The 72,089-nt window shown below is 37.9% G+C and overlaps 1 protein-coding gene and 1 pseudogene across 2 annotated transcripts; both read right to left on the minus strand.

Moving 5' to 3' along the window:
• Positions 1–16,289: 16,289 nt before the first annotated feature.
• PTPN20 (protein tyrosine phosphatase non-receptor type 20) lies at positions 16,290–27,411 on the minus strand. Of its 2 annotated transcripts, XM_066348993.1 has the most exons (4): positions 27,217–27,411; positions 23,422–23,637; positions 17,198–17,260; positions 16,290–16,355 (listed from the first exon to the last, which is right to left on the minus strand). In XM_066348993.1, the coding sequence occupies exons 1-4, from the start codon at positions 27,409–27,411 to the stop codon at positions 16,290–16,292; spliced, it is 540 nt and encodes a 179-aa protein (XP_066205090.1). The 2 variants fall into 2 exon arrangements, with proteins under 2 accessions (XP_066205090.1, XP_066205091.1); XM_066348994.1 differs by lacking the exon at positions 23,422–23,637.
• On the minus strand, positions 21,283–21,425 carry LOC136381672 (small nucleolar RNA SNORA48; annotated as a pseudogene).
• Positions 27,412–72,089: the final 44,678 nt, after the last annotated feature.

The raw sequence follows: 72,089 nt of genomic DNA on the forward strand, positions 1-72,089 counted from the left end.
GTACCAGTGACCCCCTTCCAAATAAGGTTGTACAAGGGGCGTAGTAACTGAGCCAAATGGGGTATGAATGCTCACCAAGACCCCAACAGACCTAGGAATTCCTGTAACTGTTTCACTATAGTGGGCACGGGGTATGCTTGGATCTTATCTATAACTTATCAGGGATAAACTTTGTCTTACCTGACCAGACAACCCCCAGGAATTTAATAGATAACCCAGGTCCTGGTAATTTGCCCTCATTGACCATCCAGCCACACACTTTCAAATGGGATAGCAGGGTAGGGACTGCTTGCTCCAATTCTGGAAAAGAATTACTAGTTAGCATAATGTCATCAATATAATGATACATACAAATTACCTCTGGTTGTTACCATTTAGCCAGGTCAGCAGCAGCCACCAGCTCATGACATAAGGTGGGGCTATGCAAATAGCCCTGTGGTAATACTATAAAGGTCCATTGTCTCCCTTCCCAACTGAAGGCAAATGAGTCTTGACTCTCTGCAACTATATCAATAGAGAAAAGGCATTGGCCAAGTCTGCCACTAAGTGGTATGTCCTCAACTCATGGCTTAACCCAGGGGTCCCCAAACTTTTTACACAGGGGGCCAGTTTACTGTCCCTCAGACCATTGGAGGGCCGGACTATAAAAAAAACTATGAACAAATCCCTATGCACACTGCACATATCTTATTTTAAAGTAAAAAAAACAAAACAGGAACAAATACAATATTTAAAATAAAGAACAAGTAAATTTAAATCAACAAACTGACCAGTATTTCAATGGGAACTCTGGGTCTGCTTTTGGCTAATGAGATGGTCAATGTCCAGTCAATATTTGTCACTGCTAGCCATAACAAGTAATATGATGTGCTTCTGTAGCTTCCGGAGCTGTGACGCGTGCGTCCCGTGTCACCGGAAGTAGTACTGTATGTGACGCCACGCTTTGCATCTGCATCCTGTGCTCCTCTCACTGACCACCAATGAAAGAGGTGCCCCTTCCGGAAGTGCGGCGGGGTCAGATAAATGGCCTCAGGGGGCTGCATGCAGCCCACGTGCCATAGTTTGGGGACCCCTTGCTTAACCAATCCATCAAGTTAGCTATTGAGGGAACAGCAGCATGCAAAGGGGGAACAACTTTATTAAGTTCCCTATAATCCATTGTCATTTGCCAGGTTCCATCTGATTTGCACACAGGCCACACTGGGGAACTGTAAGAGTTGTGTTATGGGGATTGATAATACTCAGAGAGCAGGAGTGGTATATATGGAGGAGCAGGATCAGTGGTCACCATCCTCAGAGACCACTCACTGCCCAGTCTGAACTTGGACATTCTGCCTGGACAGGACCACCGATAAGTGTTCTGCTCATGAAGGCTGAAAAACAGGTTTCAGACACTTGTGGGATCATGGAAAGGAAGTTCATTTCACTACACAACCAAGCCAGGCCCAGATGCTGACGGACTTCGCAAGAGATGAGAAGGATCCGTGCTGGATTCCAGGACAAACTTACACCTGCTCAGAGGAAGCCACATGCCACAAACCCAAGAGGTCCTGGAGAAGAAACCATGGCCTTTTTATGCTCTGGGTCTGGCTCACCCTGGGCCACAGGAGGAACCTGGGGTCTGAAGAGATAGCCGTTCTTAGAGCTTGCTGGCCATGCTGACCGGGTGTGAAGACATTTTAGACTCCAAGCCTCATCCTTCAAGCTCCCAGGACAGAGCCTCAGAGGTGAAAACACCTCCCAGTTGTTCTCATTCTCCAAATGGCTGTGTTTTATGATCTGTTAAGTCTGAGGGGGGGAGGCATTCCTCCAGCTGTGGAGTTATCCCAGCTGACAGCACTGCAGATGGTGATTTATGACCTGCTGAGTGCCAGTAGCACGTTCAGCTCTGCGCAGGGCTCCTGGGAGGAGCCCGGGGCACTGCACCACATCCCAGGTGTGACCTCCACAGACACCCTCCAAGCTAAAGCTCCTTCATCTGGATCCATGGCTCCCATGTGCTGGATCTGCCTTCAAGTTCTGCCAGCTATTGGCCTGCTGTCCCAGTCACTGAGAGAGGTTAATGGTCCTTTAGCAAGTTTCTGAACATTGTTTCATTTCCTTGAGATTCTTTGGCTTAAGTGACAGCCTCCCAAGCTGAAAGCCCTGTGGGCAGCCATTCCAGGCCTCAGACTTCTGCCACCTTGCCAGCCTGAGAAGCTCACTTAGTGACCTCAAAGGAGACTTTGCCAGCTCCCCCACTTCCAGACCTGGATGTGGTAGGATGCGGTAGGAGGTGGGGCAGGGCTCGGTGGAAGGAAACCATTTAGATGTGGTGGTAAAGGGTCTGGTCTGGGCCTGGTCCAATGGACCCCCTCCTTCCCTCTTTGAGAGTGCACATTCCACCCTCTCACAGTTCACCTGTAATTCCTCTCACCCTCAACGCGTCTCGGAACTCTGGGTCAGCCTCCATTGGAGACGGGGTAGACAGCCTGAAGTGTTGAGCACTGGTGCTTCCAGTCCCACTTCTCAGTACAGGAAGCCACGGGCCAAGCCACAGGTGCTGGAGTCAGTAGGGCTCTGTGGGGTGAGTGCTGCTAGCACATGAATGACCTGTGCACACAGGAAATGCCAGGAGAGCATGTTTCTGCTGGATGGAAGGCTTCTTTTCAGCTCCAAATCCAGGCAGAAAGTGACTCAGCAAGAGACCTTGAATTCCCCTTCACACCACACACACATGACCCTCACGATCCTCCTCCTCTGTGCAAGAGGGGACCCTGCACTCCTCAGGAGAGCTGAGGACTGGGCACCAGGTGGAGGGAAGAGAGCTGCAGCACTGGCTCTGACTGTGATGGTGTATGGCTTAGAGTTTCTGTCTTCAGACAAGGACCAACAAGCTTCTCTCCCTCTGGAGTTTCCTGTGAGCTTCAGATGAGGCGATGGACCAACATACAGGCTCTCAGCTAGAATCTGGTTCTGGGAAGCACAGTCTTACCCATGTGACAGGCGCCTCTCTCCCTGACAGATCTCGAAGAAGTACCAGTATTCAAGTAGTATTTAGGGTTAGGAGGAACTCTCTATTACCCATTCTTTTTATTTTTTATTAATTTTTTTATTGATTTGAGAGAGAAAGAGAGAATGGAGGGGAGAGAAGAGAGAGAAGCATCAACTCGTTTCACTTAGTTGTCCATTTAGTTGTGCATTCATTTTTTGCTTCTTGTACGTGCCCTGACCAGGGATCAAACTCATGATCTCAGCATGCTGGGACAATGCTCTATTTATTGAGCATTGCTGCCCATTATTATAAACAGTCACTCACTTAGCCAATGTTTCTGGGTTCTAGAAATACAGTAAGCACTGACAATCCAAAATAGATGTGAGAAAGCTGGAAATACATTTGACCAAGAGTACTTCAGAAGTCAGTGCAGGCGACCTCAGAGAGGCTGCAACTAGGCTTCAGACCACCACAATAAAGCAAATGTCTCAGTAAAGCAAGTCACATGTTGGGGGATTTTGTTGTTGTTTTTGCTCAGTGCATATAAAAGTTGTGTTAACACTATACTGTACATACCTTCTTTTTGCTAAAAAATGCTAACCATCACCTGAGCCTGCTGGGAAAATGGCCCTGATGGATTTGCTGGACAAAGGTTGCCACAGATCTTAAATTTGTAAAAAGTTCCATAAAGCTAAGTGCAAAAAAATGAGATATGCTTGTAATAAAATTATTGCCATAACAATAAACTTGTAAAATTGTGGGAATTCTCCTCAGGTGAGAGGTGGATTTTTTGCTCAGAAGAAATTCCCCTGGATGATTAGAGAATAACTGTTCTGAGGGAGATGTGCCTGTTCTTGGTCCTGCCCGGCACTGGTCTCCTTCTGTCCCAAGGCACCGGGGGTTAGGAAGAAGAGAGTACATGACCAAGAAAGAGACATATGAAAGCTCATCCTAGCAATTAGGTTCCAACATCGTGCCCACATCCTTCCTTCTCAACAGCCAGGGACACAAGGATGGCATGTGTTCAAGATGCACTGAAATGTCTCTGGCCCTGGGAGAGTCATTATGCTGGGTGGGCTTCAGAATCTTCCAGCCTGTGAAAGAGTGAGCAGCCACTTCTACCAAAAGGAATGCCCACAGTCCAGCTTCCTCTCTCAGGAAGAGCACACATACAAACTGTCAGTGTAGCGACTTAGTATGAAGGGAGAAAAGGGTGTTGGGAGATGGACTTAAATATTATTTTTATTGATTTTAATTTATTGTGTTTACATAGATTCTAGTGTTGCCTGAATGCATCTTCACTCCCCCATATTCCCCTCAACATCCCCCCTGCACCCTTCCCCATACTGCCTTCCCCCCTTCCCTTCAGGTTTATCTCATCCTATCAGTCCCTTCCCTCTGTCCCCTTTCCCTCTGTCCTCTTTCCCTCTGGTCCCTTTGATCTCTCCTCTGTCTCAATTCCATTCCTCAGTTCACTTGTTCATTGGATTCCTCAAATGAGTGAGGTCATATGATATTTTTCATTCTCTGCCTGGCTTATTTCACTTAACAAAATAGTTTCCAGGTCCATCCATGTTGTTGCAAAAGGTAAGATTTTCTTCTTTTTTATAGCCCCATAGTATTCCATAGTATATATGTACTACAGCTTTTTAATCCACTCATCCACTGACAGACACTTGGGCTGTTTTCAGATCTTCGCTATTGTGAACAATGCTGCCATAAACATGGGGGTGCATTTCTCCTTTTGAAACTGTGCTATGGTGTTCTTGGGGTATATTCCTAATAGTGGTATAGCTGGGTCAAAAGGCAGTTCGATTTTCAATTTTTTGAGGAATCTCCATACTGTTTTCTACAGTGGCTGCACCAGTCTGCATTCCCACCAGCAGTGCAGGAGGGTTCCCTTTTCTCCACATCCTCACCAGCACTTATTCTGTGTTGTTTTGTAGATGAGCGCCATTCTGACTGGTGTGAAGTGACATCTCATTGTGATTTTAATTTGCATTTCTCTAATGATTACATTGGGGAACAAAATTTTCGTTGCATCCACAAAAACACTTGTTCTTACCTAAGTCGAGTGTGCTGATCTCAAATCTGACATTAGTTTTTCTCTGTAAGCTACAGGTATTTTTACAATTTAATATTTTAGGTTTTCATCTTATTGTAAAATTTTCAACATTTAGTTTAACATAATGAAGTAGAATGTCTTCTTGGGCATCATTTTTGTGAAAATATAATAATTTATATAATGCAGTAAATACACTAATACACTAAAAGACATGATTGCATCAGAATTTGTCTACAATTTTAAAATAGAACATATTAAAACACTTATTTTAATCATAAAATTTGCACAAAACTTATTTAAATTCTATTCAGACAAAAATTTGCGTTTGTAGCTCTTGCATTTGTGTACTTGTTGAGGACAATCTCATCTGATGCTCCAGAAGTAGTTTGATCATCACTAACAGCTCCAAGATTTTCAGGAAACTTATCAAAGTGACTGTTCAGGAAGTGAATCTTAATGCTCATGTTACATCCAATGTCATGGAAAGCCAACAGCATCCCTTGAACCAGAAGTTCATAGTTTTCTGCTTTTTTGTTACCAAGGAAGTTCTTTGTAACCACCACAAAAGACTGCCATGCTGCTTTCTCCTCCTTATTCATCTTCCTGGCAAATTCTTCATCATGTATTAGGGTTCGATTTGAGGTCCATTGAATATACCTGTTTTTATCTTCTCAAAAGACAAGGCAGGAAAAGCAGAAATAATATGTTCAAAGCATTCACTTTCTCTATTTAAAGCCTGAACAAACTGCTTCATTAAGCCAAGTTTGATGTGAAGTGGGGGAAAAATGATCCTGTCTTGATTAACTACAGGTTCATTCACAATATTTTGCATCCCTACTTCCAGAGCTTCACGTTTCGGCCACTATGTCCAGTGTTTCTCCTGAGCTCGGCTGTCCTACAAACACAGAAAGCAAGGATAATTTGTGAAACCTCTCTGTTGTTCTAGCAGGAAATTTACCATTTTAAGATCCACACAAATGATCCAGTTATGCTCCTCATACTTCAGAAAGTCAAGGACAATTTTTATGTCATTATAATCTTCTTGCAGATGAGTTGAATAACCAGTTGGAACTGCTGCATAAACATTACTGTTGTGTAGGAGAACACATTTCAGACTTCGTTTAGAGCTGTCAAGAAATAGCCACCATTCTGTTGGACTATAAGTGGTAACACCTACCTGGCTGAGAAAACTACTGATATCATGACAGTAAACAAAGTGTTTTTCTTTGGAAAAAAATCCACAAAAATTTGTTCACACTTCCTGAAATGGGATACTTTAGCTGACCAGTGAAGTACATTCTTTTCTTGAAGCCTGGAGGCTAATAACTCAGCTGCTTTCTTTGATAGGCCCAAATCTCTTACTCATTCAATTCAGGTTGGCTAAACTGCTGAGGGGTTAATGACTGCTTGGCATCAGAAGAAGACCCTTCAGATTCTACAACCATTTCCTCATGCATCTTATCAAAATACACTTGTTCACCATGTTCACTTTCTTCATCCTTAGAAGAAATAAAACCATTGAAAACTGGAACAGGGAGTGTCTCAGAGTGTGGAATAGGTCATATTGCTGAAGGAATATTAGGATATGCGATCATATGCTGTTTTTTCTTGCCGATGCCCTTTGTATGGATCAGACAGAAATAACAGTCACTGCTATGGTCCTTAGGTTCACGCCAAACTATGGGAATACCACAAGGCATTCCTTTGTGTTTTCCTTTTGTCTAGTCATGAAGCATTTCCTCACAATTATGACACACAATATGAGGAGCCCAGTTCTTGTCTTGATCGCCAAGAGGAACTTGAAAATAGGCAATATATGCATGTGTCACAAATGATAAAATATTGCGCCTTTGACATTGAAGTGTGTAACAGCCACATATATAACAGAAGGTGTCAGGACTATTCTTACATTTATGCCTACTCAAAGAAGCCATGATTCAATCTTAAAACAAAATAAGAGGGTGTTTTTATCAGATAATAAATTTTTACATTTAAAAACAACTACAATTATGTAAAAGTGATGTTTGTAAAACATTAATTGCCTTGTAGTGTGTTCAGTCCAAGAGTCCTTGCCTTTTAACTCCAATTTAGAAACCAATGCATGCCATTAACTGTAACAAAAAAAATTAAAATTGCATAAAAACATGCACCAAAAAACAGATTTCAGATTTGGAATCAGCGATGCAGAGATATATAGAAATAGTTCTAAAACCTCATGCAACGGAAAACAAAAAAAAAAAATTGTTCTCCAGTATTAGTGATGTTGAGAATCTTTATTATATGTGGCTTAAGTGTCTGTTTGTCGCCGATAGCTTATTGGTTGCTTGCATAACTGAACTAGCCAATGGGGTGAAGTTGCCACGGCATTCAAATAGTCCCGCCTTCTGGCATGCCACCTCACAAATTGAGGTTAAAGATTGGAGCAATTATTATGCTGTTAAGAAGTCTTAACACCAGAAGGGGTCTTTGCAATGGTACAAGACTAGAGGTTCTCCAATTGAAAAATAATGTCATAATAGCTAAGTCTTTGACTGGCTCCTCTAAAGGTGAAATACATGTCATTCCAAGAATTGATTTGGCTCCATCCCAAACAGGGTTGCCGTTTCAATTGAGACGTAGACAATTTCCTGTAAAACTTGCCTTTGCTATGACCATCAATAAGTCTCAGGGCCAAATGCTTAAGCGTGTTGGCATTTTTTTACCTGAGCCTGCATTTGGACACGGTCAACTTTATGTTGCCTGTTCAAGAGTTCGTGAGAGAACAGATGTAAAATTAAAAATAATTGACGGTCCTCTGCAAGGCGAGCTTAAAAATGATGGAAAGATCTACACAAGAAATGTGTACAAAGAGATCTTTGACATGTGAATTAACATTTTATTATTTAAATCACCTTTATTTATTGAGCTAGCGGTGGCTCTTAAGAAATGTACCGCCAGTGGTTTCCTTCATTGCACTCTACTTTAAGCAATTAAGCAAGTAGAAGGGGGAAACCCCGTGGGGCAGTAAGCAAAGGGGCATCCTCGCCGCCTGCCCTGGGTAATTCAGTTTGAATTAGCAGACACCTTTGCACAAATCATTTTAATTACAATTTATAATATCTAGAACAGTGGTCGTTTTGTATGACCGCTGGGCTTTCTAGTTTTTTCATATGCCTATTGGCCATCTGTATGTCTTCTCTGGAGAAGTGTCTATTCATTTCTTTTGCCCACTTTTTTATTGGATTGTTTGTCTTTCTGGTGTTGAGTTTTACAAGTTCTTTGTAAATTTTGGTTATTAACCCCTTATCAGAAGTATTGTCAAATATGTTCTCCCATTGTGTAGTTTGTCTTTTTATTCTGTTCTTATTGTCTTTAGCTGTACAGAAGCTTTTTAGTTTGATATAGTCTCATTTGTTTATCTTGTTTTTTATTTCACTTCCCCGTGGAGATAAATCAGCAAATATATTGCCCTGAGAGATGTCAGAGAGCTTACTGCCTATATTTTCTTCTAAGATGCCTATGGATTTATGGCTTACATTTAAGTCTTTTATCCATTTTGAGTTTACTTTTGTGAATGGTGTGAGTTGGTGGTCTAGTTTCATTTTTTTGCAGGTAGCTTTTCAATTTTCCCAACACCATTTGTTGAAGAGGCTGTCTTTACTCCATTGTATGCTCATAGCTCCTTTGTCAAATATCAGTTATCTATAAAGGTGTGGGTTTATTTCTGGGTTCTCTGGTCTGTTCCATTGATCTATATGCCTGTTCTTATGCCAGTACCAGGCTGTTTTGAGTATAATGGCCTTGTAGTATAACTTGATATTCAGAGAGTGTGATACCTCCCACTTTATTTTACCTTTTCAAGATTGCTGAGGCTATTCGTGTTCTTTTTGGTTCCATATAAATTGTTGGAATATGTGTTCTAGATCTTTGAAGTATGTCATTGGTATTTTAATTGGTATTGCATTGAATTTATAAATTGCTTTGGGTAATATAAACATTTTAATGATGTTTATTCTTCCTAACCATAAGCACAGTATATGCTTCCACTTGTTTTTATCTTCCCTGATTTCTTTTATCAATGTTTTATAATTTCCCAATACAAGTCTATAATCTCCTTGGTTAAATTTACACCTAGGTACTTTATTTTTTTGGTTGAATAGTGAAGGGGATTGTTTCCTTAATTTCTCTTTCTGACAGTTCATTGTTGGTGTAAAAAATGCCTCTGATTTCTTGGAAACAACCCATGTGTCTGTCAGTGGATGATTGAATTAAAAACTGTGGTACATATACATAATGGACTACTATGAGGTCATGAAAAAGAAGGCAATATTATTTTTTGTGATAATATGGATGGAACTGGAAACTACTATGTTAAGTAAAATAAGCCAGGTAGAGAAAGAAAAATATCATATAACCTGAATCATATAAGAAATCTGGTGAACAAAATGAACTGAGGAGCGAAATACAGACTGAGGCCGGATCAAAGGATCCAGAAGAAAAGCAGGCAGAGGGAAAGAGGATGATAGGGTGATAGGATGGGATGAGAGCAGAAAAGCAAATCCTGGAGGGAATGTGGTGGGCGTTACGGGGAGGGAGGCTGGGAGATGTACTGGGAAACATGGGTGACGTTAGAATCTATGTAAACACAATAAACTAATAAAAAAAAAACAAAGACAGTTCAGTGTTCTCATTCTTAGAAATGGAGAGAAGGTTCTCATGGTTATAAAAGAAAGAAACAAAAATGTGTTTGCCTTATAAGACATTGTGAAGTGCAGCAGGAAATTGAAAAGTTTACAATAGTTATAAAGAAACAACATCAGCAACAAATTTCAGAAAGATGAAATGAGACAGTTAAACATTCTTTCTCTTGTTAGCTGGTCTTCAAATAAAATGACTAAACACTGAAAATAAAAATGCCTCTGATTTCTGAGTATTAATTTTATATCCTGCCACCTTGCTGAATTCATTTATCAGGTCCAGTAGTTTTTTGACTGAGACTTTAGGGTTTTCTATATACAATATCATATCATCTGCAAATAATGATAGTTTTACTTCTTCTTTTCCAACTTGAATGCCTTTTATTTCTTCTTCTTGTCTGATTGCTGTGGCTAAAACTTCCATTACTATGTTGATTAAGAGTGGTGAAAGGGGGCACCCCTGCCTTGTTCCTGATCTTAAGGGAATTGCTTTTAATGTTTTCCCATTGAGTATGATATTGGCTGTGGGTTTGTCATAGATGACCTTTACCATATTGAGGTATGTTCCCTGTATTACCACTTTGCTGAGAGTTTTGATCATGAATGGGTGCTGAATTTTATCAAACGCTTTTTCTTCATTTATTAAAATTATCATGTGGTTTTTATCCTACCTTTTGTTTATGTGATGAATCACATTGATTTGCAAATATTGTACCAGCCTTGCCTTCCCAGAATAAATCCCACTTGATCAATATGTGATTTTTTTTTCATATATTGCTGGATCCAGTTTGCTAATATTTTGTTGAGAATTTTAGCATCTAAATGCATCAAGGATATTGGCCTATAATTTTCTTTCTTTTTGTTGTCTTTGCCTGGTTTTGGAATCAGAATTATGCTTGCCTCATAAAAGGAGCTTGGAAGTCTTCCTCCCTCTTGAATTTTTTGAAATAGCTTGAGAAGGATAGGAGTTAGTTCTTCTTTGAATATTGGGTAGAATTCACTTGTGAAGCCATCAAGCCCAGGACTTTCCTTTCTTGGGAGTTTTTTTTTTTGTTTGTTTGTTTTTTTTTTGTTTTTTTTTTTTATATATAATTTTATTTTTTTAATGGGGTGACATCAATAAATCAGGATACATATATTCAAAGATAACAAGTCCAGGTTATCTTGTCGTTCAATTATGTTGCATACCCACCACCCAAAGTCAGATTGTCCTCTGTCACCTTCTATCTTGTTTTCTTTGTGCCCCTCCCCACCCCCTATCCCTCTCCCATTCCCCCCTCCCCCCCCCCCGTAACCACCACACTCTTGTAAATGTCTCTTAGTTTCACTATTATGTCGCACCTACGTATGGAATAATACAGTTCCTGTTTTTTTCTGATTTACTTATTTCGCTTCGTATCATGTTATCAAGATCCCACCATTTTGCTGTAAATGTTCCGATGTCATCATTTCTTATGGCTGAGTAGTATTCCATAGTGTATATGTGCCACATCTTCTTTATCCAGTCATCTATTGATGGGCTTTTTGGTTGTTTCCATGTCCTGGCCACTGTGAACAATGCTGCAATAAACATGGGGCTGCATGTGTCTTTATGTATCAATGTTTCTGAGTTTTTGGGATATATACCCAGTAGAGGGATTGCTGGGTCATAAGGTAGTTCTATTTTCAGTTTTTTGAGGAACCACCATACTTTCTTCCATAATGGTTGTACTACTTTACATTCCCACCAACAGTGTATGAGGGTTCCTTTTTCTCCACAGCCTCTCCAACATTTGCTGTTACCTGACTTGCTAATAACAGCTAATCGAACAGGTGTGAGGTGGTATCTCATTGCCGTTTTGATTTGCATTTCTCTAATAGCTAAAGAAGATGAGCATCTTTTCATATATCTGTTGGCCATTTGTATTTCTTCCTGGGAGAAGTGTCTATTCATATCCTCTTCCCATTTTTTTATTGGATTGTTTGTTTGTTTGTTGTTGAGTTTTATGAGTTCTTTGTATATTTTGGATATTAGGCCCTTATCTGAGCTGTCGTTTGAAAAAATCATTTCCCATTTAGTTGGCTTTCTGTTTATTTTGTTATCAGTTTCTCTTGCTGAGCAAAAACTTCTTAGTCTGATGTAGTCCCATTCATTAATTTTTGCCTTCACTTCTCTTGCCATTGGAGTCAAATTCATAAAATGCTCTTTAAAACCCAGGTCCCTGAGTTGAGTACCTATGTCTTCTTCTATGTACTTAATTGTTTCAGGTCTTATGTTTAGATCTTTGATCCATTTTGAGTTAATTTTTGTACAGGGGGAGAGACTGTAGTCCAGTTTCATTCTTTTGCATGTGGCTTTCCAGTTTTCCCAGCACCATTTATTGAAGAGGCTTTCTTTTCTCCATTGTGTGTTGTTGGCCCCTTTATCAAAAATTATTTGACTATATATATGTGGTTTTATTTCTGGACTTTCTATTCTGTTCCATTGGTCTGAGTGTCTATTTTTCTGCCAATACCATGCTGTTTTGATTGTCGTGGCCCTATAATAGAGTTTGAAGTCAGGTATTGAAATGCCCTCTTGGGAGTTTTTTGATAACTGTTTTGATCTCATTTGTTGTAATTGGTCTGTTTCAGTTTTCTGATTCTTCCAGATTGATTTTTAAAAGATTATATGTTTCAAGGAATTTGCCCATTTCATCTAGGTTGTCTAGTTTTTTGGCATACAGTTCTTCATAGTATTTTCTTACAATATTTTGTATTTCTGTTGTGTTGGTTGTTATTTCTCCACTCTCATTTCTAATTGTATTTATTTGAGTCCTCTCTCTTTATTTCTTGGTGAGTATGAGTAATGGTTCATGGATCTTGTTTACCTTTTCAAAGAACCAGCTCCTGATTTCATTGATCCTCTGTATTGTTTCTTTAGCCTCTACGTCATTTATTTCCACTCTGATATTTATTATTTCCTTCCTTCTACTACTTCTAGGCTTTACTTGCTGTTCTTTTTCTAGTTTTTTTAAATGCAGAGTTAAGTTGTTTATTTGAGCTTTTTTAGCTTCTTAAGGTATGCCTGTAATGCTATGAACTTCATTCTCAGGACTGCTTTTGTTGTGTCCTAGAAATTTTGAGTTGTTGTATGCTCATTATCATTCCTTTCTAGAAATTTTTTTATTTCTTCTTTGATCTCATTGTTAACCCATTCATTATTTAATAACATGCTATTTAGTTTCCAAGTGTTTGAGTATTTTTCAGTTTATCTGTTGTGGTTGATTTCTTAGTTTCATGCCATTGTGATCAGAGAAAATGCTTGATATGATTTCAATCTTCTTAAATTTGTTGAAACTGCTTTTGTGCCCTAACATGTGGTCTATCCTAGAGAATGTACCATGAGGACTGAGAAGAAGGTACATTGGTACCTTGAGATATGAACAGACCGACATATAAAATTTTTAAGGTATGAGCTGCGACTCGGTCCATACTTTTGTTTGAGATCCGAGCAAAATTCTAAGACACAAGTCATGATTCAGGACACTGTCGCTAGTTGGTGTGTTGGCACATGGGTCCAGTATCAGCAGTTTGATATACGAGTTGACTTGACTTACGAGCTTGGTTATATGACAAATTATATTCATATCTCAAGGTATTACTGTATATTCTGCTGCTTTAGGGTAAAAGGTTCTGAAAATATCTATTAAATCCTGTTTGTCTAGTGTGTCCTCTAATATTTTAGTTGAGTCTATTATTTCTATGCAGGCAAATATATAAACAAAAGTTCAATATTTACACAAACTACTGCATAGTCTTTTTGCATTGGCTACATAACTCTAGAACAATGCTCAACTATATTGATAACAGGAGGTATTGTTGTTTTGTTAATGGGAAAACTATTCTTTCACTCCAAATATGATGTTGCTATGAGTTTCTAAAAAAATGTTCTTTATCACATTAAGTTTCAGATATGGTTGCATTAGAGCTCTTTTAAGAGTCCTTCTAATTCCTATTGTCTATTAGCTTGTTTTCATCTGTGTCTGATGACAGATCACTGTCTTCAACAATGAGCACAAAAACAAGTGCAAAAAATAGGAAATTCAAGTAAAAAAAAAATCTCCAACCACTGTATAAGCTGCATCTAGTTTTTAGACCCCAAGTTTTTCAGGTAAAAAGGTGTATCTTATACATGGGGAAATATGGTACTCTATAGAGCAATCCATCACCCCACTGAATACCACTGACCTGTTTTTATTTAATGAATACCTTCCAAATCTTCTAATTCACTTACTTAAAGTTCTAGACAACATAGAAAAAAATAAATTCTTCCCATAAATTAAGAAAAATTAAGTAGAAAATTAAACATTTTTTGTGTTAGAGTTGTTTCCTTTGAGATTTTTCAATAAAAATAAATCACTGAAATGACCTTTGAATAGTAAATGTAAACTAAATTGAAAATTCACCAATGTTTTACACAGATTGAGGTAAAAGGTTCAAAGAAAAAAATTACTAAGGCTTATAAGCAAATAAAATCTACAGTGTTTATTTCTGAAAAGCTTTGGTCTAACAAATAAGTCCACCAAGCACATACAACTTTTAAAATATGTATTTAAAGTTGAAAGTTAATAAACACATATATGTTTATATGTAAATATTTTAAATTTTCCCTAAATAAGCATTAAAGTGTCAATGGGAGTTTCCTATTCATATTCTAGGCAAAAATTGATTTATTGTTGGTATGAAACCTAGCATTTCAATTTTTAATAGTTTTCAATTTGAAATTCACTTTCCAAAAATAAAATGAAAACAAATGCAATCCATATTCCCATATTTACTTATCTAATTTCCTTAAAGACACTAAAAATTAGTCCAGCTATAAAAAATATGAGGCACATATTAAAGAAAGACCTGCTCACTATCAAAAATTATAGAATTTTTCTTTACAAGAATATTTTATGGCCCAAATAATAAAAATACAACAGGCAATACATTGTAAACATTTTAATTTGAATAACAGCATGCGATCCTCAAGAATACTGTTGTACATTATATCATTTTACAAAGAAACAGAAAGAAAGATTAGGAATACAAATATTAAAGGCCAATCATCAAAATTAAACTAATGTTTTTCATAGACTATTATTTAGATGAACAATGTAAATAGGTAGAATCTTCTATTTCATTTGATATAAAATACATTTCTGGCATATAATTAGTTTTAAAATTAAAATTATCAATTTTTTAATTTATTCAATTCAAATATTCTTTCAGCCAAGAGAACATTATAAGCCTCTTAAAAATTCAAGATTTACAGCTTAATATTAGAAATTTTCTCTATATAATACACAGAATATTCTGATCTGCACTAGTGACACTGTACAAAAACATGTGTCAATTGCCTTATAGCTTATAATCAAGTCTAAATGGTTATTAAAATTCCTTGATAAAATATCACTGTAATTGTATGAGGCAAAGTCCTATAATAAGATGAATGTAATAATGGCCACAATCTTTTCAAAAACAAAATATGGAAGTTTTTGTTTTTAAAACTATGAATTTGGTTTTCAAAAATTGGGTTCCCAAAACCAACTTCTAAATGTTACAGCAGAGGTAGGGAAGTAATAAAAATAAATGATTTAATGGGCCTCTGAAGGAAAAAATAACTTTCATAGATCTTAGTTTGAAAATATATCTGGCATAAGAGATATTCAGAATTATACAATAATGCTTGTATCAAAGTTTATTGGTCAGCTAAAGGGAAAAAATAAGAGGCAAGTAGAATGTAATATTTGCTTTCACCGAAGCAGACTAACATGTTAAGTGTTAGGGTGGGATAGGTAACACTCAAGCCAGGCACAGATTTCCTCTTGGACCATCTATATAAATATTTTATTTTAGTTTTGGACTGTTCCCAGCATGCTCATGTGATGGAGAGGAGGAACTCTGGCCGCCTACAAAATGCTTCCCAAACCAACAGGTCCCTTTGCAGTGGTTCTAGAAAGGCAGCTTGTCCTCTGAGGTCCCATAGGAGTGTGGAAGTATAGGAAAATGGAATCCAATTTGCAGAGCAAGTTAAACCATCCTAATGGGACTCTTTAGTGAATCGTTATTCAAATACCAGCTAAAAGTGCAGATTCTAGTTAAATTAACATGGATAAATATTTGTCCTGAAAATACCTGTAAGAAGTTATAATGTGAAGTTTACTGGACCTACATATTCCCAGAATCAGGGCTTTATAAGATCCTCAAAATCCTCAGCTACTTTTAGCTGTCTTTGCAAATAAATCTTAATAAATATAGGTCAAGTCCTTTACTGGGCTCTGGAATCCCTTCAACCAAATAGGCTACAGTTGTTTTAAGTAACTTTTATTTCATTGGAAAATCTGGGAGGATATTTTCATATTATCTAAGTAAAATCAGTATGTAAACATTGTTCACACCAAACCAAATGATGCTGTCTTTAGGGAGTTGTCAGAAAGAAAATTAAAGATACATCAAGAAAGCACATTGTACACATAAGCAAAGCCCTTCAGCATAGTATGGGCATGTCCTTCCCGAGGCAGCTGCAAGACTCTTGGTAATTTCAAGTGTGAGGCAACATGGGTCTTTGTTAATCTAAAGTCACAAACTTCTGAAGAACTGCAAGCACAATTTTATAACAAAAGTAATACTGCTCCTATGGACACACATATAAAAAACAACAGAATGTTAAGTAACTGAATACCAATATCCACTTACAGAAAACACATTTGTAATTTTCAACCACAAAGGCTAAGTTCCTAAAAGAGCAAACATTTAACTAAAAACTTATTTACATAAACAAAATTTTAAAAAATACATCAGAAATATAAATGATCACAATAATGTAGTTCTAGAACTAAAGGCTTAACTAAATAAAAGATAAACTGACTTTCTCTGTGTCCTTATATTTTCCCTGGATATAGCAAACTTTTTTTTTTTTGATACAACCTCAGGTTTCTTAGACAACACTAGTTCAAATAAAATCTTTCATATTATTCAATATTGGCCTAAAAGCAGGTCAACCTAAAGATTTAGGGGTTGTTTTCATTTCCATACTCTCTTAACACCCCCTCCCAATGATTAATGATTAACCTATGACAATAATATTGTTTTATGATGTGTCAATAGCTTTAATACTTTTGTGGCAAGTAAATATCCCAGGATTGCTATCTATAACTTTATGAAAAAAAAGTTGAGATATGTTACTTAAATAACTCAGCTTTATGGACAAAGCTTGTGTCTGGGTGACAGGAGACTTTGGTCTCCATCTGGGCTCCTTCACTTGCCATCCGAATGACCTTATGACAGGAACAGATGACATTGTCCTGAATTTGAATTCTACATCAGTAATATCAGAGCAAAACTGATGTCAACCTCCAAAGTGAGAATTCAGTGAAATCATATAGGTAAAAGAGCTTTATAAATTGTAATGTGTTACACAGTGTTCATTTTATAGTCATTATTCTTCAAATTAGAATTTATGAAGTGAGAGCTTACCTTAGTTTGAACCATGCCAGAACGTTGTTCTCTCATTTGGGCCACTATATTTCCGATGTTGAACTGCAACAGGATAATAGTGATTTTATATTATCCATATAGGGGGAAAGCATAAACCAAATGTGACCAAATGAGCACTCCATACTGCTTTCCAGTAAAAGAGATGTCAAGATTTAACCAGAAAGATCTCATTTTCAGTCATAAGAAAATATACTGTTTTTAGCCTCATCCTAATGGATAAGGAAGACTTGTTTAAATGGGTTTCCAGGAAAATGCAGGAAGCAATCATTTATAACAAGAAGTACTCTCCAAAAGAAATAACAACAAATTTTCCCCTGTGTATACTTTTCTGTTCTCCAAAGAGAGAACTTAAAGCAGCATTATAATTCTGGAAAAGACTGAAGCATAGAAGACTCTTTTTCTGGCCACAATAGTAGCACAGCTGTTTCTAATAAAAAGAGCCCTCTCAACTCAAATGGAGACCCTGAGCAACAGCTGGCTCAGCACCAGATTCTGCACATGTACACAGGGTGCTCTGTCTGGTGTAGTCGCTGAGCTGGTGCAGGTCTGTGGAAGGCTGTTACTGGTCCATGCAATGAGTTCAGAAACTAGACACAGTCTTAGAAATTCTTATGACAACCTGACACTGGCACAGCATCAAGAAGTGTCATCAGTGGGACAGTATATAGACCAGCGAGGGTGTTGCTAAATTTGCCTGGAGAGTCACATGGGTACTAGCTGAGGACCAATCTCATACAGCAAAACTATGCTGACACCTGAAAATTTTAAGGTTTGTCAATCATATCCCAAAATTATATAAAAATCAGAGAAAATGTAAACATTCTTTTATTTTTATAACTTGTTGTTTTTATAATAATTTTAAATTTTAATTTAGCCTTAAAATTTTTATATTGAAATTACATATACACAGTACGTTGCAAAAAAAAAAGTACAGAGAAATTTTGCTTATCATTAACCCAGTTTCCCCAAATTATACCCTCCAAGATAGCAATAGTATAATATCAAAACCAAGAAATTGATGTTGGTACAATCCACAAAGCTTATTCAGATGTTGCTGATTTTATATGCAAACTTTTGTGAGTGTGTGTGTATTTGGGTGTGTGTGTGTAGTTCTGTGCAATGTTATCATATGTGGAAATTCATGTAACTGGACCACAGTCAAGATGCATAATTTTTATGCCACAAGACTTTCTGATATTATCTGTTAGAACTACCCATGCATCAGAATACATAACCCTTGGCAACCAGCAATTCATTCTCCATTGCTATAGTTTGTTACTTCAAGAAGATTATATGAATGGAATAATATAATATCTAACCTTTTGGAATTGACTTTTTTTCGTTTAGCATAATTGCCTTGAGACCCATCAAAATTATTGTGTATGTTAATAGTTCTTCCCTTCTTACTGCTTAATAGTATTCTACAATCTGGAAATGTACCAGTTTTTAACTATCAACTTGTTGAAGGACATTGAGACTGCTTCCAGTTTGGGGCTGTCATGAATAGATCTGTTATGGATATCTGTGCACAGGTTTTTGTGAGAATCTCAGTTTTTATTTCTCTGGGATAAATACTCAAGGGTACTATTGTTGTAGTTATATGATTAAGTTTAGTTGGGTTTTTTTTTCTTAAGACATTGTAGCACTATTTTCCAGAATGGGTATACCGTTTTACATTCCATAAGTAATGCAGGATTAATCCAGTTTTTTAAAATCTTGATGAAGTTTTTTATATAACTATTTTTTATACTAGCCTTTCTGATAGATGTCCAGGGATATTTCATTATAGCTTTAATAGAGTTTTCCTAAAGGCTAATGAAACTGAGCATCTTTTCATGTGCATATTTGTCACCTATATATCCTCTTTTGTGAACTGTCTGTCCATGTCTTTTCTCCACTTTATAACTGGATAGATCTAGGGATTTTTAAAACAATTGAGTATGGAGGGCTCTTTATATATGCTAGATGTAAGACCATTGTGGGATGTATGGCTTACAGTACCGCCAGGTCTGCAGCCTGTCCTTTCACCCTCCTCACTCCAAAGAAAATGAAACAAAGTAAGTTAAAGCATGTGCAGGATCTGTCTGCTGAAAATGAGAAAGTGCTAATGAAAGAAATCAAAAAGCATAAATAAATGGATAGACATATACTTGAAAGATTCAAGATAGTAAAGATGTCAATTCTTCCCAAATTGATCTAGACTTAAAGCAATTCCTATAAAAATCCCTGTAAGGTTTTTTGTAGACATAGACAAACTAATTCTAAAATTTATATGGGAAGGCACATACCCTATAATCGTTTAAACAATTTTTACATGAGAAGAATCATTCTACCCAATGTGAGAACTTACTACATAACTACAGTCATCCAAAGCATGGTGCTGGCAAAGGATAAATGCATAGATCAATGGAACAGACTACAGAATCAGAAATAGGGCCACACAAACATGCCTCCTGATTTCTGACAAAGGGTCAAAAGCAATTCAATGCAGGAAGGATAGTCATTCAACAAACAGTGCTGGAAAAATTGAACATCTATAGGCTAGGCTAAAAAAGAAAAATAATGTCAACTTTGACCTAAACTTCACACCATTTACAAAAATTAACCTAAAATGGGTTATGGACTTAAATGTAAAACATAAAACTAAGGAACTTTCAGAAAACAGCAGAGGAAATATCCTTTGGGACATAGGCTGGTGATTACTTGGAAACCAAAGGCATGATCCATCAAAGGAAGTATTGATAAAATGAAACCTCATGCCTGATTGGTAATTTATGATTTAAGATTAGAAAAATTGTGGAAATAAAATTGTATTTATTTAACCTCAATTTACTGATGGCAATACAAGCTTCACAGGACTGTCTTGTCAAGAAAAGATAGCTCTCTGAACACAGCTGTCGTGATTACACTAATGATGTTACAGAAGTGACTGCAGAGAAACACAGACCAAAAATGTTTATGACACTTTTACCTGGAATTATGATTCCTCACATAGGGAGTTGTACAGCCATGAATAACTGAATTGCTAAAACCACACTTGTGTTAATTGCAAAGATGTATTGGCTAACAAACAAAGCAACCATTAATATTAATTGTACATAAAAAAGATAATTTCAAAGACAAAAGAATTATTTTAAAAATATTGAATAAAATAGCCAACAGAAACTGATGTTCAATATTTCACATGTAGTATTAATGCTCTGCAGGCTTAAAAATAACACTTTGAATTGCTAAGACTAAAAAGTCATATAGTTGTTAAGATGACAATAAAAGACTGTATTTAAGACATTTTCTTGAAAATATTGGGTAAATACAGAGATTGGCAAAAGTAGGTTTACTCAATATTATAAGTACATGAAAGTTTATTCTTGTATTATTAGTTATTAATTATTGTATTATTTATTATTATTAACCTACTTCTGCTTACTACTGTATGTGGCAAAAAAGTTAAAGTACCATTTTCTAATGACACCACAGCTTGATGAATTCAGGGGCTGGTTAATGATATGGAGTGGTACTAATTTATGAAACAAAAGTAGTCAATTGTTTACCATTGAAACTGAATGAATGAATGTATAGATATTGCTTACATAGAGATTCTTTCAGAATATGTGTGATTTGAACATGATGAGATACAAAGAAAGAATTCTTTTTTTTTTTTCAGTGTAATTACTAACAAACACAACTAGTTCTAAACTGTATAAAAATGCAAAGTACCACATTGTAAACAAGTTTTGCATAGGATGATGTTCTGGTAGCAGAGCTGCAGTGAGCAGAAAACAGTCTAAGGTAGTTACATGGATTAAAGAATTTACGCCCGAAGGTAAATCAAGGCACAGCTTCATCAAGGAAACATAAACCTTCCAGATGCACTAAACTGGTGATGCACTTAGTGGTGTTGTAAGGATTTTAATTATGTAAAATTTGGGATTACACCCTTCATTATATAATCGTATGGTAATTGACAATTAACAACTATTGCTGCATTCTGAAGATGGTGAGAGGGAAAGTTCTGTAGAGGGCACTGAACTTCAGAGCCTCTTTGTGTTTTGGGAATTTTGTTTCCATGAGCCCCAGGCATGAAATAGGTCTGGACACCAGCACCACGTCCAGCTAGGAGAACAAAGACTACATGTCTGCTTTGCTCCTGACTGATACAGGAGCAACTCCACCAATCAGGTGTCTCCTGGCCCACTGCCTGGGAGTTGATTTCAGGGATTTTTTTAAGCAGGCTTGATTATAAATGAAAATGGCCATAAAAATAACAATTAATGAAGGGAAACAGACAGTTACATATTCTCAGATTTCCAATCCTTTAGAGTTATAACTAATAAACTAATCCTAAAATGTCAGTGGTCACAACTTGTCCAGGCACATGTGGTTGGTACACAGTTCACAGCATGTAAGACTCCCCACGTGAGTTCTACAATACGCACACTGGTCTATACCCACTCAACACCGCCAAAAAGCTGGTCATGCTCTTGAAAGGTGTAGCAATATATCAGAGCACCTTGAATGTTTCTAAATGCTTGCTCTCCATTTCCATAAACTCATCTTGCAGCAGGTAACAGGCATCACAGATTGATGCTGGGTCGAGACCACACTTGGAGTAGCTCTGGTGGACAAGATTTCTTAAAGGAGTGGAGAGGGCCATCAATAAGAATATCTGACAGTTCAAGGCTCTCTGGAAAGCCAATAAGGAAACAACGGATACATTTCCTATTTTGGAACCACAATATTTTGTCAACTCTAAGCATCCTTGATTGCAAAATGTATCATTTATGAACTGCAAAGGAAAACACTGTCAATTAAACTGACAGATGACTTATTAGAAAACACATTTAGAGTTTAAAGAAGGTATAATGTAGGGAAAAACAATTCTCCTTCAGGTCATGAAATATAATATTTACTGTTTTTACAGTTTCTACAAGGGATATAAAATAAAGATAAATATAAATAAACTACTTAAGAAATTATGATGAAAATATATATAAAAGAAAAATTACATGAATGCATTTTCTGCTAAAGGAATAAACAAATATTAGTTATGGGAATAGATAACATCAGACGCAAACTTTTAGCATTTTTGAGAACATTTGTCTCTTCTGGGTGGGGGAGCACCCAGTTTATATTCATTGTTTTTAACAAAGCTCTGAGTCTGCTCTGGAAACCCACTCCTTTCTCATTCTCAACCTCATGGCCCGGAGGAGTCCTGACTGGCTTAACCGACCAGCGTTGCCCAGTTCAGGAAGAGGCCACCACCCAATTGGAAATGGTGAAATGCTAAGAGGGTTTGGGCTCGAGATTCTGAGAGGAAGAAAATTCCCTCTGTCCTCCTGGAGTTACTTTCCTCCCATATAATTTAGCTTGAGGACAGTGAGATCCAGTACCCACTGGCTGTCACAGGAAGAGCCTGTCACTGCTGGGGTACAGTGACATAAAGTCTGAGAGAGAAGAGTCTGACATTTGTCCTGACAACAGCATATCTCTCTAGACTTTGTCTGCCAGGGGAGATGCCCCATTGCTTCCTTTTCACATGACTAAGAAGGGCATTTTCATATTCTTTGTGAGTGTTTATAGTACAAGTCACTTTTCCCCCAGGGCCTGCTGCTTGGTAAGTAAATACATGTTTTCCCCTCCTCACTTCTACACACAGAGAAAGAGTTCAGGAAGTAAGCCTTTCTGACCACAGATCCGAAGCAACTTTCCCCAATCAGTTTAATCAATAATAAAGGTAATAGTATAATTATCATATCTCTAATTCTTGTCTCTATTTCTTAGCTGGTTCTAAATTAAGAGGAAAGTAAAGAATTGTTAATGATTGACTCAAACCCAAAAATATTATTATCCTTATTTTATATATTAAAAAACACTGGGTTTTAGAGAGGATGAGAAATTAAAAATAGGCATACTTCATCGACATTCTCTAGAATGATTGGAAAACCTGTACCGGTTGGGTGGAGGGCAGAAAGAGGAAAATGAACTCACATTTACTGTGTGTATACTATGTTCTAAGCCATTCATTTGCATTATGTACTTGAACCCTCACAACCACCTCCAGGAACCTGCAGTGGTTAAGTGAGAAGCTCATATCTGTTCACTAAGTCACTCTTGAAGGCCAAATATTAGCCTTCAGCTATTAGAAGGCTGTTAAAGCAGAGTGTGTATTAACACGGGTTTATCTGCTTATTTTGCACACTTACTGAAAAGTTCTTCTCAATGGCACAGAGAACAACATCCACACATAGGAACACCCCCGTTCGGCCCACACCAGCACTGCAGTGAACAACAATGGGTCCTGTCAAGTGGCTCTTCCTCACATAACGAACATACTTTATGAAGCCCTCTGCTGGGGCAGGAGTGCCATGGTCTGGCCAGTTAGTGAACTGCAGGTGTTTTACAAAGAGAGAAGCTCCTGTCTGTTGAGAAATGAGAGTCACAGAAAAGGGGTAGGAGAAAGGGAAAGAGAAGGAAAGGGAGAGGGAGAGAAAAAAGATTTATTAATCTCTTATATTAGAGATCTCATTTCAGCTTCTAATATACTACCACTAATAATAATAAAAATAGCCATATGATAATACAATAAAAAAAATAAGAATACTGACAGGTAACATGAATAGAGCACTTATTATGTTCCAGGTACTGTACCAGGAACTTCAAATGAATTGCCTCTTTTAATCCTCACATCAATCCTGGGAGGTAGCACTATTTTATCCTCCATTTACAGATAAAAAAGTAAGGATTAGAGTGATTGAGAGATATATGCTAGGTCAGAAGGCTCATAGTTAGATCTGGGATAATCATGTAGGCCTCTTGAATTCAAATCTATCCATCTTTCTTCCACACTATGAAGCTGAAGGAAAAACAAGAACCCCAAAGATGGCCTAACATGTTAGGAATAATGTAGAATAGCAATCTATCTTAGCTTAAATATCATGATACTAAATTCAATTAAAATAGGTAGGTGCTATCAAGTTGCTTGACTTGGAGACAGCAGTCTACTCTGGCTATGAGGACAAGGTGGTTAATGACCTTGTGAGTGGACTGTGGCCCTGACTCTTGCACTGAACTCCCAGGAAGTGGACTCATAAAACTCTTCTCAAAGTTCATAGATAAAACATTCTGAGTTTACCCAACCTCTTCCGTTTTCCCAATGTGAATCCCTCATTTTATCTCCCTGAGGACCCTCATGAAAAAACTCAGGAGGGGTCTCTCACTACCCTTCTGCTTCCTTCTAAGTTCCAAATAGGAAACTCAAGTTTGAATCATTAGTACATGAAACTCAATGATGAAAACATTACTTGAAAATCCTGTGAAGGCATGAATTTTAGAATAACTCTCAGGCTATCACTAGTTCACTAAGTCCCTCCTGCTACTGCTGACCACTGGAAGTCTGCCGAGAAGTAGGCCTTACTGCTTTCTTGACCCAGTGCCAGGAAGTCAGAAACTCTGTTGTATATTCTCCAAACATGGGCCACCTGGTTCCAATCTTGCAGGCCTCAGCCCAAAGGCCACCATCTTATGTCCCCCCCAGCCAAGACTGCATAAGTGGACTCAGGATTTGATTCCTTGCAGATAGATCATTCATCTGTGCCCCCACCTGGCCTATATTTTCCAATCATGCTGCCTTCTCCTGCCATAGCATGTATCACATGTCATTTGGAAATAATGTGCTGGTATCCTCCTTCTACACTAGACTGTAATGTTCTAAAAGTTGAGGCTGTCTGCTTTATATTTCCAGCACCTGACATAATACCTGGTTAATAGGAAGGAATCAACAGGTATTAGGGGAATGAGGGATCGGGCAAATCCCCGGGTATGCAGAGCAAACACAATACCTAGCACACAGCCAGCAAGCTCTGCATCTATGTCAGCCATTATTATTCTTGACGTCCCTGCTCCCCACTCTGGGCTTTAGCCCTCCTCATACTCCTCCCTCCAGTCCATCATTCCCCATCCCTCCCTACTCCTCTAGCTCTTCAACTTCTCCCTTTGTACTCAGGTCTCCCATCTCACAGTGATCTTGTGAGAAAACCTTAACCACCTCCCTAGATGTTTTTTTTTCCATTTCTTTCCCTTGCCTCCCACAGGGACTTGACTTTCTGCAGCCTCTCTGATCAAGGCTGCCTGTTTGCCCATGCCCCAGCTCCACTGCCCACTCCTGTTTCCAATTCACTGTTTCTTCTTCTTGAATAAACCCTCTCTTCCTTTTGAGTGTCATACCTCTTAGCTTCATCTTCTTATTACTATCACCCAGTGCTAAACCTCCTGCCTGATCTACAACATCACGGAAGACCCTGACCTTTCTCTGCCCCAGGTTCTGATATCACCCAGGACAAGTTCCAGGTCTCAGCAGCTTAAAAGACATTCTAATCTCACAATACTTTTATTTCTCTCTTGCAGAGGAGACCCACTCCTTTCTTCTGGTCTCCACAGTGATGACCACTTTTTGGACAAACAAGTACTCATTATGCCCAGTATCCAGCATCTTCCAGGTCTTAGTACCCACCATCACTTTCTGACCAGAAGCTTGTGTTTGTGCTTCACTTCAACTCTACAATGATGTGACCAAATGGGGCTCTCCTGTCCTTTTCATCCTCCATTTCCTCCTAGGTGACTGGCCCCTGACTCCATCCACCTCCCTAAATTAAGATTCCATGACTAATTCTCTGAATCATTCTCTTACAAACTGTCAACTCCTTTTATCAGTTGACTCTTGCCACATATTCTGGACACTGTCCCACCCAGGGCCAGTCCCATAACCTCTGTACAGAAACCCATGGTTAGGCTGCTCAGAAGAAAATCACATAGTTGCATATTTTATTGCATTTGCAAATGTTGGGTTCTGACCTCGGCGCCTCCAGCAGCCCTTTCCCTGCCCATTGTCTGTGCTCCAATCAACTTCTTTGCTGATGAATCCAAGCCCATCACTTTTTCAAGCTTCTTGTTTAACTCCCATCCCCTTCAGTCTTGTTGAATACATGTATCACTTGCTAATAAATTCACTTAGAGAAATGTCACTCATCACTTTCTCCTATAAATTATTCCTTTTTTTATTTTCCTAGTCTATTAGAGAAAAAAAATCTATGAATTATTCCAGACAACACTTCCCATCTGTGCTGTCCAATATGGCAGCCACTAGTAACATGTGACTGCTGCAAGTAAGAAACAAATTGGTTATTTTATATAAGTTTAAATAATATAATTTAAACTTAAATAGCTGCATGTGGCACCTTCTTACTAAAGTTCTTCAATGTCCCCCAATTACCTTCATAATAAAGCTGGGCTCCTTAGCTGAAGCCCAAGGTGTTTCGTGTTCTAACTTGTCCCTACTCACTTTCTAGAGCCTCATCTCATCTCTCGCTGCTCCTTGGCATTGTGGTTTTCCATTCCAGTAACATGTAACTGTTTCCATTTCCTTACACATGCCCCATGCTACTTTACATCTTGAACACCCACCTCCTCTTTCCACCTTTCTCATTAGGGTAATTCTTAACCCAGATGTCGTCTCCTCCAGCAAACCTTCCCCAAAACCCCAAGTGATGCTAAGTACTCCCTTCTAAACCCTCCAGTCCTCCATACAAACTTCAGTATCACCACTGAACACAGTAACTGGAAGTATCCGTGAGCAAACCATACTCTCTACTACTCAGTCAGTACTGACAATGCCTGGCACAGTGATTAGTGTGCCTGAGAGACTCCGTATACAACCATCACACTGGGCAGACGCAGCTAAACTACATCCCAGGATCAGGCCACTGCCAGTACTTGCTCTCCTTGCCCCCTGTCCCCCTTCAATGGTTTCCTCTCTTCAGACAGAGTTTGGTTAGGCACAAGGATAAGTGGTGGTGTCTTAGCTTCTGGTACCAGAAAGAAGTAAAAATAAGTTATTTAACAAGCATCTCCAATCTACATCCTACCCTACCCATAACTTTTCGTCCTGATACCTGTGCTTCTATAATAAAATATATATCCAATACTGATTTTTAGAAACTTACAGACTTCCTCACAACTTGAAATATCCGAATGATGAAATACTGCAGTATCTGGTAGTTCTGCAGGGAGATAGAGCAGCTTTTCAATTCCAAAGGCTTCTTCACAGAAATGGGCCAATATTTGTGGCATTTGATAACTTCACCTTCTATCTCTCTGGTTATCATGACAATAACATTAGAGTTATTTTCCAAAATCATTTGCCAAAAGTCATCTGTGGTGTCTGGCAGTGGTCCTTGGGTGGCAATATAAAAATATTCTTCTCCAGAATTGATTACTCTAATGTAACTAGCGTTAATGTAGTCCTTGTTTTCTCCAAGAGGAACACGTGTTGAATCATCTATTACAAAAACAGAAACATCGGTTAGACAAGGAAAAGCAAGAGATGCAGCACATCTAGACTCATTGAGAGCATTTCAGACGGATAAATTCCTGTATCTTTTTGGCCAACAGAAAAGATGGCAGAGGAGTTTCTTTCCAAAAAGCATTATTTTGAGTCCATGAATTTAAATTCTTCCCAATTGGCATGACCTAAGACATATACAATTAGGAGATTTTTTTTTAATCAGTTTCTCCTAAGCAGAGAAGGATGCCATCAGATTCCAGACACATGTGGGATTTCCCTCAGGTATGGCATATGTAAAACTAGGCCTAAAGAGGTCCCTACTAGTCTGTAGCTGAACACAGCTAAGGAGGAGCTCCCTGGGGGAACAAGTGAAAAACATTCTCCTACAAATCCAAGAACCTGCAAACCCAAAGCAGCCAAGGCCAGGGGGCAAAACCAACAACAAAAACTGAGAACTGAGGTAATTGAAAATACAAACACTAGGACTAACACAATTCTATTAATGCCACACACACAAGGCAGCAGTCTGCTATGTCAATGCTCAGCCTTCACCTGGTGAAGCGCCGTGCTAATCACAGCAAAGATTTTATGGAAAAGGATGCTATGAAGGGGATTTTCTCCAAGTAACATAGGACTCATCTAACATGAGCTATTACAACAAATATGAGAGGAAGAAAACCGATTACTTGACTCACTAATAGACTCCACTGGCCCAGGTGCTCTTTCTTCACCTTACAGGGACATCAAGAGCTCTGGCTCTATGTCTGTTCCCACATGTAGAGTATGATTGCCCTCAGCAAAGGAAGGACCTTCCCTGCCCTGTAGCCTGTGCCTACTAAAGTTATGTGCACCACTTATCTAGCAAATATGCTATGACCAAGAAAATTAAAAAGGGTCTTACACAATTTCTGACAGAATTCTTATCAAATTCCAATGCAGAAAACATAAACCATCTTTTGTAAATGTGAATAAATAAGAAAAATTACTAGATATATAAAGATATACGGTACTTCACAAAAGGAGACCATTCTAAGGAATCATAGCAAATGCCTTCCTTTCTATAAGAAGAAAAAATGCTTTAAAAAATCCTATTTCTATTTGATAGATAAAGAACTTATACAAGTCAACACCAAAAAGACAAATAACCCAATTTAAAAATGGGCCAACGACCTTAATAGACACTTCTCAAAGAGGACATATAGATCGTCACTAGACATATGAAAAGATGCTCAATGTCACTAATCATCAGAAAGATGTAAAATTAAAACCATAATGAGATACCACTTAACACCTGTCAGAATGGTTAAAATCAATAAATCAACAAACAACAAGTGCTGGCGAGGATGTGGAGAAAAGGGAACCCTCCTGCACTGCTGGTGGGAATGCAGACTCGTGCAGCCTCTGTGGAAAACAGTATGGAGGTTGCTCAAAAAATTAAATATGGAACTGCCTTTGACCCAATGATCCAACTCTTGGAAATACGTATATCCAAAGAAACCCAAAACGCTAACTGGAAAGAATATGGACACCCTTGTGTTCATTACAGTGTTATTTACAATAGCCAAGATCTGGAACTATCCTAACTTCCCATCAGTGGGTGAATGACTAAAAAAGCTGTGGCACACTGACACAATAGAATACTACTCAGCCATAAAAAAAACAGGGAACTCTTACCTTCTGGGACAGCATGGATGGGCCTAGATATTATTAAACTAAGTGAAATAAGCCAGGCAGAGAAAGACAAGTACCATAGGATCTCACTTATATGTGGAATTTAATGAACACAATAAACTGATGAACAAGATAGAAACAGAGCAAGGTCCCAGGGAACAGACTGACAGCTGTCAGAGGGAAGGGGGCTGGATGAAATAAGATGAAAGGATTAAGCAAAAATATATATGTATAGATATATATAATAACACATAGACACAGACAACAGTGTGGTGATAGCCAGAAGGAAAGGGGTGATGTAGGCAGGTGGAGGTGGGCAAATGAGGAGAAATAGGGGACAGAAAGAGACTTTGCTTGGGGCCATGGGCACACAATGCAGTGTGCAGATAATGTTCTGTTGAGTTGTACACTTGGAACCTGTATGGTTTTGTGAACCATTGTCACCCCAATAAATTCAATAAATAAAAAGCTTTTTAAATAATTCCTATTTGTATTTTAAATGAAATCCAAGATATTATTTTATTATTTAAAAATATATTATAACTATGTTTATTCACATAAATATGCTACATGATTAAACTCTAAAGGAGGTAATTAGAGCATTACAATGAGATCTTTCACCATATATACACATAGATATATACCACATATACATTATATATGAACATATAAAAAATTGGCAATTATTCATCAAAATGGGAGCAGTGGCTATTTTATTATCTAAATTTTTATAGGCAATATGTACTACTTTATGGTAGAAAAGAATTTTTTAATTTTCAGAAGGGAGATCAAATCTGTGAAAATTTAATCCCAAATAGTAAAAGCTTACTTTCAGATAAAAACCACAATTCCTGCAAGTAATAGCATCATGGTGGAGTAAGAAGACACCTTTGTTTCTCTTCTTAAAATTACAAGTTAGATAATTACAACTCAATAAATGATCCCCTGCTCAACACACAAAGATGCTGGAAAGACCCACCCATCTGATATCTGAAGGTGGGCAGGTCTGAATGAGCAGGAGAAGCAGATGGGGAAGGATGGGGGTGGCCACTGCAGGTGCGGCCCAGCGCCCACCAAGGCTCCAGCGAAGGCAGCATTATTCACAGTGGAGCCTGAAGACTGAGGCAGAAGCAGTGCTCTCCTGAGAAAATTCATTTCCTTGCCCTGTCCCCATTGCAGCACCTCCTGGTAGTGGTGGCAGGGAAGCCTAAAACAATAGAGCAACTCAGATGGCCAATCCTGAAAGAAGGGTACAGCCACACTTGCCTCCATAGCCTCATGCATCCTGACAGAGCCTCTAAAGAAAGTTGAGGAGCCTTGGGTAGGGCATGGTGCCCACAGCCATGAAGGGAGGTGGGGTCACGAGAGTTTGACTTTTTCTCCCTAGCAGAGCCAGGCAGAGAAAATTGAGATTCCTTAAATAATACAGTGAGGCAATGAAATCATGAACTCACTCCACCTTTGCCCCCCCCCCCCCCCCGGCAGAGCTCAGGAGAGGCAGTGGAGATGCCTGCAAAAGCACAGTGGGGCCAGGACCAGGAATAAAATGAAGTAGTGCCAAGAGCTCATGAACCAGCTCTCATCGACCACACCACATCCATACCACCATAGGAGTCCCCATAGCCATGGGGAGCTGGTTGCACAGGAGCACTCACCAGCCCAGTGGACATGCAGCCTTTTCCTCAACCCAAGTGAGGCAGCCCTACCATAATCCCAGAGGCACAAATTGTGCAGGTAAGAGAAAAACAAAACTGTGCTCTAACACCTTCTCCTGGGGGCTGGGGGGGAAAGTACCTCATGCATTAATCTGCTGAATTATTGACAGCAAAAGAGGATCTAAAGAAGAGGTCACTACCTCAAAGGCCAAGACAGAGGAACATCCCACCACATACCATGAACAAGCAAGGTACCATGCGAGCACAGAAATGAAAGGAAAAGTCTCCAGAAAACAAACTCAAAGTCATGGAAGTCTGTGAGTTAAATGATGAAAAATTTAAGGCTACAGTTGTTAAGAAACTCAATGTGATAAGAGACCTCAGAAAATGTTCAATGAGCTCAGAAGGAAAATAATGAACAAATACAGTTCTTCACCAAACAAAAACTCTGGATCTGAAAAACTCAGTAAAATATGATAAGGAATGCTTGAAAGTGTATTTGAAGCAACAAACCAGGAGAAAAAGAGAATTAGTGAGCTCGAAGATAGAAACTTAGATATGACCCATGATGAAGAAGAGAGTTATCAGTTTAAAAATAATAATGACTGGACTCTACGAGAACTATCTGACTCCATTACAAATAGCAACAGAAGCATAATAGCTACACCAGAAGGAGAGAGGTATAGGGAGCACAGGGCAAGTATCATATAGTAAATGAGAATGTCCCAAACATATGGAAAAAGCTGGATCCTCACATCAAAGAAGCTAATAAAAAACTATCTTAACTCAAAAGACCTTCTTCAAGACATATATTAAAGCTATCAAAAGTTAATGACCGCCTAACCTGGGGTGGTGCAGTGAATAGAGCGAAACCGTGGGCATTTCCAGTCAAGGCACGTACAAGAAGCAACTACTATGGGATGTGGCTTCCCACTCCTGCCCCACGCCCCTTCTCTCTCTTTCTCTCTTCTCTCTAAAATTCAATAATAAAATACTTTTTTAAAAAGTTAATGACAAAAAAAAAGAATATTCAAGGCTGCCAAGGTGGGCAGTGGGTACTATAACCTACAAAGGAAACCCCGTTATCTCATTAGCTTTCTCAGGAAAAACTTTACAAGGCAGGAAAGAGAAGAATTGTATATTTAAACTAGTGAAAAAGGGAAACCACCAGCCAAAAATAATATATCCAACAAAGTTCTCCTTCAGATATGAAGGACAATCAAAGACTTTCCCATCAAAATAAGAGCTGAGGGATTCTATCACCAAAGACCTGCACTACAGGAAATATTGAAAGGGACTCTTCCACCTGAAACAACAAGACAAAAGTATACAAAGCTTTCAAAGGACAAACACACTGACAGAAGCAGGAAAATGAGATTGCCTGTCCAAGATTAAAGCTGTTTGTGTTTTATTTCTGCTCTCTGGATGGCCTGAGACAGATAAATCCTGTGAGTAACTACCAAGTGGGGAGGCAAGTGGTACTAATTTCACTCAGTATGGAGAAGCAACATGACAGGCCCTTTGGAGACTTCAAAGGGTAGCCTCCTGTTGGAGAGTAGATGGACAGCTTTATTGTCCAGGATAAAGAATATAAATAGCCCCATTTTATTTGTGTGTTTGAACAAAATGGCTAGGGAAGGTGGTCAGGTTGTATCAAAAGTGACAGACGACTCAAACTATTAGACTATGTTAAAGATGGTCATGGCCTGAGGTGTAACAGTAAGTGCATGAAAACCAGGATGAAGTACTTGTGTCCACAGCCATGTGACAGTGGCCATCAGAAGTACCTGGAATAGCATATCCAAAGTATATGTCGAGGCTGCCAACTGCTAGAGCTCCTCATCACGTCACAGGTCAAAACACCTAACACTGGAAGTTGTACAACCCACTTTTTATCTTTTCCCAAATGTAAACAGATAAATAATAAAAACTATTTTTAGCTTACATGGAAGAATATCTCGATATCTGTTTTTGTCTCTGTTGTGTGGTTCATTCCCACAGTTGAACTCACCAGGCAGATTCTTACATTCTAAAGCCTTTAAAGGTAAGAAAATAAGTCATGTATTTACTATAACAAAACAAAACAAAAAAGAATTAAATAAATTTGCCTTTGTTTAGTGTTTATGATCCTTAACACTCTATGTGACATGATATTATATTGTGTTGTATAAGTTGAGAAATCGAACCCCATTTTAGAAGTACTATATAAAATTATCCCAAATTTGAGATGTCAATCAACAAGTTGCTTGATAAGAAGATGTTAAAATCTTAGAGATATGTTTTTGCTTAAACTTCAATACTTTTCAATTTTCCTTTAAACAAGAATGAAGAATATTCACTTCATAGGACCTACCCATCAATCAACCATTTTATAGATAAAAATCATAAAATAACAGTAACAAAAATATATAAACAGTAGTCTCACAATTTACTCTTTGCCCCAGAAAGAAATCACAGTTAGAAAACCAATTAAAGAATTTTTTCCTTCAAAAAATTTATTTGCAAAGTGTCTGTTCAACAAACATTTACTGAACATTTAGTATGTATGTGGCACTGTTCTAGATATTAGAGTGGAGAAGTTAACAGAGAAGGCGGAGATGCAAACATGTGAACAGTGGATTGAATGCTGCATTATATATACCTGATTTGAAAAGGAAAGCTCCCAGAAAGTAAGCAGCACTGGAACTGGGCTTTTCTGAGTCACCAGAAGTTACTCACATGAAAGTCTGTGCATGTGCAGAAAGAGGGGCACAGATGAGCAGCTATCACCCAGGTGGGAGGACAGGAAGAAGGCACGAAAACAGACATGTCCTCCCAGGGAAAGAGTGACCACTATGTAGCAAGAGCACAGAGCTGATGATCTAGCCCAGAGAGAAACTAACCCTACTTGGAAGGCTTTGTTTCTATTACAAAAGAAACCACGATATAGCTGGTCTGTTTCTATTAAAACACCGGTGGGTAAAGCCGGAAAGCCTGCATTTTTCCACAGCTCTCCAGTAACTCTTGGGTGGTCACCACCAGTTTTTAAATTGGTGTTGGCCACCACTGCCATAGAGAATGAGGAGCCAGTGAAGATTTTAAACAGTAGGGTAATATAAGCTGAAATTATTATCTTTTTAATCTTTCTGCAAACCAGTTCTAAAATTAGCCTGGAAAAAACCCCTGGCCTGGCAGCTCTGATGGTTAGAGCATCGTACTGATACAGCAGGGTTGCAGGATGGATCCCCAGTCAGGGCACAGACAAGAATCAACCAATGAATGCATAAATGAGTGGAACAACAAGCTGATGTTTCTCTCCCTCTCTCCCTTTCTTTCTCTCTCTAAAATCAATAAATAAAATTTAATTAATTAATTAATTAAACTTGGAAAAATCTATAGGAAGAACCAGAACAATTCTGTAAAAGAAGAGTAGTGAGGAAGACTAGTCTTAACAGACGGCAAAAAATAATATAAAGCTATGCTGATTATAAGAGTTTGGTACCAGTATATGAATAAATAAATCAATGGAAAAAGTTCAAGAATAAATTAAAATGTATGTGGGATTTTAGTATATGATAAAAGTAGTATTTTATATCATGGAAGAGGAGTTTCCAGAGATCTTGGAACAACTAGATAGCTATGTAATGCTAGGTCCCTACCAAATACTTTTTAACAAATTAAATTCTAGTTGAATAAAAGATTTACACTTAAAAAAATCATCAAAGTATTAGAAAAAAACATGAAATAAGTGTTATAACACTAGAATGACAGGGGAGTTCTTAGACACAGAAACCCTGAGGCCCCCAAAGGACAGCTTGCCATTGTGACTCTAAAAATTAGCTGTTTTCTTAGTGAATGTGCGTGCACACACGTGTGTGACACAAACAGCAGAGTGAAAAACTTTAGCATATATATGTAACAGATAAAAAAGATAATTTCTTCATTATGTAAAGACATATTAATGAATAGGAAAAAGAATAAATGGAACATTGGGCAAAGAATTGGAACTAGCAGTTCACTAAAAATAAATATGCATGGCTTAAAAACATATGGAAAGCTATTTCTTGTTCTCAAATAAAGAAAAGTCAATTAGATCATCAATAAGAAATCATTTGTCATTTAAGATATGAGCATATATCCAAAAATTTGGTAGCACAAAATACTGGTTGCCTTTCTAGGAATTTGTTCTAAATAATATGCGCATATATGCACAAGCATATGAAGGAGGGTGCCTGCTTTTCACAACAGCAAAGATGAGACTAATCTACATATTCATCGTCATTGACTATTTAAAGAAAAGATCTTTATTCATATAATTATCTACTGTGCAACACAAAAAGAATGATCTAGAGCTCTACAGTCTGAAAGTAAATTTGGAATTATTTCTAATGTGAAAAATTTGTTTTAAAAGGAAAGGAATGCTAGAAAAACAAGTAAAGTACACACTAACAATGTTTTCTGGAAGTCTATAAGACAAACTACTCCTGGAAAGAGGGCCTAAAAAGTCAAGGGAGAAAAAGAGGAAGACTTTATCCCTTTCACAATGTTTAATGCTATTTGACTTTTTTACCATGTATACTTATAACTTCAAAAACAAATTCAATATTTAAAAACAAAAACAATGTGCTCAATTTAAAAAAAGAAAAAGAAAAGAAAAAATACTCGCTGGTAGTGATGTGACAAAAGAAATCACATACAGACTTTTGTTAAGATCAAAATATTTACCGTAAATTCCCGGATGATTTCACGTTCTTCTACTTTTTTCTGAAGTATTTTAAAACACTCCTTGAGGGCTGACTGCTCATGAAAACTGAATGTTAATGGCTGAACCTTAGCCAACTGAGCTAACTCCTTTTCAGAAACAATTTGTTTACCTAAGAGAAAGAAAAAGTCACACATGTGCAGGGAGATTTTATTGTTGTTGTTATCTCTTAAATCAGGGGTCCCCAAACTATGGCATGCGGCCCCCTGAGGCCATTTATCCGGCCCCCGCCGCACTTCCGCACTTCCAGAAGGGGCACCTCTTTCATTGGTGGTCAGTGAGAGGAGCATAGTTCCCATTGAAATACGGGTCAGTTTGTTGATTTAAATTTACTTGTTCTTTATTTTAAATATTGTATTTGTTCCCGTTTTGTTTTTTTACTTTAAAATAAGATATGTGCATTGTGCACAGGGATTTGTTCATAGTTTTTTTTATAGTCTGGCCCTCCAACAGTCTGAGGGACAGTGAACTGGCACCTTGTGTAAAAAGTTTGGGGACCCCTGTCTTAAATAAAGGCACGGCCACTTAAGGGTTAACTGAAGTTTGCTTTTTCAGAGGTGAAAAATCTATTACTTTGAACAAAAGTACTCTTGCTTTAGATAAATCATAACTATATACCTTGTATTACACAAAACCATTGTTCTTGTAGAAACTGTGTGCTATAAATACGATAGATGCAGTAGAACTAGAAGTGCTCTGTTTTATAACGTGAATTGGGTATATGTAGTAACAATTATGCCAAAGAAAGCAAGTACAAGATCCAGATGGAAAAAAAAGAGAGGACTCCCCTCCCTGGGACCAAGTGTTTAGGAGTCCCTAGAATCTGAAAGAAAAGGATGTGGAAAGTCTAACACACTTCTTACTCTACAACAGATCAAGTACTCATATGTGCTCATGCGCACACACATGCACACATATTACGTACACAAATAAAGAGAATCTATATGATGCCATCAATAAAAATTATATTATCATTATGTATAATATATAGATATATAGTTATATACATAACAGTAGAGAATACTTTGTTAAATAGTACACATGGAATTTTTTTTAAATGATGAACTTTTAAGTCTTATTGACAGTCTGAAATTTTACAGATTATGTCCACTGCCAAAATGTTATAAATCTAGAAATATTAATTTCAAAATTTGGAATAAAATGCTCAAGTGAAACCAGCAAATATATATATATTATATATATACATATATATATATAATATATATATATATTCTTTGTGTGTGTGTGTGTGTGTGTGATAGGAGGGGAAATAGTGAGGCAGACTCCATCATGCAACCCAACCAGGATCCTCACTGACCAGGATCCACCTGTCAACCCCAACTTGGGCTGATGCTAGAATCAACTGAGCTATTTTTAGTACCTGAGGCTGATACACTTGGACCAACTGAGCTATCCTTCACACCTGGGGCCCATGTTCTAAACAATTGAGCCACTGGCTTTGGGAAGAGAAAAGGGAGAGAAGAGGGAGAGGGAGAGGGGGAGAAGCAGACAGTTGCTTCTTCTGTGTGCCCTGATCGGGAATCAAACCCAGGACATCTATACACCAGGCTGATGCTCTATCCACTGATCTTCCAGCCAGGTCCAAAAAACTGTTTTTAATCTATCCTGAATGAAACATAAATTAAATTGTAGATCCATTATCTTAGGAAGAAGTAATAAGGATTTGAATTGTTTTTAAATAATAGGACAAAATGAGATGGAACAGCAGAATAAAGTGAACAGTAAGTTTATAGACCCAATAAAATAAAGGTCAAATGTACGTGATTATTGAACTAATAATTAAATCAAATACTGCAATAAAGTATACTGTTACAAATTATTTATAGGACAAAAACCTGTGTACATAAATTAATTTTATAAAGAAAAGGGGCTCTGGCTGAAGAGCTTGGTTGGTTGCAGCATCATACCAAAGCACAGAGTTTGCCAGTTCAATCCCTGGTCAGGGCACACACAGGAATAGATTAATGTTCCAGTTTCTCTCTCTCTCTCTCTCTCTCTTCCTCTCTCAATAAAATAAATAAATATTTTTTAAAAAGAAAATGGGAAAAAAACAAGATAATGCATATAAAAACCTCATCAGAAGCTCAAGAGAAAAAGACAGAGACAACGTGAGGAACTCAAGAGATCTCTTATCATGGTGCAAGCATGGACAGGGGAGCCACAGCTTCTTCAGGAAAGAGAAGAGGCCCCTAGTTCCTCTTTTGTAGCTCCCCCAGGGATCAAAACCAGGAGAAGTTGGGAAAAGGGCAGCAAACCATATTACCCTCAAAGCACAGGTTAAGACCCCCTACATTGAGGATAGAGAAAGCAGAAAGCATCCTGGGCTCAGACCATAATATATCCGCTACCCATGAAGATGGGGCAGAATAGTAGGGATACGCACCTGAACAAGGACAATAGAGAATGCTACTCCCATTTCCAACCAAATTAGCAAGCAACAGAATTGTAAGTAAGAGCACTTTACTGCTAAGAAGTTGACCAAGTTAGGGATGGGAACCTTCTCTTAGGCACAGGTATAACAGGAAGCCCTAAACTAAAGGGTAGACATTGAGGTTAAACTGTTGGCATGCCATTTTCCATTCTAAGCACAAAGTAATGACACCAGAATTTGAAATTGGTGGCACACCAAGAGCCACATCAAAACCCAAACCCTGCTCAATTCCTAACTAAATTGACTCAACTCCTTATACTGAAGACCTAGCAAGGGAAGAGGCATGTCTATTCTTATTTACCTCAGTCGCTAGAACACAAGGTATCCAGATTGAAATCTAGATACAATAACAACAACAAAAATGATATGGCACACAAACAAGAAAAAAATAAAACTATCAGGAGACAAATCAATTAACAGAACCAGACAGAGATATGATATCAATATTAAAAGTAACAATAAATTTAAAATAAGGTCACTGCGCAAAGATAAATGAATGGGACTACATCAGAATAAGAAGTTTTTGCTCAGCAAGAGAAACTGACAACAAAATAAACAGACAGCCAACTAAATGGGAAATGATATTTTCAAACAACAGCTCAGATAAGGGCCTAATATCCAAAATATACAAAGAACTCATAAAACTCAACAACAAACAATCCAATAAAAAAATGGGAAGAGGGCCCTGGCCGGTTGGCTCAGTGGTAGAGCATCGGCCTGGCGTGCAGAAGTCCCGGGTTCGATTCCCAGCCAGGGCACACAGGAGAAGCGCCCATCTGCTTCTCCACCCCTCCCCCTCTCCTTCCTCTCTGTCTCTCTCTTCCCCTCCCGCAGCCGAGGCTCCATTGGAGCAAAGATGGCCCGGGCGCTGGGGATGGCTCCTTGGCCTCTGCCCCAGGTGCTGGAGTGGCTCTGGTCGCAACAGAGCGACACCCCGGAGAGGCAGAGCATCGCCCCCTGGTGGGCAGAGCGTCGCCCCCTGGTGGGCGTGCCGGGTGGATCCCGGTCGGGCACATGCAGGAGTCTGTCTGACTGTCTCTCTCCGTTTCCAGCTTCAGAAAAATACAAAAAAAAAAAAAATTGGAAGAGGACATGAACAGACACTTCTCTCAGGAAGAAATACAAATGGCCAACAGATATATGAAAAGATGCTCATTTTCATTAGTTATTAGAGAAATGCAAATCAAAACTGCAATGAGATACCACCTCACACCTGTTAGATTAGCTATTATCAACAAGACAGGCCTGACCTGTGGTGGTGCAGTGGATAAAGCATCGACCTGGAAATGCTGAGGTCGCCGGTTCGAAACCCTGGGCTTGCCTGGTCAAGGCACATATGGGAGTTGATGCTTACAGCTCCTCCCCCCTTCTCTCTCTCTGTCTCTCTCTCCTCTGTCTCTCTCCTCTCTAAAAATGAATAAATAAAATAAAAAATTAAAAAATTAAAAAAAAAAAGAAAAGCTTAATCAACAAGACAGGTAATAGCAAGTGTTGGAGAGGCTGTGGAGAAAAAGGAGCCCTCATTCACTGTTGGGGGGAATGTAAAGTAGTACAACAATTATGGAAGAAAGTATGGTGGTTCCTCAAAAAACTGAAAATAGAACTACCTTATGACCCAGCAATCCCTCTACTGGGTATATACCCCCAAAACTCAGAGACATTGATACATAAAGACACATATAGCCCCATGTTCATTGTTCACAGTGGCCAAGACATGGAAACAACCAAAAAGCCCTTCAATAGATGACTGGATAAAGAAGATGTGGCACATATATACTATGGAATACTACTCAGCCATAAGAAATGATGACATCGGATCATTTACAACAAAATGGTTGGATCTTGATAACATTATACAAAGTGAAATAAGTAAATCAGAAAAAAACTAAGAACTGCATGATTCCATACATAGGTGGGACATAAAAACGAGACTAAGAGACATGGACAAGAGTGTGTTAGTTACAGGGGGGAGGAGAGGGAGGGAGAGGGGAAGGGGGAGGGGGAGGAGCACAAAGAAAACTAGATAGAAGGTGACGGAGGATGATCTGACTTTGGATGATGGGCATGCAACACAATTGAATGACAAGATAACCTGAACATGTTTTCTTTGAACATATGTACCCTGATTTATTGATGTCACCCCATTAAAATTAATAAAAATTTATAAAAAAAAATAAGATCACTGCTTAAAGGCTTTAGTGGAAAAAGTGGACAATATATGTAAACAAATGGGGAATTCATCAGAGAGATGGAAAACATAAGAATGGAGCAGAAATGCTAAAAATAAAAGCCACAAATAGAATAAAGAATGTCACCAATGGACTCATCAACAGGCTTGATACTATTAATGCATGCAGGTAGCTAGTTACTGATAGGAAAAGAGAGGAAAAGGAGTTGAACCTTATATTCTATAAAACTTGGAAGGCCTGCTTCAGTAAGAAACTGCAACATCCCATTTAGCTTAATTTGCTAGAAGGCTAAAAATATTCATAGGTCTAAGTCACATTACAGGAATCCATTGTGTTCTGAGAAGTCCACTGTACCCTCAGCCCTCCAGACTCAGGTATGGAAAGAGTTTCCCCAAGGCACTGCTGGTCTGGTACTGGGGGTAGCAAGGAGGAAACTGTTCAATTTTATGACATGCACAATGGAAGTCAAAGTTGGACAGGGGTGTGAAATACTGGGAGGTCCAGAAACGAGATTGGTTAAGGAGAGGAACCAACACAAGTCTGTGAAATTTTAAAGGAGGTAAAAGCCTTGTACTTGGAAAAGAAATTGAAGAATATATGAACAAGTAGAAAGATATACTGTGTTCATGAATAGGAAGAATTATCGTCATTAAAATGTCCATACTACCTGAAGCAATCTATAGATTCAATGCAATTCCTATGAAAGTCCCAATAGCATACTTCACACATCTAGAAAAGATAATTCAAAACTTTATTTGGAGCCAAAAAAGAACCCAAATATCCTCAGCAATCTTGAAAAAGAAGAGCAAAGTGGGAGGTATCACACTTCCTGATATCAGGCTGTACTACAAGGCCATTGTCATCAAAACAACCTGGTGCTGGCATAAAAAGAGGTGCACTGAGCAAGGGATCAGAACAGAGAACCCAGAAATAAATTCACACCTCATGGTCAATTCATATTTGACAACAAGGCAAGATTATACAATAGAATAAAAATAGTTTCTTTAATAAATGGTATTGGGAAAACTGGACAGGTACATGCAAAATAATTAAAGTAGACCACCAACTTACACCATTCACAAAAACAAACTTAAAATGAAGAAAAGACTGAACCATATGAACACTGATCAAAAGGAAGTGGAGTGCCTGACCAGGTGGTGACGCAGTGGATAGAGCGTCGGACTGGGAAGAAGAAGACCCAGATTCGAGACCCCGAGGTCGCCAGCTTGAGCACAGGCTCATCTGGTTTGAGCAAAAGCTCACCAGCTTGGACCCAAGGTCACTGGCTTGAGCAAGGGGTTAATCAGTCTGCTGAAGGCCCACAGTCAAGGCATATATGAGAAAGCAATCAATGAACAACTAAGGTGTTGCAATGGGCAACGAAAAACTAATGATTGATGCTTCTCATCTCTCTGATCCTGTCTGTCTGTCCCTGTCTATCCCTCTCTCTGACTCTCTCTCTGTTTCTCAAAAAAACAAAAAAAAAAAAACAAAAAAAAAAAAAACAAAGGAAGTAGAGTGGCTATATTAATACCAGAGAATATATCAACAACCACGTAGACTTCAGAAGAAGAGCTTTACAGAGATAAAACAATCATTATTGGGAGGTGGAAAAAATAAATAAATGAGACAAAGAGGATTTTTAGGGCAGTGAAACTACCCTGTCACTATAATGGTGTATACATATCACTATACATTTTGTCCAAACTATAGAAGTAAAGGTATCATTTCTGTGGATGACATGGTTATCTATATATACCACTCACAAAAATTATATTTTATTGCTTCATATTCATTTTGAAATATCCCCTAGAAAACCCCAAAAACTTGACCAAAAAACTATTAGAAACAATAAATAAATGCAGTAAAGTTGTAGGATATCAAATTAATACAAAAATATCTACTGCTTTCCTATATGCGGACAATGAAACTTCAGGAAAAAATGAAGAAAACAATTTCTTTTACAATTAAAACAAACAAACAAAAAATAGCTGGAAATAAACTTAACAAAGGATGTGAAGGATCTATATACTGAAAACTACGAAGTATTATTAAAAGAGAGTGAAAGAGACACAATGAAATGGAAAGACAGTTTGTGTTCATAAATTGGAAAAATCAACATTGTTAAAATGGCAATATTACCAAAAGCAATATATAGATTTAAAGCAATCCTCATCAAAATCCCAATATGATTTTTGAAAAAATCATCAGATTTGTATTGAACCACAAAAGACCCCAAATAGCCAAAGCAATCCTGAGGAAAAAGAACAAAGCTGGAGGTATCACACTCTTTGACTTCAAATTATACTACGGAGATGACGTCAGAGTAATGGCGGGGTAGGAAGCGATACCGATAAATCTCCCCCAAAACTCAACAAGATCTTCAACCAGAAACAGAAAAACCTATCCTTGGAGCCTCCAGATGTTTCGCAATACACCCGAAGGTATGGTCGAGCGAAAAACTGGCTAAATATATAACCAAACCCTGAAGGAAATAGGGAGTAAGAAGTGCTCCGCCTTCCTCACTAACCTAAACAGGGCGGCTTTCTCTGGGATCCGTGAATATAGAAACTGAGGCGGGCAAAGGGGGTGAATAAATCCAGGCCGCGACACAAACGGCCGAACCAGGTTGTGGCACGGAGATCCAAGCCGAGGAAAAACTGATCCTGTGGCAACCCGGGCAATACAAGCTAACACTAGCGCCAAACCCAAACAAAGAAAGACAAGCAGGGCAGCCATTTTACCCGATCTCCTGGTCGGTGCGCACAGATACTGGGCGAGAGATTTCTTCCTAAGCCCCGGGAGTGGGTGCCTGTGTTACCCCACAGAGAGGCAGAGTCAGAGGCCTTTCTATGGGCCGAAAATGGAATCTCTGGGCAGCCCCAGCGCTCTGGGAAAGCTGCGCACAGGAGGGAGCGAGAACTAATTCCAACGGTGGAACTTTTCCGTGCTGGTAGGAGATTCACTCAGAGGGAAACGCGGCCGGCCTCATATCCTGGTCTGCGCACGCAGATAGTGAGCGAGAGATTCCTCTGAGTGCCTCGGCAGTGCGCACCCGTGTTATCGCACAGAGGGGCAGAGTCAGGGGCCTTTGTGTGGGCCAAAGTGGAATCTCAGGCCGCCCCAGCTCCTTGCAAAAGCCACTCACGGGGACGGAGCGAGAGCCAATTCCAACGCTGCAACTTTTCCATGCGGTTGGGGGTTTCACTCAGAGCGTGAGACTGCTGGCCGGATATCCTGGTCTGCGCACACAGGTAGTGAGCAAGAGTTTCCTCCAAGCGCCCCGGAAGTGGGCGCCTGCCTGTGTTACCGGTCAGAGTGGCAGAGCCAGAGGTCTTTGAGTGGGCGGAAACCCCGCCTGATTATGCTAGCAGCTCTGACTGACTGAGCCTTACCCAGAGCCCTGTGCTGAGTGGAAATAGAGTGGGGAGTTGCCAGCTCTTTGAGCCTCTTACTATCCAGGCAGAGGCAGCAGCAACCCCATAGCTGGATTATCAGGCTACTAATTGAGGAAGAAAAGACTAGGAGAAAGGCTCCAGGAACACGGACTCTCTCACTGTCGGAGCCTATAAATGCTAATGAGCCTCGACTGCCAACAAGACTAAAGCACAATACATGACATTGCCATAGAGACTTATCAACTGCAAACCTCTACCTGAGCGTGCCAAAGGGGCAGAACCCGGGGTACAGAGTCACCGACCAGGAAGAGGGAGAGAAAAGAAAAAGCAAGAAGATAACCTCTCAAAATCAAGAATACTCTGCAGATTTTATAATCTATCCCATTTTACTATATTTGTTCGTTTGTTTCTCTTATCTTCATTCTTGATATTTTTTTTCCCTCCTCCAATTTGGCCGATTAACTATCTGCCGGTCTTACTCTCTCCTCTCCTTGAACTACACTACCCATAAGTGTTACATCTCCCATTATCTTTTCTCTCCTCTTCCTTTCTCTCTATGAGGGTTGCACTCCAAAACCCTTAACTCTCTCTCTCTCTCTCTCTCCTCTTTTTTCTTTTTTCTACTTTTAGTGGTTCCCTCTTTGTTTCTCTCTCTCTCTTTCTTTTCTCCCTCTATATTAGTTTCTTCCTTTCTCCTTTACATCTCCTCTCATTCAAACCTCAATAACAAACAATGATCTTATCTGGGACTCAAACTTATGTTTGTGGCATTTTGGGGGGTTTTTACTTCACCTTTTTAACTCACTAGCAGTGCTCCCATCCCTGGCTCTCCATTTTATCTAGTTCTTGTTCCACTAAATACAATAGTAATTTTTTAATTTGTCCCCCCATTTTTCTGTTTTCCTCTTATTCCTCTCATCATAACTCTTAGTCAACCAACACCTAAAAGCAAATCACTTTATTCTTGACCCAAATTTTTTCCTTATTTGCTTTTTGTGGGTCCATACCACCTTCTTTTTTCTTTATTTTTATTTTTTTTGCCCCTTTATTACTTTACCCCAATTCAGGCCCTCCATTACAGGCATTGTTTGTTATAATTCACAGTTCACCACAAGATTTTCTCAAGAAAGAGGGGAGACGAGAGGAGAGGAAAAAAGGAGGGGGGGCATAATTTCCTTTTTTAAAAATTTTTATTTTATTTTATTTTTCTTTATTTCATTATTAATTTTTTTTAAAAAAAACAACTCTTTTTGATTTTTTATTTTTTTAACTTTTTATTCTTTATTAAATCTCATTAATACTATCAATAAAACCACCTCCAGATGCCATTAAGGAAGAGAAAATCAAATATCATGGATACAAAAGAAAGAGAGGTAACACAGCTAGATGAGGAAAAATCTATGGAGAAAAAATTTAATATATTGGAAACCTTGGAGCTAAATGACAGAGAATTCAAGATAGAAATCCTAAAAATCCTCCGAGATATACAAGAAAACACAGAAAGGCAATTTAGGGAGTTCAGAAAACAACTCAATGAACACAAAGAATATATGTCCAAGGAAAATGAAACTAAAAACAAATCAAACAGAAATGAAAAACTCAATTCATGAGCTGAAAAACGAAGTAACAAGCTTAGCTAATAGAACAGGTCAGATAGAAGAGAGGATTAGTGAAATAGAAGACAAGCAACTTGAGGCACAACAGAGAAGAAGAAGAAAGAGACTCAAAAATTAAAAAAATGAGAATACCATACAAGAATTATCTGACTCCATCAAAAAGAATAACATAAGAATAATAGGTATATCAGAGGGAGAAGAGAGAGAAAATGGAATGGAGAACATACTCAAACAAATAATAGATGAGAACTTCCCAAGCCTGTGGAAAGAACTAAAGCCTCAAGTTCAAGAAGCAAACAGAACTCCGAGTTTTCTTAACCCCAACAAACCTACTCCAAGGCATATCATAATGAAATTGACACAAACCAACAGCAAAGAAAAAATTCTCAAGGCAGCCAGGGAAAAGAAGAATACAACATATAAAGGAAGGCCCATTAGATTATCATCAGATTTCTCAGCAGAAACCCTACAAGCTAGAAGAGAGTGGACCCCAATATTTAAAGTCCTGAAAGAGAGGAACTTTCAGCCACGAATACTATACCCATCAAAGCTATCCTTCAAATATGAAGGAGAAATAAAAACATTCACAGATACAGAAAAGATGAGGGAATTTATCATCAGAAAACCCCACTCCAGGAATTACTAAAGGGGGTTCTCCAATCACATACAAAGAACAAAAAAACACAGAGCCACAAGTAAAAGCTCCAAGAAGAACACAATAAAACCAAATTTAAACTGTGACAACAACAAAAAGAAAGGGGGGAGAAGATGGAGATTAACAGTAGCAAAGGACGATGGAGTACAAAAGTACTCACAAAAGAGTTCGCTACAATGAACAGGGTAGGGACCCTTTTCATTACTCAAAGGTAACCACCATTGAAAAATCCACCACAGAAGCACATGAGATAAAAAAGACAGCAACAGAGGAAAGATGTATGGAATACAACCAAATAAAAACAAAAGATAGAAAAACGAAAGAGAAGGATCAAACAAGACACAAAACTAACAGAAAGCAAGAAATAAAATGGCAATAGGGAATTCACAAGTGTCAATAATTACACTAAATGTAAATGGGTTAAACTCACCAATAAAAAGGCACAGAGTAGCAGAATGGATTATAAAAGAAAATCCAACTGTATGCTGCCTACAGGAAACTCATCTAAGTAACAAGGATAAAAACAAATTCAAAGTGAAAGGCTGGAAAACAATACTCCAAGCAAATAACATCCAAAAAAAAAGCAGGCATAGCAATACGTATATCTGATAATGCTGACTACAAGACGGGAAAAGTACTCAGAGACAAAAATGGCCATTTCATAATGGCTAAGGGGACACTGAATCAAGAAGACATAACAATTCTTAATATATATGCACCAAACCAAGGAGCACCAAAATATATAAGACAGCTACTTATTGATCTTAAAACAAAAACTGACAAAAATACAATCATACTTGGAGACCTCAATACACCGCTGACGGCTCTAGATCGGTCATCCAAACAGAGAATCAACAAAGACATAGTGGCCTTAAACAAAACACTAGAGCACCTGGATATGATAGACATCTACAGGACATTTCATCCCAAAGTGACAGAGTATACATTTTTCTCCAGTGTACATGGATCATTCTCAAGAATTGACCATATGTTGGGCCACAAAAACAACATCAGCAAATTCAGAAAAATTAAAGTTGTACCAAGCATATTTTCTGATCATAAAGCCTTGAAACTGGAATTCAACTGCAAAAAAGAGGAAAAAAAGCCCACAAAAATGTGGAAACTAAACAACATACTTTTAAAAAATGAATGAATCAAAGAAGAAATAAGTGCAGAGATCAAAAGATATATACAGACTAATGAAAATGACAATACGACATATCAGAATCTATGGGACGCAGCAAAAGCAGTGATAAGAGGGAAGTTCATATCACTTCAGGCATATATGAACAAACAAGAGAGAGCCCAAGTGAACCACTTAACTTCACACCTTAAGGAACTAGAAAAAGAAGAACAAAGAAAACCCAAAACCAGCCGAAGAAAGGAGATAATAAAAATCAGAGCAGAAATAAATGAATTAGAGAACAGAAAAACTATAGAAAAAATTAATAGAACAAGGAGCTGGTTCTTTGAAAAGATCAACAAAATTGACAAACCCTTGGCAAGACTTACCAAGGAAAAAAGAGAAAGAACTCATAGAAACAAAATCCAAAATGAAAGAGGAGAAATCACCACGGACACCGTAGATATACAAAGAATTATTGTAGAATACTATGAAAAACTTTATGCCACTAAATTCAACAACCTAGAAGAAATGGATAAATTCCTAGAACAATACAACCTTCCTAGACTGAGTCAAGAAGAAGCAGAAAGCCTAAACAGACCTATTAGTAGAGAAGAAATAGAAAAAACCATTAAAAACCTCCCCAAAAGTAAAAGTCCAGGCCCTGACGGCTATACCAGCGAATTTTATCAAACATTCAAAGAAGACCTGGTTCCTATTCTACTCAAAGTCTTCCAAAAAATTGAAGAAGAAGCAATACTTCCAAACACATTTTATGAGGCCAACATAACCCTCATACCAAAACCAGGCAAGGAAGGCTCAAAAAAAGAAAACTACAGACCAATATCTCTAATGAATACAGATGCTAAAATACTAAACAAAATACTAGCAAATCGAATACAACAACATATTAAAAAAATAATACATCATGATCAAGTGGGATTCACCCCAGAGTCTCAAGGATGGTTCAACATACGTAAAACGGTTAACGTAATACACCATATCAACAAAACAAAGAACAAAAACCACATGATCTTATCAATAGACGCAGAAAAGGCTTTCGATAAAATACAACACAATTTTATGTTTAAGACTCAACAAAATGGGTATAGAAGGAAAATATCTCAACATGATAAAGGCCATATATGATAAACCATCAGCTAACATCATATTAAATGGCACTAAACTGAAGGCTTTCCCCCTTAAATCAGGAACAAGACAGGGTTGTCCACTCTTATTTAATGTGGTACTAGAGGTTCTAGCCAGAGGAATCAGACAAGACAAAGAAATAAAAGGCATCCATATCGGAAAAGAAGAAGTAAAGGTATCACTTTTTGAAGATGATATGATCCTATACATCGAAAACCCCAAAGAATCCACAAAAAGACTACTAGAAACAATAAGCCAGTACAGTAAGGTCGCAGGTTACAAAATTAACATACAGAAGTCAATAGCCTATCTATATGCCAACAATGAAACAATTGAGAACGAACTCAAAAGAGTAATCCCCTTCACGATTGCAACAACAACAAAAAAATACTTAGGAATAAACATAACAAAGAATGTAAAGGACTTATATAATGAAAACTATAAACCATTGTTAAGGGAAATCGAAAAAGATATAATGAGATGGAAGAATATACCTTGTTCTTGGCTAGGAAGAATAAATATAATCAAGATGGCTATATTACCCAAAGCAATATACAAATTTAATGCAATTCCCATCAAACTTCCAATGACACTTTTTAAAGAAATAGAGCAAAAAATCATCAGATTTATATGGAACTATAAAAAACCCTGAATAGCCAAAGCAATCCTAAAGAAAAAGAATGAAGCTGGGGGCATTACAATACCTGACTTCAAACTCTATTATAGGGCCACGACAATCAAAACAGCATGGTATTGGCAGAAAAATAGACACTCAGACCAATGGAACAGAATAGAAAGTCCAGAAATAAAACCACATATATATAGTCAAATAATTTTTGATAAAGGGGCCAACAACACACAATGGAGAAAAGAAAGCCTCTTCAATAAATGGTGCTGGGAAAACTGGAAAGCCACATGCAAAAGAATGAAACTGGACTACAGTTTGTCCCCCTGTACAAAAATTAACTCAAAATGGATCAAAGATCTAAACATAAGACCTGAAACAATTAAGTACATAGAAGAAGACATAGGTACTCAACTCATGGACCTGGGTTTTAAAGAGCATTTTATGAATTTGACTCCACAGGCAAGAGAAGTGAAGGCAAAAATTAATGAATGGGACTACATCAGACTAAGAAGTTTTTGCTCAGCAAGAGAAACTGATAACAAAATAAACAGAAAGCCAACTAAATGGGAAATGATATTTTCAAACAACAGCTCAGATAAGGGCCTAATATCCAAAATATACAAAGAACTCATAAAACTCAACAACAAACAAACAAACAATCCAATAAAAAAATGGGAAGAGGATATGAACAGACACTTCTCCCAGGAAGAAATACAAATGGCCAACAGATATATGAAAAGATGCTCATCTTCTTTAGCCATTAGAGAAATGCAAATCAAAACTGTAATGAGATACCACCTCACACCTGTTCGATTAGCTATTATTAGCAAGACAGGTAATAGCAAATGTTGGAGAGGCTGTGGAGAAAAAGGAACTCTCATCCACTGTTGCTGGGAATGTAAAGTAGTACAACCATTATGGAAAAAGTATGGTGGTTCCTCAAATAACTGAAAATAGAACTACCTTATGACCCAGCAATCCCTCTACTGGGTATATACCCCAAAAACTCAGAAACATTGATACGTAAAGACACATGCAGCCCCATGTTTATTGCAGCATTGTTCACAGTGGCCAGGACATGGAAACAACCAAAAAGCCCGTCAATAGATGACTGGATAAAGAAGATGTGGCACATACACACTATGGAATACTACTCAGCCATAAGAAATGATGACATCGGAACATTTACAGCAAAATGGTGGGATCTTGATAACATGATACGAAGCGAAATAAGTAAATCAGAAAAAAAACAGGAACTGCATTATTCCATACATAGGTGGGACATAAAAGTGAAACTAAGAGACATTGATAAGAGTGTGGTGGTTACAGGGGTGAGGGGGGAATGGGAGAGGGAAAGGGGGAGGGGGAGGGGCACAAAGAAAACTAGATAGATGACAGAGGACAATCTGACTTTGGGTGATGTGTATGCAACATAATTGAACGACAAGATAACCTGGACTTGTTATCTTTGAATATATATATCCTGATTTATTGATGTCACCCCATTAAAAAAATAAAATTATTATAAAAAAAAAGAATGTTGCCTGACCTGTGGTGGCGCAGTGGATAAAGAGTCGACCTGGAAATGCTGAGGTTGCCGGTTCGAAACCCTGGGCTTGCCTGGTCAAGGCACATATGGGAGTTGATGCTTCCAGCTCCTCCCCCCTGTCTGTCTGTCTCTCCCTCTCTCTCTCCTCTCTAAAAAAAAAAAAAAAAAGAATGTTAAAAAAAAATTTACTACAAAGAGACAATAATTAAAACAGCATGGTATTAGTAGAAAAATAGACACACAGACCAATGGAACAGAACAGAGAGTCTAGAAATATAACCACATATAGTGGGCAAATAACTTTTGACAAAGGAACCAAAACCACACAATGGAGCCTCTTCAATAAATGGTGCTGAGAACACTGGAAAGCCATATGAAAAACAATAAAACTTGACAACAGTTTGTCCCTATGTATAAAAATTAATTAAAAGTGGGTCAAAGACCTAAATATAAAGTCTAATTACATAGAGGAAAACAGGTACTGAACTTATGGACCTCAGCCATAGAGATCATTTAATGAATTTGATCCCAAAGTCAAGGGAAGTAAAGGTAAAATGAATGAATGAATGAATGAATGATTGGGACTATATCAAATAAAAAGTTTCTGCATAGGAAAAGAAACCGACAACGAAACAAAAAAGCAACCAACTGAATGGGAGATATTTGCAAACAACAGGGGGTTAATGTTCAAAATATAAAAAGAACTTATAAAACTCAACACTAAACATACAATCCAATTAAAAATGGGCAAAGGACTGAATAGACACCTCTCTCAAGAAATGCTAACAGATATATGAAAAGATGCTCAACTTCACTAGCTATTAGAGAAATGCACATCGAAACCACAAGAAGATACCACCTCATACCTGTTAGATTGGCTATTATCAACAAGACAAGTAAATAACAAATGTTGGAGAGATTGTGGAGAAAAGGAAAGACTCATTGACTGCTGGTGGGAAAGTAGATTGGTACAGCCACTGTGGAAAACTGTATGGGCAGATCTTCAAAAGAATTAAAAATAGTTACTGTATGACCAAGCAATCCCTCTTCTGGTTATGTGCCTGGAAAACTAAAAATCATTTGTTCATAAGTTGTATGCACCCCCATGTTCATCGCAGCATTATTCACAGTGACCAAGACATGGAGACAACTCAAGTGTTCTTTGATAGAGAATTGAATAAAGAACATGTGGTACATATATACAATGAAATACTACTTAGCCATAAGAAAAGATGAAATACTGCTATTTGTGACAACATGGATAGACCTGAGAATATTATGCTAAATAAGTGAACTGTGTCAGAAAAAGCTAAGAACAAATTAATTTTACTCATATGTAGTATATAAAACTGAGACTCATAGACAATAGTATGATGGTATTGGTGGTTACCAGAAGGAAAGGAGTGAGAGGGTAAAAGAAGTAAAGGGAACCAAATATATGGTAAAAAAAAAAAAAAAAAAAAGATGGTTTGACTTTGGGTGATGGGCACACAATGCAATATACAGAATATGTATCATAGAATTGTACACTTGAAAACTGTGTGATGTTATTAACCAATGTCACCCAATAAATTTAATATTTTTTAGGTGAGAGGAGGGGATATAGGGAGGTAGACTTTTACATGTGCCCCAAACAGGATCCATCTGGCAACCCCATCTGGAACTCCATGCTCGAAGTGCTGAGCTATTTTTAGCATATGAGGCTGACTTGCTTCAACAGAGCTATCCTCAGGGCCCCAGGCCATCTCGAACCAATCAAGCAATTGACTGCAGGAGAAGAGGGAGAGAAGGGGGTGAAAAGCAAAAGGTCGCTTCTCCTGTGCGCCCTGACCTGGAATCAAACCCAGAACATCCGTACACCAAGCCAACGCTCTATCCATTGAGCAACAGGCCAGGGCCCCATATGCTTTCAGAAGGGTAAAGTTTACCATATGTAAATTGTATTTCAATATTTTAAAAGTAGTTTCCTAAAACATTTTTTAAATATAAAAGTATTTTTCTATAAACTATTTTTGTTCAACTTGAATTTTTTGTGTGTGTGACAGAGACAGAGAAAGACAGAGAGAGGGACTGACAGAAAGGAAGGGAGAGAGATGAGAAGCATCAGTTCTTCATTGTGGCACCTTAGTTGTTCATTGATTGCTTTCTCATATGTGCCTTGACCAGGGGGCTACAGCAGACCAAGTGACCCCTTACTCAAGCCAGTGACCTTGGGCTCAAGCTGGTGAGCCTTGCTCAAACCAGATGAGCCCGCACTCAAGCTGGTGACCTCAGGGCCTCAAACCTGGGTCCTCCACATCCCAGCCTGACGCTTTATCCACTGCACCACCACTTGGTCAGTCTGTGTGACTTGTATTTTGATGATTACATAGTGTGATATTGCCTTAATTAGATTTGACCTTTTTTAATTAAAAAGTCATTAGAGAAGATGATTCTGACACTAGACAAATGTTGAAACAGGTGATCTCTAAAATCCTTTCACATTCCAAAGTTTTTGAGGTATGTATGTGACCCCCTCCAACCTCACACACACATATTCATGACTATATTTATGTTTATATCATATATGAATGTAAATATATATACACAGAAAAATTGAAATATTCTTCAGTATTTATTTTATTGTACATATTGTATTTTCTCCCACAATATATGTTTATATATAATCCAAAAAAGTTATTATTTTATTTACAAAGTACATACTGTGAAACAAATTAAAATTTGATAAATGAGGAAGGTCATATTCAAGTCTGTACAAATCTATAATCCCTAGTTCAAGAAAATATAAAATAGCTCATTTTAATATATCATGTTTGATGTATTAAAATATTTAAAGAAAAGAAGAAATTTGCCCTTATAAATGTGGAGTGTACAGCATTTTCTTCATTTTTAAAAAGATACCCTGGAAAACAACGTCTTCCCCATTTTAAAAAGTTCTCCTAGCTCTTTTCTGCATTTCTGTTAGAAATTTGTTTGTGCATACCTCTGAATACAGCTCTTCAAGAGTCTGTGAACAGAAACAGGAGGGAGCATACCGTGGAGAGGCGAGGAGCCGGCCTGGGACGGCCCTGCGAGCTTGTTCTCACTGCTCCACTCTGGCTTCAGGGAAGAGCCACTGGCGGTCCACAGGCTGTAATCACTCTCACTGGAAAATAAATTGACATATTTGTTCATTGTGTCAAAGAATGTAGACATGTAAGAATCTCTGACAATCTACCGTAATTATTAAATTGACATCCACCTCCATTCCACTTGAGCCACCAACTGCCCCTGTCAGACCTGGAGCTGGCCCCCTCCACAGAGATAATCCCCAAATCCCAATGTATGATCACAATTTCCATTTCCTCCCACTTTTACTTGCCTGCACTAGTCACCTTGGATCTATGCACCTATGCACCATCTCTCCTCCTTTACTGGATCTATGCACCTATGCACCATCTCTCCTCCTTTACTGGATCTATGCACCTATGCACCATCTCTCCTCCTTTACCAAGACCATGGGAGACCAGTCCTAGGGTTATGGGGCTTTCTAGTGCCAGCAGAGAACTGTTGGGTTTCCTCCACCATTCCTCCAATGAGCTAATCCTGAGCTATACCATCCTTGTGGAGTCCATGTTGTAACTCTCTGCCATAGTCAAAATGTAGCCCCTTCTAGAAAAGGAAGGCCAGAACCCAGAACACAAGAACTCTTTCAATTTACTTACTTTTAAAATGTATAGGTAGCTGCATCAACATTCTTCATTGCTCCTTTCTTTCTTCCAGTTCAGAATCAATCCTTCCATGTCCTCAATTCCCATGCCTTCCATCTTCTTTGAGACAGTGTTCTAAAATTTTATTTTATATGTATGTATAATCTCTCCCTAGCCACAAATCTTTTTTTTTTTTTTTTGTATTTTTCTGAAGCTGGAAATGGGGAGAGATAGACAGACTCCCACATGTGCCCGACCGGGATCCACCCGGCACGCCCACCAGGGGGTGACGCTCTGCCCACCAGGGGGTGATGCTCTGCCCCTCTGGGGCATCACTCCGCCGCGACCAGAGCCACTCTAGCGCCTGGGGCAGAGGCCAAGGAGTCATCCCCAGCGCCCGGGCCATCTTTGCTCCAATGGAGCCTTGGCTGTGGGAGGGGAAGAGAGAGACAGAGAGGAAGGAGGGGCAGGGGTGGAGAAGCAAATGGGCGCTTCTCCTATGTGCCTGGCCGGGAATCGAACCCGGGCCTCCCCGCACGCCAGGCCGACGCTCCACCACTGAGCCAACCGGCCAGGGCCCACAAATTCTTTTGTATTGTAAGGATACTTGCTTCTCTCCCATCTTACACATAGAACACTCTTCATCTATCTCCACCTAACTATTGCTCTGCTCCTAACAGATTTTTCAAATATTAACCCACACTTTTTCTGTTTTCTTTCCAACTTCTCACCACTCAATTTATTCACTTGTGCTATTTGCCTGGCTCTTATTGCACTTTCATTTACAACTCCACTTACCAAAAGCCTCCTAATTTGACTCTGGTTCTCATCTTTAATGTCTAGACAAAATGCTCACTAAAATCCAAATCTTATTATACCTTTCCACCATCTTCAGGATAAACCAAGGCTCCTTACTAGACATGTAAGTTTGGAATGTTGGCAATGTGGTCCCTGCCTACTGTTCCATCATCATCAGAGATGGATTTAACAGCAGGCACACCAGGCACGCACCTTGGGCCTCGACTTCTGAAAGACCTCATAAAACCTCAACTTTACACTTTTTTCTAATGTAAGGGACCCAATATTTTCTTCTCTGCCCGGGGCCTCAACTGACCTTAATCCGCCTCTGATCATCATCTCTACTAATTTCTTTCATTCACTTCAAGCTTTAACTTTAGCAAAATAAATGCTTTTTTTCTTTTGCCTCATTGGGTAATTTTGGGTTCCTTACTCTTTCTCCTCCATTTCTGCCAGCTATCTTCTACCTTGCTACCAAAAATCTCCCAGATAAATAGGTAGGTAGGTAGATAGGTAGGTAGGTAGGCAGGCGGACAGGTAGGTATGTAGATAGAGATGATGGATCGATGGGTGGATGGATGGATGGATGGATGGATGGATGGATGGATGGATGGATGGATGGATGAATAAAACAAATACTGCATCTGTGCTTTATTTTCATTCTAACAATAAAATGTATACTCCTTGGTTTCACATATACCAAGTCCCTTCACACTCTGACCCACATTATATTTTTGACTGTACCTCTCTTCTCCAGCTTCCTGGCATTCCAATTCACACATACCCTACAACTCTTGACACATAACATTTGTCACCATTAATAAGCTATTTTTGCAACTCTCCTTACTTTGCTCAAACTTCTCCCCCCAGATTGAAAATGTCTCCTCACTCCTTTCACTTGCTGTATTTCTACTTTTTTAAGGTCCTAAATCCAACCAAAATATATTTGTTTCAAAGAGCTGGTAATGAACGGCCCCATCCATAGTTCTCTGTCTTCTGTAATTTATCCTTGGACTTTGACACTATAATATTTACTACTTTGTATTTCAATTTGTCTTTTTCATGTCTGTTTCCCTAATTAAACTGTAAACTAAAAGGCAAGGATTGTGCAATATTTTGCATTTATACACAATGCTCAGTATATAATTATTATCTATTAGTATATATTATCATACAGTCTCTATATAGAATGCACCTCTAAAAGTTGTACATGCAAGATTTATACTATACACATTATTATGTATTGCTATTCCAGTGACTATAGGTAATAATACTTAGAAATCTCTAAAGAAACATGACTCAATAAAATATTTCCTTATTTAATGTTTTTGCATATAATGCTTAAATCTTGACATTTTATGGGCATGAAAGCTGATGTTTCTTTTGTTTATCTTTTTTAAAGTTTTATTTTTAATTTATTGTGTTGACATGGTTTCAAGTGTCCCACTCAATATAACACTCTCTACACACCACATCATGCCCGATGCAAAGTCTTTTTCTATCCCTTATTCTTAGCCTGTAACCCCCACTACGTCCACTGCCCCTTACCCTCTGGCTATTGCTATCCTGTTGTCTGTACAGTGGTACCTCAAGATACGAGTAGATCAACATAGGAATTTTTTAAGATACAAGCTGCGACTTGGTCTGTATTTTTGTTTGAGATCCAAGCGAAATTCTGAAATACAAGTCCTGATTTGGGAAGCTGCCGCTAGTTAGTGCATTGGTGCACGGGTCCAGTATCAGCAGCACAACACCAGCATCTCATTCTTTCTCACATGTTACTCACAGAATCAAGTCGAATCTCATGCACTGTACCAATTCTTGCATCATTTTTGTATTTTTTACTAATTTTTATTGTGTGCTATCATGGAGCCAAAGAAAGTAAGTGTAAAGGACAGTGGTGAGAAGAAGAAGAGAATGATGTTGATAGAAGTAAAGCAAGAAATAATAGAAAAACATGAGCGTGATGTACAAGTGATTGAACTGGCAAGGCTGTACAACTGCAATACATCTACAATTTGTACCATCCTTAAACAAAAGTATATCATCAAAAGTGCAAATCCAGTGAAAGGAACTACAATTCTGTCCCAATTAAGGACAAATAGCCATAAAGAAATGGAGAAGCTTCTGCTAGTTTGAGTGAAAGAGAAAGAGCTGGCAGGAGATACAGTGATGGAGACTGCAATATGCGAAAAGGCACATATTATTTACAGTGATTTGAAGAAGAAAGAACCATCAACCTCAAAAGAGGCAGCAGACGATACATTTAACGCAAGTCATGGCTGGTTTGAAAATTTCAAGAAGAGATCTGGCATCCACTCTGTGGTGAGGCATGGTGAAGCTGCAAGTGCTGACATTAAGGCAGCTGAGGAGTACATTCACGTTTTGCTGTGCTTATCACAAAGGAAGGCTACATCCCCCAACAAGTGTTCAACTGTGATGAAACAGGATTGTTTTGGAAAAAAATGCCCTGGAGGACTTTCATCACTGCAGAGGAGAAGAAGCTGCCAGGCCATAAACCCATGAAGGACTGTCTGACCCTTGTGTTTTGTGCAAATGCTAGCGGTGACTGTAAAGTAAAGCCACTGCTAGTGTATCATTCCGAAAATCCTTGAGCCTTTAAGACTCACAAGATTCTTAAGGAAAAACTGCAGGTTATGTGGCATGCCAATGCTAGGGCATGGGTTACATGGCAGTTTTTTACTGAATGGATAAATATCGCCTTTGGTCCTGCAGTGAAGAAATATCTTCAAGAAAATAAACTCCCACCTGACCAGGTGGTGGCGCAGTGGATAGAGTGTTGGACTGGGATGAAGAGGACCTGGGTTTGAGACCCCGAGATTGCCAGCTTGAGCGCAAGTTTATCTGGTTTGAGCAAAGCTCACCAGCTTGTACCCAAGGTCGCTGGCTTGAGCAAGGGGTTACTCGGTCTGCTGTAGCCCCACGGTCAAGGCACATATGAGAAAGCAATCAATAAACAACTAAGGTGTCACAACAAAAAACTGATGATTTATGCTTTTCATCTCTCTCCATTCCTGTCTGTCTCTATCTATCCCTCTCTCTCTGTCTCTGTAAAAAAAACAACAACAAAAAACCTCCCGATGAAAGCATTACTAATCCTTGAAAATGCTCCAGCCCACCCACCTGGTCTTGAAGATGACATCCTTGATGAGTTCAAATTTGTGAAATCCTCTACCTCCCAGCCAACACGACTTCAATCTTGCAACCTATGGATCAGCCGGTCATTTCCAACTTTAAAAAGCTTTACACAAAGCACTTGCTCCACTGCTGCTTTGAGGTGACTGAGAATACAAATCTAACCCTTCGAGAGTTTTGGAAAGATCACTACAACATCGTGATGTTTACGCATTATTGACTTGGCATGGCAAGAGGTCACAAGAACCTTGAACTTGGCATGGAAAAAGTTATGGCTTGATGTTGTTGCAGACAGGGACTTCAAAGGATCGAGGTAGAAGCGTTGGAGGAGATTGTGTCCCTTGGAAAGTTGATGGGTCTGGAGGTAGATGAGGGTGATGTAAATGAGCTCATCAAGGAACATGAGGAGGAACTCTCAACCGAGGAGTTGAAGGAGCTACAGATGATGCAACATACGGAGCTGCTGCAAGAGATTAGTAGTGAGGAGGAGGTAGAGTCGGAGGAAGTGATTTCTATAATACAAGTGAAATGAAAGACATGCTGGCAATGTGCGAGAAGCTTTCAAGTTTCATTGAAAAGAAACATCCAGAAAACGTTTCAACTGGTTGTGCTTCAGCACTTTTTAATGATGCTTGTTTGTCACATTTCCATAACATTTTAAAAGGCAGGCAAAAGCAAACCTCTTTGGATAGATTTTTATTCAAAAGTCCTGCAGGTGAAAGTGCTGAAAGTGCAGCCAAAAAGGCAAAAACAGGTGATGATTAAATGAAAAATACATAATGTTAAGCTTAGGTTAAGTTTAAAGTTAAGAAAGTGCATATTTTTACAATTAAGTTTTTGTGGTTTCATTTTAAGTAAAGAAGATGCCGTTTTAGTTTACATTTAGTGTTAAGAAAGTGCAGTTTTAGTTTATGTGTCTACAGTGCCTACATCCCTTCCTCCCTCCCTCCTCCTCTGCCATTCACCTCCGTTAGCTGCACTCATCTGTCTCCAAGGTAAGAATACAGTACTAAATAACACTTTTTTCTTTTATTTCATATATTTTATTATGCATTGGTAAGGTATACATGTGTTTCTTAATTAAAAACATCTTTTTTCATAATTTAGGATGGTTTGGGGATGTTTCACAGGGCTGGAACGGATTAACTCTATTTCAGTTATTTTAAATGGGAGAAATTTGTTTGATATACGAGTTGACTGACTTACAAGTTCGGCTACAGAACGAATTAAACTCGTATCTCAAGGCACCACTGTATATGATTTTGGCTAATCCCTTCACCTTCTTTGATCCTGTCCCCTCTTCCCCCTTTTATCTGACAGCTGTCCATCTGTTCCGTGTTACCCTGGCTCTGATTCTATTTTGTTCCTCAACTTATTGTGTTCATTAGATTCCAATATAAGTGAGATCATATGGTATTTCTCTTTCTCTGCCTGGATTATTCCATTTAGCATAATAATCTCCAGGTCCATCCATGCCATCACTAAAGGTAAGATTTCCTTCTTTTTTATAGCCATGTAGTATTCCATTGTGTAAATATGCCATGTGGGTTTATTTCTGGGTTCTCTGTTCTGCTCCATTGATCTGTATACCTGTTCTTATACCAGTACCAGGCTATTTTGATAAAAATGGGTTTGTAGTATAGCTTGATATTAGGAACTGTGATACCTCCCACTTTCTTCTTCACATTCCAGATTGCTGAGGATATTCAGGTTCTTTTTTGTTTCCACATAAATTTTTGGAATATTTGTTTTATATCTGTGAAGGAGTGCATTGAATCTACAGATTGCTTTGGATAGTATGGAGATTTTAATGATGTTAATTCTTCCTTATCCATGAACTCGGTATATGCTTTCACTTGTTTGTATCTTTCTCAATTTGTTTTTTCAATGTCATAATTTTCCAAGTATAAGGCTTTTACCTCCTTGGTTAAATTCCTAGGTACTGTATTTTCTTTGTTGTTGCACTAGTAAGTGGGATTGTCTCCTTAATTTCTCTTCCAAACAGTTCATTATTGCTGTATAAAAATGCTACTGATTTCTGAATATTAATTTTATATCCTGCCACTTTGCAGAATTCATTTATCAGGTCCAGTAGTTTTTTGACAGAGACTTTAGGGTTTTCTATGTACAGTATCATGTCATCAGCATATAATGATAGTTTTACTTCTTCCTTTCCAGTTTGGATGCCTTTTATTTCTTCTTCTTGTCTGATTGCTATAGCTAAGACTTCCAGTACTATGTTGAGTAATAGTGGTGAAAGGGGGCACCCCTGTCTTGTTCCTGATCATAAGGATATAGCTTTTAATTTTTGCCCTTTGAATATGATGTTGGCTGTGGGTTTGTCATAGATGGCCTTTATCATGTTGAGGTATGTTCCCACTATTTCCACTTTTCTGAGAGTTTTGATCATAAATGGGTGCTGGATTTTATCAAATGCTTTTTCTTCATCTATTGATATGATCATATGATTTTTATCCTTCATTTTGTTTATGTGATGGATCATGGTTATTGATTTGTGATCATTGTATAATACTATCAACAGCTTTACTTCCCTGGAATAAATCCCACTTGATGATGGTGCATCATCTTTCTAATGTATTGCCAGTTTGCTAATATTTCATTGAGAATCTTAGCATCTATGTTAAACTGGGGTATTGGCCTATAGTTTTCTTTCTGTGTAGTGTCTTTACCTGGTTTTAGAATTAGGATACTGCATGTCTTGTAAAATGAGCTTGAAAGTCTCCCTCCTGCTAAATATTTTAGAATAGTTTGAGGACAGGTGTTAGTTCTTCTTTGAATGTTTGGAAAGATTCAACTCTGAAGCCATCAGGTCCAGGGCTTTTGTTTGCTGGAAGTGTTTTGATAACTGTTGCAATTTCATTTGTTGTAATTTGTCTGCTCAGGTTTTCTAATTCTTCCAGATTCAGTTTTGAGAGTCTGTATGCTTTAGGAATTTATCCATTTCACTCAGGTTGTCCAATTTTTGGCATATAGTTCTTCATAGTATTTTCTTATAATCCTTTGTTTTTCTGTGATGTTAATTTGTGCTTCTCCTCTTTCATTTCTAATTTTATTTATTAGGGTCTTCTCTCATTTTTTCTTGATGAGTCTGGTTAAAGATTTGTCAACCTTGTTTACCTCTTCAAAGAACCAGCTCTTGGTTTTATTAAACTTTTTTATTATTTTTTTAGCCTTTATGTCATTTATTTTCACTCTTATCCTTATTATTATTTTCTTCCTTCTACTTCCTCTGGTCAGTAGAAGAATAATCCCCTACTATTACAGTATTGCTGCCAACCACTTCCTTTATATCAAATCAAAATCTGCTTTATATATTTAGGTACTCCTATATTGGGTGCATAAATATTTACAATGGTTATATCCTCTTGTGAAACTACTCCCTTCATCATTATGTAGTAAACTTCTTTGTTCCATACTACAGCCTTTGTTTTAAAGACTATTTTGTCAGATATAAGTATTGCTACCCCAGCTTTTTTCATTTTCATTTGCATGGAATATTTTTTCCATCCCTTACTTTCAGTCTATATGTATCTTTTGTTCTGAGATGAGTCCTTATAGACAGCATATGTATGGGCCCTGTTTTTTTATCCATTCATCTACCCTATGTCTTTTGATTGGAGTATATAATTCACTTATATTTAAGGTCATTATTGATATGTGCTTATTTATTGCTATTTTATTCTTTATACCTACAATCCTCTTACTCTTGATTTCTTTTTTCCTTTCCTCTTCTTATCACAGGCATTCTAACATTCCTTGCAGTATTAGTTTGGTGGTAATGAACTCCTTTAGGGTTTTTGGGGGTGGTTTTTGTCTGTGAAGCCCTTTATTTCTCCTTCAGTTGTAAATGATAACTTTGCTAGATGGAGTAGTCTTGGTTGTAGGTTCTAGGTTAGGGAAGTTTTCAGCTAAGATTTCTTCAAACAAGTTCTCTATCCTTTGTTCATTTCCTTCTTCTTCAGAACCCCTATTATGTGGATATTGTTTTGCTTCATGCAGTCGCTGAGGGTTCTTAGAGTTTTCTCAGCCTTCTTTTTGCTGCTGTTTCTGTGCCTACTCTATTGCCATCTTCTCTTTTGTTTTTTGTTGGAAATTTAATTTCCTCTTGGTTCTTTAATTTTTTTTCATACAAAGTTCCAAAAATTCATCATGTGAGTCCTATTGTTTCTAGCACATTATTTTCTTCCTAGAAGATATAATTTCTTTAAAAAAAATCACTGGGTACTGAGCTTCATCTTACCTCAAGTTCAATGGTCACTCAGAAATTCCAGATGCATTTACAAAGACCTGAGAACTGTGGAATTGCTGAGATGACAGAGAAAGTAAATTCTATAGGAATAACTTTTTCTTGTGTTAGCACTGTATTTATGTGACCATAAGTACATCCTATTTCTAGTCAAATCATGTTGTACTTTCTAAGAAGAGTTATATCATGAAAAGATATCTCAAACATTTGAGGGCCATTATTCACTGTCCCTACTCAGAGGGATAGCTATTAGTAAGAATAAATAGAAAACTAAATAAGCATGATAGTTATACCTTTCTGTAGTATCTTTTAAAAAATCCTCAAAATCACTATGTTTGAAATCCTGATGAGAGAATTTTATCGTTTCTGAGTTAACTTCATTTGCAAACACCTACAAGCATAAGAAAGAAGAGAAGATTATGACTAAGATTTCAGAAATATATAGTTCAAAAATATGATTTCTATAGCTTCTTAAAAAACAGTAAGAAGTTAAAATTGGCAGTTATAAAAAGTCACAGGAATGTAAAGTACAGCATAAGGAATGTAGTCAATAATATTGTAATAACTAGACATGGTGTTAGACGGGTACAAATTTTATCAGGGTTATTACTTTGTAAGGTATATTAATGTCTCATCATTATGTTTCAACCTAAAACTAATATACTATTTTATCTCAACTGTAATTTAAAAATTAATAAATATTTAAAAAGCAATAAGGTTTTCAATAACAGAATTAAAACCGTAATCACAGTGTCATTTTTACTCTAGAAAACCACTTGAAACATGTATCTCCCTATTAAATATTTTTCAGTATATCAAAACGCTGTTGAGGGCTAGGTAAATACAAGTGACTTTTATTGAATCACCCAAATTATTTTCCAAAAGTTAATGAAAATAAAATAAGCTTCATTTTCTTAAAAAAATAATTATGACTTTAGCTCAAAGATTCTCACAATAACTGTTAAGTTTATTGTAAATATAAAATTCCCAACATTATATTTCTCTTTCTTTTTGAGCCTACATAACCTAATACAGTAATACTAAGCATGTTTCTGCTATGAGATTTAGGACAGCCCAATGGACTTTTAGTTCATTTTTTTTTTTTTTTTTGCATTTGCAGCATCCAGTACAGTACTTGGCTCACCAGTGAACAAAACTGAATATAATTAAATAGGAGAAGACACATTAAAACAATGATTCAGAAATCAATATTTTAGCCCTCAATTCTGCTTTCATTAATGTATTAATTCAACAGTTCTTTCCTGGGGGCCTATTCTGTGCAGATACTGTTCTATATGCCACAGATAAACCACTGAACAAGAGAGGCTTGTTTGTGCTTTGCCCTCCTGGCGCACACATATTCTCACACAGAGAGAAGAAATACACAAGCAAGCATATGACAATTACAGCTGAGATAAGTGCTAATGTAGTAGAAGAGTATAGTGACACATGATAGCCATATACCTGAAAAGTAAAAGGAAGGGCTACTAAGCAAAGGAAGCATCCTGAGCAAAAGAAGCAGGCACAAAGTCCAGGCAGCCTTTCATGGCCTGGGGGCTGCCTGATTCCCCAACCTTAACTCAGTCTCTCTGTTTCTCCTGCACCATCTTCAGCTATAGCCAGTGTCCTGCCTTTTCATCTTTTTTGAAGAGTTTGATGACTTTGATCTTATGAAAGTCATTAATCTTTCCCCTCTTGTTAGGTGTATGTGTTTTACTTGATTCCATAAAACTTCCTAGACCTGATTTACCACTTATGGGCACATATAGAGCCATCATTCCAGAAAACAAACCCAAACACAACCAATTTTAAACCAAGCATGTTAATGGAGAGATATAAACAACTACCTAGCCCTCCTATCAAGCATGTTCATTGTTGAACAAGTTAAAACACATAATGTATTCAGTTTTTTAGCATAATGTGAATAAGCATGGCCTGAAATAGAAAATTAACTTACATTTTAGCAATAACTTTACCATTTTCGAGCATATTAATTTATAAATTATTTAACAGCCACTTTGAATAATATATAAAACATAAATTTTTAAAATTCTTCCCTATGCAAGTAAGAAAAATATCAATTCTTATATATTTTTCTTAAAATATTTAAAATTTTGTTTTTAATATTTGGGGATTTAATTCACCTGGAATCAATTTCCTTGTAAAGTGTACCTTGTCTACTCAGCTCAACCAGCAACAATGATCTTGTGTTCAACTGGACACTGACAAGATCACACCTGGCACCAGGTGAGCTTTGCCAAAAGATACCAAAGAGAAGCCGCATGTCAGCAGGATAGCCTCATGCCTGCCCTTCTCAGGAGTCCTAACAGTTCTCTAGTTGTCACCTCAGGTAACGGCAGTGAGACCGGATGGGTGGGTACCTAAGTCATTCTGGCTTAAAAACCTCAAGTTGAACAGCAACCAGTATCTCTTGTAATAGCCATGAACCTAACCTTAGGGGATCACAGTAAGGGTCTTCCCACATTCACTCCATTTGTACTTTCAACGATACATTTATTGTCCTAGTCATAATCCTTCTAGCTCAAGGGTCATTTTTACCATAACCAGTGCTGTTTAGTAATGCAGATGATATTCTACCTTGATCAGGTTTCCAGGGAAGCAGGATGCCAGAAGGCTAACACAAGATAATTTTCTCATTATGAAAAAGAAAAGATCCTATGGACCTTTACTCACTGGTAGTAATGCCATTTTATTTTTCCTTTTAGAATAACCAATTATACCAGCACCATGAATTGAGTAGTCCATCTATGTACAACGCCACCTATCACATTAAAAGTTCTTATATGTATATGCATCAATAGGTGTTTTTCTGCAATTTCTATGCAGTTTCTTTTGTCTTATTAGCTACTTGTTTAATTATATATTTCCTTATTTTCTATAGCTTTATAATAAGTCTTACTAACCTATAGTATAGTATCAATAACCTCCTCTACCACATACACAATTCTCCTTCTTAATACTGTCTTGTCTATACTTGTTCTTCTGTTTTACCAAATTTTTGAATCAGCTGATTGATGCAACACACACACATGCACAAGAGCTTTGAAATTTTTATAAAATTAAGTTAAATTAATTTCACAGTTAAATTAGGTATAACTGTTATTTTTCTTATATTAAGTCTTATTATTCATCAATAATATGTAGCAATTATAATATTTTATAATATTCTCAGTAAAGGCAATTCACACCTTTTATTAGATTTACTCTTATATACTTACTAGTTAATATCATTGTAAATGTAATGATATAGATTATACTATTATATTTGCTAATCACTGCATAATAAGCAAACCATAAATTTTCATATATAGTAATTTGTAGGAAATCACCCATTTAACCTTGAACCCTCTATGCCTTCGATTTGGGAACTTTAGTTAAAAGCCCTGAGTGAATGTCTCTTGGATGCAAACACCATAAAAGTGTGTAAGTGACCTTTGTGCAGACACAAAGGAATGCATGTGAACGGGCTTTAGGAAATTAGCCTAGAGCGGTGTTTCCCAATGTGGGGCCTATGCCCCACAGGGGGGCAATTCGATAGTTAAGGGGGGCAATTTGAAAATGGACTTGACACGACTTTAACTCTTTCGCCCCAGGCCATTTAAATGCAATGCTAGATATCTGTGCCAAATTTAACAAAAAATGCAATTCTTAAATAATTGCGGTAAATAATTATTAAGTATAATTTCGTTTGACAAGACCAAAATATCAACTGGGTGATTGGTGTCGTCAAGGAAACTTCGTCCTGGGTTCACCACGGAGTGTGCCATCTGCCAGGGGGAACCCCGGACATTTTAAAAACTCGCTAAACAACGCAGTTATTCTCACCTAATTGGCCCATCGCAACTTCTGTAGTGTTTCACATCATTCAGTTGGTGTTAATTTGAAATAAGTGTCAGTCAAAACTGTTGTAAAAGCTCGTTGATTTAATAAATATACATATATATTGTATAGATATAATTGGTAAGTATTTGATTTTATTTTTATCAATATTAAACTCTTTTTAAGTACTTCTTGCATCGGGGCTAGAAAGCACTAATATTTTATAAATATTATTGGGGCTATAATAGTGCATGCATGACAATTTTAATTTTAGAAGCATAACTTTCCAGAAAATTTTGTCAAGTGGAAAAAATATAGATACCTTTTGATTTGCAGTGGTAGTGTAGTAAATGTGTTATATACATTTAAATAAATATGAATTTTTAGTATACGTTTACTCTGTCATATTGAATATATTTTAACACATATTTTAATATTAGTTTTTAATTGATCTTATTTTTATTTCTTATAGCCCATAGTAAAATGAGTGGTGCAAGCAAGAAAAAAACTCATCAATATTCGGAGGAATATTTAAAATTTGGGTTTATACCCGCTGTTCACGATGAGCGGATTCCCTTTTGTCTTTTATGCCAGCAATGTTTGACCAACGAATCAATGAAACGAGGTCATCTTGAGGCGCATTTGAAGGCGAAACATAGTGCTCATATTAATTCAGTTTTGAGTTACTTTAAAACTTCAAAGAAAATTTTTGAAAAAAGAACAACATTAAAGTCTCTATTAACTGCTCATACTTCAACTAATAATCGTGTTCTTAAGGCTAGTTATCAAATTTCTTTATTCATCACTAAAACTGGAGAATATCACACTATAGGAGAGGATTTAATAAAACCGTCAATATCAGCATTTCTTAAAACGGTTCTTGAAAAAGATGACAAAGATGTAAAAGCTATGCCACTCAGTGACAATACTGTTAGCAGAAGAATAGACGAAATGAGTGAGGATATTGTAAAACAACTTATTGAAAAGCTGAAAACAAGAAAATTCTCCTTGCAAATGGATGAATCAACTTTGAGAGACAGTGAGGCAGTATTGATAACTTACGTAAGATATATTGATAAAGGACATTTTGCTGAAGAAATATTGTTCTGTAAAAGATTAGAAAGCACCACTACCTCCAAAGATATATATAATAAGCTAAAAAACTACTTAGATGTCAATGATATACCAATGAAAAATATAACATCTTGTGCTGCAGATGGTGCTCCCAATATGATGGGCAAAAAAAATGGCTGCTTAAAATTGATGAAAGATGCGAATCCAGAAATGATTCTTCTGCATTGTGTTATTCATAGGGAAAACTTGGTAGCTAAAAACATCTCGCCTGTTCTGAATGAAGTATTACATACAGTAATAAAGTGTGTTAATGCTATTAAAGCTTGTGCCAAATGTGAGTGTCTTTTCAAGCTATTTTGTGAAGAACAAAATGAAGACCATGTGAGACTTTTACTTTATACTGAAGTCAGATGGCTATCTAAAGGAAACTGTTTGAAAAGATTTATGGAACTGTTTGATACTCTTAGTGATTTTTTAAGTGACAAACCTGAAATGAAGTATCTGTTAACAATAGATGGTAAAGCATTTGTGAGTTATTTAGCCGATATCTTTGAAAAACTAAATATATTAAATAAGCAACTTCAAGGAACAAATAAAACTCTTGTCGATTCAAAAGCAAAGATATTTGGTTTCATTACCAATATTGAGTTATGTCAGAAACATATTAACAACAAAAACTTTAAACAGTTTCATTGGCTCCAAAAATGTGAAGTAACTGATACCGCTTTACTTGTTATTGTCAATCATTTGAATATTCTATCGGCTGATTTAAAAGAAAGATTTTCTGATTTAAAACAAATTGATTTCCCAACATGGATGATGCAGCCAATGTTAGTGGATTTGTCTGATATATCAAATATGCAGTATCAAGAAGAACTCGCAGAATTGCAAAATGATGAGTCAGTTAAAGCTTTATTTAATATCAAAGGAGCAATGACATGGCTTTGTGAGGAAACAGAAATCAAATACCCAAATTCAACCAAATGTGCAAGAAAACTATTGCTACCGTTTCCATCTTCATTTTTAGCTGAATGTGGATTTAGTGCTGTAAATGATTTACTAGTAAAATAAAGAAATCGGCTGGATATAACACAATGTGGAGACTTGAGACTAAAGCTAACCAAATTGGAACCTAATATAAAATCTCTGTGCAGCAAGCATCAAGTGCAAGGATCACACTAAATTAAAATAATAAATTAATATAGAAAAATCTGTATTAAAATTATTTGGAATTTAAATTTCTGTTTTTCATTATATGTTTTGAAATTTTACTTACTGTGTTTTGTTAACAATTTCATAGTGATTTCTTCCTGGAACCTATCATTTATGTTTATTAAGTGAACAAATCAATTTTTTAATGTTAAAAATTATGTATGTTACATAGGGGGGGACATAAAAATTTTAGAAAGGTTAAGGTGGGGCATGGCATAAAAAAGGTTGGGAAACACTAGAGAGGTTCTGGATTGCCCCTTCCTTTGTGCTTGTTAATTAGCAAAAGAAAAGAATGTACTGACCCAAATTAGCCCCTTCTCCATGTCATCCATTAATGATTCTTCCCCTTGTCACCTGATCTTCCTCCCTTGTAATCCTGTTATCTCTGTTCTGCTTCTGATAATAAAAGGTAAGGGAAAAGGAGATTCAGGAGGTCTCTCTTTGTCTTTCTTGGCAGGCCTCCCTTTCTCTTCCTCTTAACATAAGTTTGTGTCTTGAGTAGGTTTTTTCCACATGACACTTGGTAGTTCCCAGTGGGCTAGAGTACTACAGTACTTCTGTATTTACTCTATACCAGGGGTCGGGAACCATTTTGGCTGAGAGGGCCATGAACACCACATATTTTAAAATGTAATTCTGTGAGAGCCATACAATATGTTTAACACTAAATACAAGTAAATGTGTGCATTTTATGTCAGACCAACACTTTAAAGTACAATAAGACTCTGAATTCTTTTTAATAACATTGTCATGCTGTTGCTAACCAATGATGAATAAAGTATTTCTTACCATTAATGCAACTTCTGGTGCTGCATGGTTTTGCTGATGGCTTTGTAGTCTGGTTGATACGTGGTGAGGTTAAGCTTCATGCAGGCGTTGAGACTTCCATCTGTTAAACATGATTGTAGGTTGGTCTTAACATTATTTAGATGTGAGAAAGACTGCTCACATGCATACGTAGAGTCAAATATTGTCAGTACAGCACTACTCACACGCTGCAGTGTGTGGTATGTGATGGGAAGTGCATTCCAAGTTTTGACAATCAGCTGGTTTGCGGGTTGAAGTTTTTTCATTTCTCCCCACTTGTGTTTTCTCGCCAACTCTGCTTGCTGTCGTGTAAGTCTTTTGAAATCTTTATTCAGTGACTTGAACTTATTCACCCACATATCTGAGGCCTTCAGGTCAGCAGCTTGTAGCTCAAAATCTCTGATGGAGACACTGGGGATGTAACTCAGGTCGGTGCTTGTAAAGCCAGCAGCCATGGCCAGGGCCACTATCAAAGCAGCCTGGCCCATGCAGGTTCGCATTGGATTCGGACAGTTGGTAAAGAAACAACGGAGCCACAAACTGGTGGGCCATAGTCTTTAATCCTAGCTTGCACCCGGTGGGCAAGTAAAAACACACACTGGGCTCCAAAACCCACTCACATTCAGTGCTCACAAAGCCATTGACTTATCCGAGTTTCCTAGAATCAAAGGTTTCTAGCTCACCAGCCTTATTCTCCTCAGTTCCCCATCTCCTTCCTTCTCTCTACACAAACTACACAAACTGGCATCTCACTGAGCACTCAGCCATCTTGGCTGCTTCTCCTGGCCACATGGCCTCTTTCTGCTCTCTGCTCCTCTCCCTCTGCTCTCTCCTGCTAATCATCCCAGGAACCAAGAGAGAAAGCTCCTGCTCTGTCCCCATTTTATAGTGTAGAAATCCAAACTCTTAATCCAATATACAAAATAGGGAAGTCTCTAATACAAAGTCACTTCTCTGAGGCATGATTGGATTGTACCACCCCACATCAAAAAAGGGTGGGAAAGGCTTCATCCTAAAACCAAGCCCCAGGCTACAAGGATTCTGCCTGCCCAGAGACACACATTAATATCACCTGGGCAACGGCCTCCACGTGGGCAGCGCCACTTTAACAAAGTGAGCATAATACATATTATCTGCCCAACAGCGCTGTCAACTGCACACTCGTGTGGATGAGTGATGAATTTAAGAGGATGAGTGCGCTCACGAAATTCTCCAAAGCGCTCTTTGAATGACTGCAGAAGATTAGATGTGAAGCCCATTAGCTGCTGGAGATCAAGATGTTGAGCAGGGTCACTTGCTGTGCATGCATCTTTAAACTCTCCCAGTTTTTCAAAGTGTAGTAAACGACCTGTGTCAATGTCAGCGATGAAGAGTTCCAGCTTGTTTTCAAATGCAAACACTGCTTGTTGAAGGGATAAGACTGTATTTCCAATGCCTTGCATTTTCACCTTGAGCTGGTTCAGATGTTCAGTCATGTCCACAAGATAGTAAAACCTCAGGAGCCACTCAGTGTTAGCTAACTCAGGATGCTCGATGTTTTTCATTTCAAGAAAAGTCCGGATTTTGCTCAGACAAGCTGTGAAATGGCTGAGCACCTTCCCTCTTGACAACCAATGCATATTGCTGTGCAGAAGCAGACCAGGATAATTCATTATTCCCAACTTCATCCTGCAGTGTTTTAAACTAGTGATCATTTAAAGCTCGGGCAACGATAAACTTGACCACCCGAACGACCAGCGACATCACTTCACCAAGCTGCTCGCCATACATCTGAGCACAAAGCGCCTCCTGATGTAGGATGCAATGAAAATTTAGGATGGGTCTCTTTTCATATTCACGAAGAAGCGCTACAAATCCTCTGTTATTCCCCACCATACACGGAGCACCATCAGTACACACTAAAATAAGTTTAACCATTGGTAGATTTTGTTTCTTTAGCAAACTCAGTGAAAGACTTGAATAAATCCTCCCCTCTTGTTGTCTCTTTCATAGGCAAAACAGCAAGACTTTCCTCACATAGTGTAGTGTGTCACCGACAGCATACCTTGCAATCACGCTGAGCTGAGATAAATGGCTTACATCTGTTGACTCATCCAAAGTGAGAGAAAAGAATGGTGCTGCATTTATGTCCTTCGCTTGTGTTGCCTCAATTTGATTTGCCATCGTGATGGTACGATCATGAACAGTTCTTGCCGACAGAACTGTTCTTATTCTTATATGGTCTTTAAACAAAAAGTCATCAAAAAGTTCATTGGCCACATCAAGTATGAATGTTTTGGCATACTCCCCATCTGTGAATGGCTTTCCATTTCTCACAATTGCTAAAGCACCAACAAAACTAGCCGAATTCCAGCCACCTTATTGGGTCCAAACACAGAGTTGCTGCTGACTAGCTTGCACTCTGCACAGTAGCTCTTGACATACTTTCTTCCTGCTGACCCCCAATGGATATTTTGATGCAAATGTAGTATGGCATGTGTCGAATTGTCACTTTATATTTGACTATATAAATTGATGCAATTTTATCATTGCATAATAGACACACTGCAGAACCTGCTCTCTCCACAAAGGCGAATTCCTCTGTCCATTCCTGCTGAAAAGTACGATACTTCTCATCTTTTTTTCTTTTAGCCATCTTCTTCGTCAAAAGGGTTTCTGCAATTAGCTAGCTGACTACTTGATTAAAAGGAGGGAAGTTTACTTCCTGACCTCACAATGACCCGTATACATTATGCATTATCCAATAAAAATTTGGTGTTGTCCTGGAGCACAGCTGTGATTGGCTCCAGCCACTCACAACCATGAATATGAGCAGTAGGAAATGAATGGATTGTAATACATAAGAATGTTTTATATATATTTT

This window comes from Saccopteryx leptura, chromosome 9 (assembly GCF_036850995.1).
Source record: "Saccopteryx leptura isolate mSacLep1 chromosome 9, mSacLep1_pri_phased_curated, whole genome shotgun sequence".
NCBI lineage: Eukaryota > Metazoa > Chordata > Mammalia > Chiroptera > Emballonuridae > Saccopteryx > Saccopteryx leptura.

Excerpts from the sequence above, each read along its gene's own strand:
- PTPN20 (XM_066348993.1), bottom strand. The coding sequence starts at position 27,411 with ATGATTTTGGAAAATAACTCTAATGTTATTGTCATGATAACCAGAGAG. Across the intron at positions 23,638-27,216 it reads TTCAAGTTGTGAGGAAGTCT|ACAGGAGCTTCTCTCTTTGT; the intron begins GTAAGTTTCTAA and ends ATTTCTCAACAG. Across the intron at positions 16,356-17,197 it reads CTGGCATGGTTCAAACTAAG|GAGCAGTATTACTTTTGTTA; the intron begins GTAAGCTCTCAC and ends GTGTGTCCATAG.